This window comes from Electrophorus electricus, chromosome 7 (genome assembly GCF_041902795.1).
Source record: "Electrophorus electricus isolate QZ-2024a chromosome 7, ASM4190279v1, whole genome shotgun sequence".
In the NCBI taxonomy this organism is placed as follows: domain Eukaryota; kingdom Metazoa; phylum Chordata; class Actinopteri; order Gymnotiformes; family Gymnotidae; genus Electrophorus; species Electrophorus electricus.
In genome coordinates, this window is record NC_137503.1 from 2,563,840 (window position 1) to 2,630,000 (window position 66,161).

Genomic DNA, 66,161 nt, shown 5'->3' on the forward strand with positions numbered 1-66,161 from the left:
TAAAACAACAGCGCTGTTAGCTACACAGCTAATGCAACAGATAACTGCAGTAAAACTAATGAGGTCAAGTTCTTCAAATAATCAGTGATCAAGTGATAAATTCAGACAAGACTATTTTGTAAATGATAGGCCTGGAACATGAATTAAAAAAGGTAGATAACTAGAACTAGCTGCCTGTGGGCTGTAAAAGAAACGTAATACTAACCAAAAACACAAAAGGAGATCTCTCCAAACCAAATGAATGATGATAATGAATTCTTCCCTAAACACCTTAAAGACAACTTTGAGAGCTAAGATTTATTTCTTAAAGTCAAATGGCAGGTCCTCTCTTGAGAAGTCACATCCTCAAGTATAACTGCGCTCTCCACAGTCTCTTCACATGGTTAGGTTTATAGTGAACTGTGACGTCTACTGCTGTTTCAGAGCTAGCAGTACTTTCTAAATAGCACAACGAAGCCGTTTGCCTCCGTCATGCTCACACGTTCCTAAACCGCAAGCAGGGACATGAAGGTGTTCTGTATGTTATTGTACTGGGTGCTAAGTACTGAGCACACTGCACCCGCAGGTCATGCTGATATTCGCAAGACACATGTACACCCGCTAATAGAGAACAAATAGCATTCCTCTGTTTTCCTGCGCCGTCATCATTAGAGGCGTATTTTTTTCTTAACGAGAAAAAGTCATTGCACGTCTTCAGTGGTGATCAATGTTGAAAAAATAAACCTCCTGTCTTTTTTAACACCATATAATATCCGCCACATTATTTAGTGGTGGCACATTTTAAAACTATAGAAAGCAAAATATTCCCACAAAAAAAAAACTACTTAAAAAGGAACAGCAGGGGGAAAACAAATAAGTGATAAAAATGGATTGAAACCAGATAACGGTGAGCCAAAATTCTGAATAGCTAAAGATAAGAAGCTGCTGCCCATTATGTTCTAACCGTACACAGATTATTCATGAAATTTTATTTTTCCAAATAGTGTTTAATAAGTATTAACAATATCTATAATAAATATACTCAGAGAAGCATATCATGACTACAGTGATTGTATTTTAATGTAGTTTTATTTTACTATTAATCATATACCTTATTGGAAATAGTGAAGTGAGTTTTAATAAAGCATGTACAATGGAGTAGAGTTCATGTTAGTGCTCCGAAGGCTTATTTGAGGTGTAGCAGCTTTCCCAGCTACTAACGGCTCAAGCCTTTAAAACTCTGCCCTTCATAGTTTTCTGTTTATGAGTCAAACAGGCATGATACCAAAATAGCACGTGTCCGGGGTCCTGGCCAGAAGACACAACCAAACCCACTTTAATTGAAGTGTTCTCTCACAAACATACATGCATGCATGTCCCCATTATATATATATATATATATATATATATATATATATATATATATATATATATATATAGAGAGAGAGAGAGAGAGAGAGAGAGAGAGAGAGAGAGAGAGAGAGAGAGAGCACACCTCTCTGGATAACTTGATAAATGCCTCTTCCAAATCCAACTGTACTATTGCATATCAGAATGACTATTATTGTAAACATTTAGAATAATGTTTGTTGTAATCAGTCAACTAGAGGTTTCTGTAAAGTTGTTTACATTTGAACACCAATGAGTTCAGTTGGCCTCTGGTATGTAAACACTGTACCCACTATAAAAATTCTCGTAACTGTGAAGGATGTAACAGCAACGTAAACGCTGAAACAGTCAGTCATCGGATTTCTACGATTCTGGAAAAACCTGTGGTTTAAAAAAAAGAAAGAAAGAAAAAAGGGTTGTTGTTTTTTTTCGCTCTTCAGTGGCACCACAGTGAGCCCTGTTCGGTTATGACCTTCTACACTGACGATAAAGCAGAGTTTGTGCCATGTGATCAATAGTTACTTTAGCTAAATGCATGTATTATATCAGCAGGGTAGAAAAATTAGTGTTCTACATTCCTAGTGTTTAGATCAGACACTATGAAGCACCACGGCAGCTAAATAACTCTGGATCTACATCCTGTGCTCTCCACACATGCACACTTACACACTCTCTATCTGTCTTTGTAAAGCTGTCAAGCAGACTCTAGTGTGAGCTCTGATGAGTGTTGAGGGCTGGGGGCCGAGACACTCACATTTGCTTCCCTTGTCCTTCTGTCGCTTTTCTCCCACACCCCACCCCACCCCACACAAAGATTGCTGTGTGCCCATATACTTTAAAAACAAGTCCAGCATTATGTTAACTATAAAAACGCAATTTAGCAAAACCAGTTGGGCTCAGGTTAAAGCAAGTGTAAAATAGTATCTCTCCTTTAGGGAAAGACACACACACACACACACACCAGGAAAATAGTGAACAGTTCGTGTTCTCTGTTACTATATGAACCTGTGTGTCCAAGTCTCTCATTTAATTTCCTGCAATAAAGGCCAAGCTTTCATCTCTGGTCAGACCACAGAGAAGCACCATCTTCGTGACTACATGTGAAAGGGTTTGCTTTGAAATGCGCTCATGCAGGTATGCTCCGTTATGCCAACACTGAGCACAACAGTCTATGTATTCTATGGTGTTGTGCCACTTGTCATGCAATGACTCGTATGAAAAAAAAATATTTCAAAAGGCAAAAAGTTAAGGCATGTTTGAGGGAATCAGACTCAGACTATTGATTTCATTTATTGTTTTTTTCAATTTCTTTATTTAATTTTTTTGATGTTTGTTGATCAGACCATTTTGCACAGTGTTAAAATGGAGTATAAAATGTACAACAGCAAGGTGCTAAGGAGAGTGTGAGTTCATCGCTACACATCTCAGGCACAGTTTGTTCTTCGGTTATAAGAAACAAACCCATTAGAAAAAACCTAACACACCACATATAAAAACATCAACCTACAGAAATAAAATAAACATTCTAGATTAAAAAAAAGAGAAAAATCTAAAAACAAGATATATAAATAAATGGCACCATTTGTTTGTTTGGTTTTTTTGGCAGCATGGGTGGGGCATCTCTATCTGAACAGCTCTGTATGGTAACTGGAGGAGAGGTAGAGAAACACGCGTGCACTAGACACAGAGCGGATCGTGAATCAACAGAGTAAGCAAATCGCAGTGTGTAGGACAGATTGATTTCTAACCCAGAACAGCAGAAACTGTAAATTGCCATCGGTCGAATAGAGAAAACCTTAGAGTTGCTTTATACTTGCGTAGTTTTTATAAGAGGTATACTTGGGTTGTTTCCCTGCAGCTTGCCAAGAACACACAAAACAGCATCAATTAGATTCTAAAAAGAAATACAGAAGGAAAGACGATATAGAGATTACCAATACAGAGATTACCTGAGCACACTTAAGTGACTGCAGCTCACGCTCACCTGCCTTCAGCATCTTTAGAACTTTCAAAGATTTAAAACGTAACTGGCAAACAGGCTCCATGGAAACCACAACTATATAGGACTACTAGTACATTTCTAATATAGCTTCTGCACTTCATGTTACACTACACATACGTTTGAACAAACATGCTACACCCTAAATATGATGCACAAGATGGAATGTGTGAGCTTCCAGTGCAAATCGGATGTTGTGACATCCTGGGTCACCATTCTGAGGACTTTGGCTGCTTTGAAAGAAGACGGCCGTCACGTGCCCAAACCAGTATGTGGTTTAGCTTGAATGACTGAGAGCATCGACCATTTATCAATTTATCTTTATGGGCTACAAAAAGAGGACATGCCAGCCCTGGTTTAAATGTGAGGTACTGCCCCTTCATCTGTTTCCTGTGGCAGCATCCGTAAAGCCAGGACTAAGATATGTTTGATGTACTGGCTTTGCAATGGTAAAACACTGCAGTTTGGCAGGCTAGTATTGTTCAGCACTAAGCCTGTAGAACTCTTCATTGATCATGAAATGTTCACCTTAATCAGTGAGGCAGTAGATGGGATGCAGTCATGATTTCCACTGAATACACGCAAATACAGAGTTGTTCATCTCTATTCTTTGAAAAGTTGGAGAATGTCACAAATAAGGTGCTTAAATAAATGCATAATGTAAATGTGTTTAAACTGCATTAATCGAAATGTACAATGCATGGCTTTGTTCAACATTTATTATGGAAATCCCTTTCTTCATTTTAGATACACATTTCCCTTCAGTCCAATAGCTAAGCATTTAAAAGCAGGTACTCACCCATAAACACCACTATACTGAGTGTGATGTGGGATACTTCAGTTAAGTTAAAATGCATTATCTGCTGCTTTTTAAACATTTTACTAATGCTGAGAAATAATCACTCAGCTTTCATCTGCTCCCTGACATCTGACGGCAGAGTGTCAAACAGGGTGTCCTCTACCACAAGGCCGCTCCGCTTTAAGGCACGGCAATAACCGAGCTCAGCTGGCAAAGCCTCAAAATGGTTGCCCTTTAGCTCCAAGTGCGTCAGCAAGACCAGGAAGGAGATCTTCGGCGAAAGTACAGAAAGCGTGTTCTTGCCGAGCTTGAGGGTCCTCAGTTTCTTGCAGAAGAAGAGCTCGTCTGGAATGTTCTCGATTTTGTTGCAGGAGATGGAGAAGTACTGAAGGCTCTGGAGGACACCAACCTCTGGAGGAATGAAGCGGATGTCGTTGCAGGAGACGTCAAGGTAGCGCAGCTTGTTGCAGAGGAACAGATGCGAGGGCAAGATCTCAATCTTGTTGTGGCTAAAATAGAGGCGCTCTAGGCTACCCAGCTTCTTGATGTGCTCAGGGATGTGAGTGATGCCGTTGTGCCACAGCTTGAGGCACGTGAGTTTACGGAGATGCTGGAAGCTGATGATCTCCTCAATGGAGCGCAGGTTGTTCTCTTTGAGGTCAATCTCCTGCAGGTGGGTCAGGCTGAAGATAGCATGCGGAATACGTTCCAGATCGCAATGCACCAGCTCGAGCTCAGTGAGATGCACCATTTTCTTGAAGTTGTTCAACATGACAAGCTTGGTTCCATCATTGTGCACATGAAGACATTGCAGATGGCTAGACACGTCAACAACAGACTGGGGGATCTTGGTGATGTTGCTCTTGAGTGTCAAGGTCTTGAGGGACTTGAGTTCCCTTAATGAATCCAGGGTTATGTTCTTTGATGCATCGGGACTCAGGGAACCAATCAGATGGAGTTCCTCCAAGTTCCGCAGGCTGTAAAGCCACAGTGGCAGCTCACGGGCATCATCAAACTTCACACGCAGGACTTTAAGGTTCTCCTTCAAGAAAGAGAGGGCTCCGGTGTGGACTTTCAGCGAGCACTGCTGTAGAGAAAGCTCCTGCAGGTCCTCCAGCTGGGAAATGGCTGCAGGGATGGTGACGTTATTAATGATCTCCAGTTTCAGAGACTGCAGCTCCGTCACCTCAAAGACCGTGTCGGGGAGCCCAGAGAGCATGAAGAGCTGAAGCTCCATCCGGTCGCTGGCGTTGGTCTGTAGCCTCTGGCGAAGTTTCTCCACCGTCCACTCGTGGTTCAGATTGAGCTGCTTCAGCTTGTTTTCACTCACTTCAGAGAGAAACACTGCAAACCTCTTGGAGTACAGTGGGTCGTACTGATCAATCATATGCAACATGAAGGCAAAGTCATTTTTTACATCAGGGATGTCATCAATGCCAGTCTCCTGTCTCACATACTCAAAGGAATACTCCTTCAGGGAACGGTAGAATAACCAGTAGGATGCATAAAGGCATGTTAGCCCGTAGACGACCACAAAGCACAAGTAGCAGTAGCAGAGCTTGGAGAAAAGATGAGCCTTGGTGTGATTGCAAAAAAAATTACTGTAGCCTATCATGCTCTTATCCACCTTACAGAACACTATAATTTGAACCTTAGACACCAGGATGCTATTGTACACAACGATGAGAATGAACTTGAAAACTTTGAGGACAGTTTGGCGAACATACATAAGATACAACAGATCCCCTTCTTCCACGTGAAGTCGAAACTTTTTGACCTTTTCAAAAAGTGCTTTGGCTTGCTCTCCTTCCTTCTTGTCAAGCACGCTTGCTGCCGGTTTCTCCGCCACGATCTTCTCAGGGATAGATCTCAGTGACGGGGCCTTCTCCAGGTTGCCTTCACCAGTGGAGGTGTCAAGGTTTGATCTGCTGGCACTGTTCTTCTTGTGGTCTTTCTCCTCCGGATTCTCACCTGACACCTCAGACAGAGCCCTTGTAGTCCACGGAGAATCAAAACATTTCCCAAGTATTGAAATAAAGTGCTCTATCTTTGAGCTTGAGCCAGGGAACTTGAACCAGAAATTGCTGCACACCATGAACACAAGGGTGTGTATGAGCACCAGGTAAGGGAAGTACTTGGCATACCAGTGCAGAGCTGTTTCATAGCACATTTGGTTCACAAAGCTGTACTGCTGCAAATCCAAGTTGGTTTTCAATCCCATCATCTCCTGAGCCACAGGCACCGGGGAAATGGGAGAAGTGGGGGCATCCTTCAGCAGATCTGTCTGATTTGGCAAAAGCACCGTTTGATTTGGAGGGGGCATCGGGTGAGGGAGGCATATGATTTTATCCTGCATCACCTGAAAGAATAAATGAGAGACTGCATCAATATTAACACAATGTTTTTAATAAAGCCTAATTTAATTTTACTGCAGTGTATAGAGAGATTCTACGGTGGAATTACTTGTGCTAGTGTTTCTGTAATGAACCAAAAAAAACCCCTTTGCTTCTTAACCTAACAATTCAAATGACAACTCAGCTAAAAACGTAATAATAAGGATCATGATAAAAACAATACATTAAATAACAAAATTCTGATACTGTAAGCAGTAGAGTTAATGTAAACAGGATGGGATGGTCGATGTCTATTTCAGTGCCTTGACATCACTGTGACTCAGACAGGAAATGAGAGACTATTGCTCTGACTCCAGCAAACTCCAGGGGGAGACAAGCTCACTTAAATACAGTGCGTGGGCCGTCTTCACGAGAATGGCAGCTACCTCAGAACAACTGCATGAACCAAAACATAATTTTAATGCAGATAAATCACTACACCAGCTTCACTTCATGTAACCTTGACCAGAAATATAGAAGGGTCTTGTCTCTCTCCCCCTCCCTCTGCTGAAAGCCTCGTGTCTGGTAGTTTAATTACCGTCTGGGTTGTGTGGGGGATGAGGCCCTCTCTGGGGTTGGTTCCAAGCTGAAGGGCACCCAGTATCACAGTGTGAGGATACGGAATACTGCCATGTAAAGCCTTTGTAGACCAGATTCTTCTGGTCTACATGCATTAGACAGTCATCACTCTGGACTAATAAACTGTGTATTTTGTACCATCTTCTAACCAAGCAATGCTTTCTGACATAATGGCACATTTATATCTACTATATATAGCCGAGGGACCGTAATGGAAGGAAAACAATTCATTAGGATGGTACTGACTGACTTCACTGGATCAAGCATCATCAGAAGAAAAAAAAACCCCTCAAATAATCAGCATTTTCAAATCACTGTTTACAAAGTCCAGTGCAGAGACTTTAAAATACAGAGACTTTTAAAATCCTTTGAATACACTCCTCCAGGGAACATGGCAGGGGGGACATTCCCACCCAAATACAGTAGTTCCTGTCACTGCTGTTTGTTTAATCTAAAAATAATTAGGGCTGTCTGTTGGAATGAAGACACAGGCAGGAGTCGAGCTGCGTGCAGCTCCACTCCCCACAGCTGGGTTGGGGGCTAGGGGCGAGGGGGGGTAGCAGGAGTCTTTCTGTCTTTACGAGGAAGGGTATGGCTTAGCAGGGAGGGGAAGGCGGGGCCGTGCTGTGTTTGCACCAAGCTACTGGAATTTCTTCCCTTTTCCGTAAGCAAGTAAACTAGCACGCTACCATTAAGCATGCCTTTGGCAACAGAGTCTCTTCTGTACACAGCCAGAGCTGCGGTTATCAAACAGCAGTGGGGAGTTTACCTACCAACACTCACACAACTCTAACACTACGGGTTCCTAACTGCATCTTATTTAGTTCATTCTGAAATAATAATAATAAAAAAAAATCCTATTCCCTCTGAATTTAATTCACTAATTTAAGGAAGGAATACGACAAAGAGCAACGACAGAGCAAGAGGGTAACAGACGCACCCCACATTCAAATGACAATCAAATGCTGAGGTGAAAAAGAGAAAGGGCTTGTCACCCACCTGCAGGGTACATCCAAACACTCCAATCATGAGCATGACCACAGAGAGGTACTCCGTGAAGACATCCCACCATGGCTTAAGCACTCGGAATGCCGGCTGCTGTTCAGAGAACTGACGGAATTCTGTCAATGGAATCATATTCCTGCAAGCAAACAATGAAGAAATATGAGCTCTTCTGTGTAAAGGTGGACGTCTCTATCAGTGCCAGTGGTTCAATTCTGCCAACCGTGCCCCCTCCCAGAGCAAATGGAGCAGGAAAAGCTATTGGTCACGTCTGTGGCATATCATATTACAAAATGAGAAAGGATCTTAGAATGTCTGTGTCTTAACAATAACTGCCCTTCAAATGTACTATTGTGGTCATAAAGTCCATCGTACTGACATATGGCCTTTGTGCTGAGCATTTTATGGTCTAGACTACAAAAACTCCACAAAACCACAATAGCGGTGTGAAGTACATCAGTGATTTCTGCACCACTAGAGTTAGTTAAGACCTGTCCCCATGTATTCACTGCAATGCATTTATGCATATTCACTGCAGAGTAACTTGCTGGTATACTTCCTTGTCAGGCTCCAAAATCCAATAAATTATTACAGTGAGAATCTTACACTTACTCAGAATGAGAATAGGATTCTGGTGGTTCAAATTGGAAACATACTATACTCAATGGTATAAGCAGGCTTACTGTCAAACAGTGCTCCTGTTTAGATAACATGCCAAAAACAGTTTGGCAATCGATTGGAAAGCCAGTGATAGACAGAATTATACACTGCAGAACACAGCCTGCCATACTCCACGCACGTGTGACTGCATCAACTCCAAGTGCTCTTTAAGTCATGTTCACATTCCCTCCATCCTGCCATTACAATGCATATCCCCTGTAATGAATTATTGAAGCTAGTGCTATCCTGCTCCCGGGCGATTCCGTGCACCATTTCATGGTTGATGAGCTTTACAGCATCTTGCAAACCAAAGCAGACAGTGTCTAAGACACGCACACACACACACACACACACGCGCGCGCGTGCACACACAAAAAAACAGTTTCATGAGAGGAACTGCCTGTAAGACAGCAATGACTCATCAGTTCTCCCTTGGCCTATGTGAAAAGCAAGGCTTTAGAGAGAATGCCAAGATATCTTCATCATCATGCTGACTACTATGTAAGACTACTAAATGAATTGATGATGCAACATGCCAGCAATGGCTTTAAAATGATGTAATAAAATACAGAAAAATTGAGGCAATCACTACCACTATTCCATTCCAATCTGTAAGACTGAAGCTGTTTGTTATGGTAAATTTCAAAATGACTAGATGTATTAAATCATCTTATTTAACAGTGTTTTTTTGTTTTTTTTTAATTAAAACTGGCACTTGATTTATTACTAACAACTGAAACTGGAACCTGTATGAAACAGGCATCTTGAAAATTTAACCCTACCTGAATATATATTTAGCCCTTGAATCTGGCAGACCTGACCTTTGCTGACCTTTCAAGTTCCCAAGCTTTGGATTTCCTGTGGAAAATCCTTTCTGTTTGGCATTTCTGCAACTTAAACACAGTCAGTCAGTCAGTGAATCTTAATAAACACAGACAAACAACTCAATATGTTTGTGTCCTGCTAGACAAAATCACTTGTGCCCATGTTTAGTTTAGACAGCAGTAACACACCAAACTTAATAAAATAATAATAAAAGTGGACCACATAAATTATTGAGCAAACAGCAGCATGACACTGTGAAAGGCACATGTGTCCAAGGATAGCATCATGTGGTAACTTATAGAATGGGGTGTCTGGTGAAAACAGTTACAAATTTGGATAGTTTGTATGTAATTTGGATAGTTTCTTTTAAACATACTTCAGGGCACTTGAAAAAAAAAATTGGACATTTGAGCACACCAGCTGCACTGGATCAAGTGCCTAAAAATGTACTAAAAATACATTGCAATATTTGTAAGAGTCAAGCAACTATGAGTTAATGTGTTCAAAAACTTTACAAAACAGCAGTCCATACACGAGATTTGAAATTTACGTTAAACATAGGTCATCTTTACGCTTTTGCAGTAAACAACACTGCTGCAGGCCTGGTATAACAGATCCAAACGAATCAAGCTGCTTGCTCACTTGATAGAAGAAAAATGTGACACCGATACACAGGAAACTAAAGTGCAGGATAAGAATTGTTTACAAATATTTGATGACCTGAACATCAAACAAACTCTGACGTACTATCTGACTGTCACGGAAGCAGAAGGTTTTGGGTCATTTTGAAAGGAGCCTGAAGACTACTGTTACATGCGATTAGACCTTGCACGAGCATCTGGGACCCCTAGAGCTTTACTCTATCCATCAGTTTTATTCTGTTAGCTCCTTCCTGGCAGGAAATAAGACTACGCTGGCCCATGGTGTTGAAAAAAAAGAAAGAAAAGAAAATACAATGTGTGTGTGATTCACCCCCAGTCTCCAGGATGCAGAGCTTAAGATGTACCATTCAAAACAACGGAAAAAGAGACTCAGCGCCCTTTGCTTCAAGTGATATAGAACAGAGCCCTTTAGGTTCGTATTATGGACAGCAACAATGCACGACTTAATAAGGCCAGAGCTACACGTCTGCTTTAGCCGAGGTTCTAGGACTGAACTGGTGAAGCTCTGAGAAGCTCAAACACGATCATATTACAGAAGAGCCACATTATAACAACGGCATTACCGCATTTGTGTTGATATTGAGTCAGTATAACGTCCACTGCCCGAGCCTATTACTTCTCGGCTTTCTTGAGCACCAATTGCGTTTCTGAGAACGGGAGTTTGACACATGGAGACAAAACTCCGTGTACTGCTTTTTAAAGCATAAAAGTACCGTTTTCTCAACGCGCTGTTACAGGGCACGTGTTAATGAGTTCGGATTAAACTAAAAGACTCGCACAGTGTCCAAACACAACACCAGACGCGTACAAGCAAGTCGCGTATTTCCAACAACAGCAGAAGCACGTTTTTATGAATGAGGCGCGTTTCTAGAGGAGAACAAAGTTTAAGTATTTTATCCGGCTGGTTACAATGCTAAAACGACTGTCACTACATACATACCCAATTTATTTTAAAAAATAAAGGCATTGTAGTGAAAAGATAAAAATAAAAAATTCCCCCAGACCGCACAAACAAAGCATCATTCCTAACTTACCCCTACAGTGGAGCAGGAGCGCGATTATCTTCAGGCAGGACCGAGGGAGGTAGCATGTCCTGGTGACTGTGGTAGTCTCCGTCTACTCTCTCACAGAGGCTGCAGTGACTAACGGCGCCACAGGGCGGAGAGCTCCACAATGAAAGCCAATGTCGTCCCTCGGCTTTCACAAAATTCTCAGCCTAGCGTACGTTTAACGTTAAGGGCATTCAGAGGGAAAAATAAATTGTGTTTCACTAGTTACGTCCTTCACTGAGCCACTCGTGGGCATTATGTGTTTGTCTTTAAATGAAAGCCTGAAATAGTCTAACAGATAGAAAAGACTTACCTGATGACAGGCACTTCAAACGGCGTTATTTTAAATAAGCCAAAGTAGATTTCTTTATTTATTATTTAATATTTAGTGGATAATAAAACACATCAGATGAAACAGAATGTCAGATGTACAAAAGAGTTTTTTAAGGATGTAAAATAAATTAAACCAGCCATTTTCAGATATTAGACTTTTCTGCACTAACCACTATCTACACAATGCACTCATATGGAGTAGGCCAGCCCAAAGTCTTCAGTTTATCAGGCTGCAACCAGGTGGGTGTGCTACACGATCTGTGTAATGTTTGCCTGGATATGCCCTATGTTTTCTGGAAACTCGCTCTGACGCTGGGGGGCAGAGAATTTAGAAGCCCCTCCTCGAATGTCAGAGGTTCTTATATTTCTTCAGCTCAAGAGGTAGGCTTTCCAGCTGGTTCCCCCTCAAATTTAGCAGTTAGGTTTGTCAGTTCACTGATCAACTGTGCTCAAACTGTTATGGTTCAGAAACAGATACTTTAGTGTCTTGCATTTTAAGAGTCCATCTGGAAGATCATCAATCTGTGATGAAAAATTATTATATCTTTGTTACAGATATATTTTAGAATATTACAACTATTCATGTATATAAACACAGTGTCATCTTACATGTAATGTAGCTAAACAAATAATTAAATAGAAAAAAATTAAACATCATACTGTATTAATATATTACATTGTTGAAGCAGAGATTTAAGAGCTGTAGTCTCTTCAGATCTTGTATTCCATTAGGAATGGCAAATAACTTATTGTGACTCACATCCAAATGATACAGTGTACTTGCACAAGAAAAGCTGTGTAGGTAATCTTCTAATGAAGTTATGGCGAAGGTAAAGTTGCTCCAGGGTTTCTAAACCACCTTTGAGAATGGGAATGTTTGTGATGGTGTTGTATTTGAACTTTAGGATAAAAAGCCTGTGAAGGTGCTGGAAACTGGTGATTTCATCAATTGTTTTGAGACTATTCCCTGTAAGGTCAATTTCCTGTAGGTTTGTTAGGTTATAGATTGAGCATGGAATTCTTTGTAGGCCACAGTTCAGAAGCTCCAAGCAGGTCAAGTTTGTCGTTGCTTTCAAACTCCGTATTGCACTGAGCTGAGTTCCTTCATTGTCCAAAACAAACTTCTGTAAGGAGGGCAGTGAATTTATGATTACTTTGGGTATGGAACTGATACTACATTTGATGGGCAGAACCCTCAATTTCTTGAGTTTAGGAAAGTCACTGATTAATGCCTGGTTCTCCTCAGACAAAATGTTTCCATACAAGTACAGCTCACTTAAATTCGGTAGACTAAAAAGCCATCTCGGAGCTTTGACTGCATCTATAAATTTCATCCTCAAAATCTTTAGGTTTTCAGCAAGAAACTCCAAGGCCATGTGGTCCACTGTTGCTGGAGAATGGTCCAGCTAAAGCTCTTTGAGGTTAAAAAGCTATGTTAGTTTCTGTGGGAGCCGGGGATCTGGGATAAACTGTAGTTTTAGGACTTCCATTTCCGTCATTTCAAAAACGGCTTCTGGAATCCCACTGAGTAGCATGAGGTGAAGCTCCCCCTGGTCTTGATTATTCCTCACCACTTTCTGTACTAATTTCTCCAGGGTCCAAATATTATTTAGGGTCATCTGTTGTAATTTGTTTTTCACTGCCTTCAGAAAGGAAGACTGCAAATCGCTTTGAGAGAAGTGGATTGTACTGATCCAACAGATGAAGAATGAATGCAAAGTCATTTCTGATATCTGGAATGTCACTGCATCTGCTTTCTTCTCGCACGAGCTCAAAAGAGTACTGCCTAAGTGAATTTCTAATGATCCACAAGAAACTATAGATGCAAGTCAAAAAATATGCTACCGCCAGTGCTGTGTAGACACAGGAGAGGTGCCAAAAGATGGCGGCTATGGAATACTGACATTGAAATGTTTGAAATGGAATGAATGCCTGCAAATTAACCTCACAGTCGACACTGGGCACTATCCATGTGGATGCATAAGGCATGCAACTCAGCGTGAGAGACAGAAGAGCCATTTTAGCAATGATCTGCTTCATGTAAATGTGATAGATGATGTCTCCATCTTCCACGTGCATTTTTAGATTCTTCACCTTCTCAATTATTGCTTTTGCCTGCTCTCCTTCTTTCTTATCTAGGACACTAAGAAGCTCCACCGTGACAGGTTTCCTCTCATTTCTGGTATTGGCTGCTCTTGCTGAAGTTGTGCAGAGAAGTGGGCAAGTGCCTCTCTGTTCTGCAACAGTTTTTGACAGGGCTCTAGTTGTCCAAGGTGAGTCACAGCACTTGTGGAGGATGGAGATAAAGTGCTCCAGCCTTGAGCTTGTGCTTGGATAATTGAACCAGAAGTTGCTTATGAACAGCAAGACCAATGTCTGCAGCATTATCACATAAGGGAAGAATTTAGCAAACCAGTGTAGGTGGTGTTCATAGCATACAGCACCTACGTAGTCATACTGCTGCAGGTCAAGCTTATAAATCCCAAAAGCAACTTGTGTGTGTCTGAATGGTGATCCTGTGATTTTAAAGCTGTTATTTATAAGTACGCCATTATAACTGAAATCACTGCCGCACAGCTGGTGTGAAGTAATCTGGCACGGTACACATATGAGCTTGCCCAGAGTAACATGAAGGGTCCCTCCAAGCGTGGCAGTCATTAACATCATAATGGCGAGGTAATGGCAGATGACATCCCACCATGGTAGGAGAACACGGTACAGAGATGGGCCACTCACAAAGTCCCTTTTGGAAAGCATTTCAGCTGCCTGAATAAAAATAAGGTTAAGAGTTTTTAGTTATTAGTGGCATAGTTCTAGATAGAATTACTGATACATGAATTTCTTCACCTTGGTTCTAACATTTCAGATACAAGCATTACAATTCAGAAAGTTTATTTCTGCTTTCCAGTCAAGAAGGTAGGAGTAAAGATTAAGAAACAAAATATAAGCAAATGTCACCCTTTAATTTTGTATATTTATAGGCATGATTTATTGGTTAGAAATAACTTAATTGTGTGTGTATGTCCTCTATTTAAAGTGACTAAATATATGCCAACAAATCATAGTTTATGTATAAAAGTATTTGTGGTCTTTAATTATCTGGTTTCCTGGGCAGTGCATGTTGTCTAACTACCTTTCTGGATACTCAAATACCATGCAATCAGCCTGGGGGGATTTTACTACACAGAAAAGAAGCTGTGCTTCTTTACTTTTAAAGTCCCTATACCATGACCATCTCATTCACATCATCAATAATGATGATAAGCCAGTTCCTAATAACTCTGCCATTCCCGTCTGAGACTTGGGGTTTCTTGGAGGTGGTATGTGTCAAAATGACTTGTGTTTGAAATAAATATATTGTAATCTGGCTTTCGTTTGTTTTGATGCTGATAAAAGGTTCACAACTTGCAGTGTTGTTACCGTAATTGTGTCAAATGTTTAATAGTGAGTATCTTATTATTCCTGCACCTTAGAGGCTGTTGGTGGTTTCAGGGACACTTGTTTTCATGTTTTGGTGAATGTTACCCTCATTGGCAGCTGCTTTCTTATGTTTGCTGTCAACATGTACATGTAACTATTACATGCACCTTTAATAATTTTTTCAAGGAGCTGACAGTGTTGTTGATCTCAACATGCTCAAATTCCTCTCTAGTCATCTTGAATTCATTTTTAGCATATAAACTGCTTCCCTTTTTATAGCCTGTTCACAAGGCTTCATATCTCTGTATACAAACAGACACCAAAAACTGGATAATGCAGCAACCAATAGACTATCATACACCAAGGATTAAATTTACTTTAAGAGATCAGAGAAATATAGACCTTTTTATTGAAGATTAAACCCTAGCAGGAACAACACAAAAGAGACGTGTCCCCCCCCGCGTTTTTCTTACTGTAGCCTCCAAATGTGATCTGAGTGACTGCCTCAACAGAGAGCAATTTTTTACAATTCAGAGCTAACTGGAAGCCAATTGAAAATTAAACACCACAGAGAAAATGAAAATACAAGGCACTAAGAATTCCTTTTAATTTAGATAATTAGACCCAAAAGACCAATGCAGCTAAGTTAATCAATGAGATTTAATCCTTCAGGATTTATATGTATTACAGACATAAATAAATTAGGGGTGTAACGAACCACTCATATTAATTAAAACTAGGCAGTTTAACTTGGTAATAACTTTAAAAAGGGTAAAACATTTGAATTAAGGAAAAGGTGGAAAAAAAACAGCCATCTGAAAGACAGGATTGCAAAAGCAAAGCTTTGGATAGGCAACTGCTGTTCAAATGAGAAATATAAAGAAGTACCCTAGGAAAAAAAAGGTAAACATTGTCTTCATTATAGAAGAGAATTACCCTTAGGCTAAAAAATGAAAGTAACTTGTGATACACACATCCCTTTTGTTTTGCAACCAAATAGTTTGAATAGAAACAGCTAATCATGAAAGAACATAATTCACCTTTGAACTAATTAGACTGTGCATCAGAGTTTATGACAAATTTCATCTTCATGACTGTAATCTGCAGGCCTAATTCAAAGTGGTATTCTGCAAATGTGATGTTTGCTGCATGTGTGGCTGGGTTTTGGTTTGTTTGTGTGTGTGTGTGTGTGTGTAATTAACTAAAATGCCCCATTCAAACTGTGAGATAATCATTACACAACTGAACTGAATTAACTGAAACGGGTTTGGGAAAACACAAAACTGTGCAGAGCAAAGGTCACCCATAACTGTCACTTTGTGGAATCTGTAATGTTGCTTCTTACTAAATTTGATTAGACTGTACTGAGAAAAAAAAAATGAGAACAGACATCTGCGTAGATCTTGCCAAGCAGAGTGCACCTTGTATTAATAGAGCTGGGTCTAAAAATATGATCTGACCGTTGAACTGCTTAAGCAGCTCATGGCTAGCTAACAGCTAGGTTAGCCAGTTAGCTACTTAGCACTGATTCTTGTGTTTTCTAGCAGAACTTTTAATATGAACTTAAACTGTTGTAGTTTCAAGTTAATAGTGTACACTGGCTTTATCAGAGTGAGCGACTGTTACCTTGATATTAGCTATCAAACCTCCATTCAGATGACTGCTTCATATCACTACGACGGCTAGTTGGCTAACTCCTAACGTAACGGACAACTTGCTGAGGGCGCGTGTCCCATCACCTGTGGCGTTGTGAGCGTGCACGCCAGGTGTGTTGAAGCATAATCATGTATTTTAGCTTTGAGAAGCTTTATTACATTTGTCTTAAACTAAATGCGAAACCCATAGTGGCAACCAGTTGAACAGTCAGTGTTGGCATGAATTAATTACTCTTATATAAAAGCAACAAGCTCTTTCAGCAAGGCCAAGACTATATTCTGTGCGTGTGTTCATTTGTACGTTATCAAGGGGTACTGTGGACAGTTTTCTAGGCAGAATTGTAGTGTTTCTTCTCCAGGTTTAATACAATGAACAGAGCGCATACTTTCCCCCTCGCTTGTGCTTGGAGTGGAAACACCAATTGTGACTGACATTAAAGTGACCGTTCACACACACCTACGAAATCGGAGCTCTTCAGTAAAGCTGTCGATCACTGAAGTAACCTGTGCTCTGTAAAGCATATTATTTTGCAGGGCATGCGGTGCAGACATATTAAATTCTTTTTAAATTCACGTTCACAGTTCACGCACACCAACGAATCGGAGGTGTTCGTTTAATTATTTCCTGGGAATAGTTTGTAATGTAATCTACACATCACGGTGTGTAGAAAGTGCGCTTCTTGAACGCTTGCCGCTGAAACATTGGTCCGCTTAGGAGGTGGTGACGAACCACGTCAAGCGGAATCTGCTGCCTGCAAATATAAGGCATATTTGCTTAAAGAAGAGGACGAAGTCACTGGATCCTGCGAAATGGATAGCTGACATATGTAGGAGGTAAAAAACTTGGTCTTATCTTTAGCAGGGTCACCTCCTGTAGCCTAAAGAAATGAGGAGCCAGTACTTGAGAAGTGCTGAAGATACAGCCACAGAGCACATACAGCTAGCGAGTGTACTGCAGGCTGTGTTAACGTGTTTTTCGCTGTAAAGTTGAGGGAAATAATACAGCTTCTAGAAGGAGTAGGTTAAGCATTTTTCTGAGCCCTTGGGGAACTGCCTTTAACAGTAAATGTATGTAAGAGCAAGGTGACAGTGCATTAAGCATTTTTTTTTTTTTTTAAATGGAAGACTTATAATTTCAAGGATTTAACTTTATTTATTATGGTCAATGGACAAAAACTGGTGTATATAGAAAAACCGTATCGGTCTCAATGACATTGCTGAAAGTCTTCTAGAATGACTGTTTTGGGTGTAAATATGAACAATAGTGTTATCTTTTGAGTTTACTAAAAAAACTTGTATACTGCTGTATTGGAAGGATAAAGGCATGTTTTACAAGCAAACAAGGATTACTATTTTCAACAAGTATTTAATTTGTTACTTCTTTCATAGGCATGATTATCACTCAATTGATTCATCGCTGCAGATCTGCTTGTTGTGTATTAGAAATTCATCCATTAAGGAAGTTGTTTTCCACAAAAGTAAGTGGATGTGTTATGATTTGCTACACCACATTAACCCTTTCTTTCAGGTTTTTGTTACCTACCCATTTCATGTTTTCTTCTAGTCCAGTATGACCTCAGTCAAACAGAAGAATGCTAAAAGAATCGAAGGACTGGAAAAGAATGTATGGTAAGAATGGAGCAGATATGAACACACAAGGTTGTGCTCACTACTGTGATCGTTGATTGTGTGTGTGTTCCATTGCTGTGCCAGGGTTGCTTTCACCTCTGTGGCCTCGGATTCGTCCATCGTTAACCTGGGTCAAGGTTACCCGGATATCCCACCTCCATCCTACGTGACCGAGGGTCTTGCTCAGGCTGTGATGGTGGACAGGTTGAACCAGTACACGCGCGGCTTTGTAAGACACTTCTGACCATGCGCATCCAGCTTCGACCTGCTGCTTCACAACTTTGTCATTCAGTTTGACTGTTCAAGCAGGGGGGTCCTATAATCTGAGTTATTAAAAATAATTTGTGTATAGCTATGCTTCTGCTTTTCTGGTTGACACCAGTTACAAGGGTATTTAGATGTAATACTCAATCTTTTCCAACATTGTTTTACTGAAAAGTTTCTCATCTTATTTTCCATTATGAGCTACAACATTTTCATCAGCCTTGGCATGGTTGTGAGTGTTTCAGCGCAGCTCAGTTTATTCTCCAGCATGAGATCACGATCATTTCTAAAAGTTTTCTGGAGGTTCTGTTTCTTTTTATAAGCCTCATGGTCTCTCTTGTGCCTCCTCTGGGACAGAAGCAGATCTGATTGGTTTTCTCTTGCATTTTGCAGCTTTTTGAGATCAGCCTTTTGTTTGTAATATCAGCGCACTATATTTTCCAACACAATGAACAACCAGACCTCTGCTTGTTATTTTAGTGTTTTGAAAACAAAGTGTCTTGCTGAAAACGTCTACCCTCTCGTGTCCATACGAGCTCTCTGACTAAGTGGAAATGATATTTTGTAACAGGGCCATCCCTCTCTAGTGAAAGCCCTCTCTAAGGTGTATGGCAAAGTGTACGGCCGCCTGATTGACCCATTCAAAGAGATCCTGGTCACCGTAGGAGCTTATGGGTCATTAATGAGCAGCATGCAGGCACTAGTGGAAGAGGGTGATGAGGTGAGGAAATACCAGTTTTTGAGTTACATTAATGATGATAGATGGTGCCCTCTAGTGGATCAACTCTTATTTCCTTTCTTGATTTAGGTTGTAATAATCGAGCCTTTCTACGACTGCTATGTTCCTATGGTTAGGATGGCAGGGGCCAAGCCGGTTTTAATACCACTTCGAACTGTGAGTTTCTGTCTTCCAGAATGGTTTTAAAGGAATTGGATGTATGAAGAAAGGAAAAAAAACAACAACAACAAAAAAAAAACAAACCAAAAAACATCTAACATTTTTCCCCATCATGTGTCGTAGAAGTCCAGCAAGAAAACAAACTTCAGCAGTGCAGACTGGGTTTTGGACCAGGATGAACTTGCCAGTAAATTCAATTCCAAGACAAAGGCCATCATTATTAACACTCCTAACAACCCCATTGGGAAAGTAAGGCATACTCGTCAGACGTCCACTTTAAACGCCTTAACACTTGTGTGCTGCTGACATCACCAACAGCGTTATTTTGTGTCAAACAGGTCTTCACCAGAAGTGAGCTGCAAGTCATTGCAGATCTTTGCATCAAGCACGATGTCCTGTGCTTCAGTGACGAGGTTTATGAATGGCTCATATACAGAGGCCATGAGCATGTGAAAATAGGTAGGAAGGCACAGTTTGTGTAATAGTGTACATAATCGGCTCTTGCGGTGAGGTTCGGACTCGCGGGTATTCACTGCTGGTTCTGTTGCACTTCGGCACAGATGTCACACGCCACCTTCTGCTCATCAACTCGTACTGCAAGTCTACAGGAAGTTACCTGGTCTTTCATCAGGCATGCTGGGAAAACACAGTACAGGGTTTTGTGCACTGTACATTTCATGCAGGGGGCCACAGGTCACAAACAGAACTGAACTGGCCATCAGGCCGGGATGTGGGCGTCCACTGCTGGCCATGTGCATATACACTGCCTGGCCAAAAAAAAGGTCACCACCTGGATTTAACTAAGCAAATAAATAAGAGCCTCTCATTGGATAATTACTGTATGGGTGATTGTTTCAGCTGGCAACAAGTTATTTAAGTGAGTAGCTTCTCATTTGTTAAACAACCATATGGAAAGACACATTCTGTGGTCATGGAAAAGCTGTTAATCTGTTTCTGAAGGGTCAAATTATTGGCATGCATCAAGCAGAGAAAACATCTAAGGAGATAAAATCGGATTAAGAACTGTCCAAAACATTAAAAAGTGGAAGGGCAGTGGGGAAACAAACATCATCTTCGAGGAAGGAATGTGGTCAGAAAAAAATCTTGAATGATCGTGATCGGCAATCACTTAAACGTTTTTTACATTTGATTTCACCACACAACAGTAGAACTCGGATATGTTTAATAGTGAAAGTAAGAGCATTTCCACATGCACAATGCGAAGAACTCAAGGGATTGGGACTAAACAGCTGTGTAGCCTTAAGAAAACCACTTGTCGGTGAGGCTAACTGGCAAAAACAGCTTCAATTTGCTAGGGAGCATAAAGATTGGACTCTGGAGCAATGGAAGAAGGTCATGTGGTCTGATGAGTGCAGACGGATGGGTGCATCACAGTAAGAAGAGAGGCGGCTGAAGTGATGCACCCATTATGCCTAGTGCCTACCATACAAGCCTATGGGGGCAGTGCTATGATCTGGGGTTGCTGCAGTTGGTCAGGTCTATGTTCAGCAATGTTATTTGCCCAAAGAATGAGGTCAGCTGACTACCTGAATATACTGAACAACCAGGTTATTCCATCAGTGAATTTTTTTCTTCCCTGATGGCACGGGCATATTCCGAGAAGACAATGCCAGAATTCAGATTGTGAAAGAGTGGTTCAGATGTCATGAGACATCATTTTCACACATGGATTGGCCACCAGAGTCCAGACCTGAACCCCTCTGAGACTTTGGGTAGTGGTCCAAATCTCCCATCATCAATACAAGATCTTGGGGCAGAAATAAACTCTGGACAGAAATAAATGTTGACAGTGACGTTGAAGAAACGATGCCACAGTGAATGTGTACCGTAATCAAAGCTAAATGTGGTCCAACGAAATATTAATGTGACCTTTTTTTTGGCTAGGCAGTGTATATGTACGAGGTGGCGTGTTTAATCTCTGATTATTTTTTGATTACCCTCATGTTTCTAAATATGTAATTAATGATCCTCAGTTGCACACTGGACAGTTTATTATTTTATGCTCCAACGCCCCTTAAATAATTTCAGTATCAAGCAGTTGGGTTCGGTTAGCTGTGTCCACCAGCACTCAATGAGCAACAGGCAGCAGACCAAAGTTTTGCACTTCTGTTACAGTTGTACCATTTGTAGAATTTCAAGTTGCATCTGAGCACTGATTTTGTTTATTAGGAATTCTGGGCTTTGTAGTCATTATTCCCTGTTCCCTGTATAGCAACACTTCCTGGCATGTGGGACAGAACCATTACTATTGGCAGTGCAGGGAAAACCTTCAGCGTGACTGGCTGGAAGGTAACTACTAATTAAACTGAATGGTTTTATTGTTTGTCCTTGTTTTGCAGTTCTTTTTAAAGCTTGTGTCTGTGGTCTTAAGGAGGACTGATGGAGAAAACATATCCAAGCAATTAATGTCTGCTGTCATTTCCACTGTTCCACTCCTTCTTTTTTAAAAATACTTTTTAGTTGGGTTGGTCAATTGGGCCTGAACACTTGGTCAAACACCTGCAGACGGTTATGCAGAACACCCTGTACGCATGTGCAACTCCACTGCAGGTACACGACAGTAATCCCAGGAAATGTAGTCAACGTAACTGTTCAACTGTATTCCATCTATAACAAAATAACACGTGTGTGTGTGTGTGTGTGTGTGTGTGTGCGCTCGTTTCCTGATAGGAGGCAGTTGCGCGGGGTCTTCTGCATGACTTTGAGCTGATGGAACAGCCGGACTGCTACTTCTCTTCCCTAGCGGTAGAGCTGCAGGGCAAGCGAGACCGCCTGGCGTGCATTTTGCAGCAGGCTGGCATGTCTCCGGTGGTCCCTGAAGGGGGCTACTTCATGATCGTGGATGTCACAGCTCTGAGTGAGTCACTGCTATAAACCGTGTAACAACTATGCCAGAGCGCTTGGCTCTAAAAGCAGTGTGATCTTTATTATGATGGAGTTAATGGGATTCCCTGCTTTTCCTGGTGTTTGTGCGTGCAGATCAGGATCTCTCTCACATGGAAGAGGACAAGCCGTATGACTACAAGTTTGTCGAGTGGATGATCAAAGAGAAGGTGCAGTGGAGCAGTCTTGCAGCTGCATCATTTCCGTCCTGTTTCTGTAGGCGTGTAAGGTCCTTGGGCCCATTCTGATTTAACCCAAGGTAGAACGTTTCTCTCGTCTAGAAACTGGCTGCCATTCCTGTCACCGCGTTCTGTGGGGATGAATCCAGAAAACAGTTTGAGAAATACATCCGTTTGTGCTTCATCAAGGTGAGGAGTGATGATTTTACGGCCTTAATCGGGAACGAACCAGCATGTGGCTTCAGCTTTGCTCTATCGCACATTTTGTTTTTTAATTATTTATTTTTATGCAGCCTGTTTTTAATCCAACTAATTAAAAACAATCTTTATTTTACACTGGTGTACGGACCAGAAGCAGCATTCCCTTTTGCTTTACTGAATTCATCTGCAAGCACTGAAGAGTTATTTGCTCATTGAAAAGCCAAACTGAATGCTCTCAGTGAGGTGATGGACCCTTTCATGTTACTTGTCCACTGCAGCAAGACAGCACACTAGATGCTGCAGCAACCATACTGAAGAACTGGAGCAAAGCTTGACACGGGATGCTGTGGTGGAGTTGACCTCTCCGATTTTCCCCCAGTACAGTGTGCGTACACGCGTGGGTATTTGAACTGCACTTTGCATAGTTACTGTTCTTTTACTCGTGTGGTAACTTCCTCTGAAATCTGGTTGACATTGTCAAAAGCTGCGTTTCCAGTTTGCCAGAGGTTTTCCAAGAAAGGCCCTAATGTAGAAGAGGTTCATAAAATAACAGTGCAATGAGAAGTGCAAGTTCATTCCCTTACAAGTGCTGGGCTTGATGACAATTTTACTTAATAAATGTTACCAGTGGAAACCTGTCTGTCTGTGCAGTAATTTCTTGGGTCAATTAAGTTTACATACAGCACTGCACTCATTACATACAGAACGTCTGATAAAAAGAAGTTTGAAAGGTTCATGAAAAGTGAAAGCTCAGCCTGAATACCTGCCCCCCTGCTTAATTTCCTCCACTACAGTGCTTACAGTTCTCTTATTCAGTGAATATATGAAAAATCTATGTGCAGCTTGTCATGTTGGCCACTAGATGGCATGATTCAACGTGATTTGCAACACTAAGCATTGGGAACATTTCTTCACTTTGGCAATAGAAGTCGTGAAGTCTTTCTTTTAGAAAACTGCAAATGTCAAGGTTTCTGTTACGTACGTATACAAGCATCGTCTAAAACAATGCATCATAATCACATTTGTCATTTTTACCATGTTTGGAACATGGGTTAGCCATATTTCACTCAGATGGATTCAGAATGAATCCATTGAATTAAATGCAACGGATTAAACTGGTATGGAAGCTTGAATCTCGGTGCTCGGTCACAGATGGGTCATCAAACTATAGATTAAATCTTAAGAAGTCTAGAGAATAGTCCAAATCCCACGGCAGGAGTGAGGAATCTCGGTGATCCATTAAGGCGTCTGTTTGTCCCTTAGTTTGCTTATGAACTGGAGCCACAGATACACCCAGGATTACTCATCAGTCCAGTCTAATTTCAGTTCTTTATCAGCACTGTCCCAGACAGCGCTATTCCTTCACTTCCTGTGGCAGGACAGAAGATGGAGTTAGCGCTGCTCCCTGACGGCCTGGGGCTGTGGGCTCCCCTCTTCCTTTTCCCCTTCCTGTTCGTAAAGGTCCCCCCTGGGAGAGCACACCCAGGCCTGCGGGATCCCAGGAGTTCCTCCAGCACCGGCGCTGACACAGATCATTCAGAAACGCAGATTACGCCTGGACACGTGGATCCCTGGGAGTGGGTCTGGATCCATGATGAAGTCACAAAGGGTGACTTACTCGGAAAAACGTCATCCAAAACTCCAGCAAGTGTGAAAAAGGTTGTTCTTTCCCCAGTGGTACACACAGTATAGGGAATGAAAAAAAGACCAGAGCATTATTCAGCAAGTGGCCGTTCTCGTTATCTGTGGTTATATGGTGCTGTGGAACGCCTCTCTTTGAACATGCGGTGGGAGAAGGGGTGGGGCCAAGCACTGAGCCACATGAAGGCACCTGTGCGGTCAACCTTCTGGAACTCATTTGTGACTTTACGAAACCTTTTTCAGAAGTGCTAGCCAACCAGTTGAGCAAGTTCTCTCTCGCTCTCATAGTTAAAGAAGCAGGCACTAAGGGCCCTTTTAAGGATATGCCTAACGAGAAGGACAAAATTTCTCATTTATCAGAAAAGCAGTTAAATTAAGATCCACACACCCATACATTTTTGCTCCAAAATGGTAGCATTAAACCCATGACCAAGAATCTTGTTTTTCTTTTACTTAATATTTCTAATTTATTTTCATTTTACCATAAAAATGCTGAATTAGGCTTAAAATACATTTGAAGCCCAATCCCAGCATGCCTTGAGCAATACGATTCTTTTTTTCTCCTTTGAATACACTGCTGCAGGTTAAACACTACAAACGTGTTTCCTAGTCCACTAGCATTTGAAAAACTCACATTACAACACCCGCTGCACGACCAGTCGGTCAAGTTTTACTAGATGTGTGATTTTTAATAAATAAAAAATATAAATATCTGAACTTGGAACACTGAACCTACAGATTTCGCCTGTGAAAGTTATAGATCTATTCTGAAAGAAACTTTGATCTAAGCCCCCCAAAAAACATGCATTACCAGGGTAGTTCAAGACATGTGTCAACCAGTAGTATACACAGTCCTCTGAAAAGGAGAAACAGACAGAGACCAGACCTCACTGTGTAGAGTGTATTTGAGAAGGGTTTGGTGATACACTGTGCGAAATATTCGGCAAAAGTACACAAGAGCTTATTCTGCATACTAGCAGTCCAGGGAGGAGCCAGTTTCTTGCCCTGCCGCTGGTTTTTAGGTTTAAGGTTTCATTATGTTATTGATTGCAGCTGGCACATGGAACCAAAAAATGGCATAACTGTGAGAACATCTCACAGAAAAAGGAATGTCTCACGCTGAAAAAAAAACCAAAAAAAACAAAAAAACATCTCCTGAAAGAGTCATATGATGATTTAAAAAAACAACCACTAAAACACAGACTGCTTTGGCATAACCATGTGCCAAAAATATAAATTTTTGCTTTGATGAATATACATTTATACATTCCATTTGAGAAGTTCATGATTGCTCTCAAAGTTGAGCTGCCCCCTCTGTAGTGATAACCATACAATTCATATATTTAACAACACAACCACAACACACACACACACACACATACCATACAGCAGATCCAAGATACTAATATCCTGATACTAATACCCAACCTGTACTAAAATATAGTACAAAACTATAACTTACAATATTTTTCAAATGGTATGAGTACATGTGTAATGAGAAATTAAAAACCTTAAAAAAAAAAAAAAAAAAAAGATGAAAAATTAAAAGCAAAATGTCTACAAGGATCAAGATAACCCAACTACATGTTTTTGGCCAAGGACTCTTTAAATCCAATCAGAGATGAAAAAGGGAGAGCGAGAGCCCCTTTCTGGATTCAGACTCTGGTAAGCGCCTTTAGTACCTTGTGCTTATTGTCTGGAAACCCTCTGTGAAGAGTTTAAGGCAACATGGACAGTAAAACACTAAATAAATACATGGATCAAAAGACTGTGATGTAGAGTTGGACACTTGGAGAGGGATTGTCTGAGCTTCAGTGAAAGTCACTTATGAAGAAGGAACCATTTAATAGTGTTGCACTTGGCTGGATTCAAAGACTCATTTTCTGTGCATTTCAGATGACGAGCAGTTTAACCTTGAAAACAGGCCGCATAGAAAGGAAGACAAATGACAATGCTCTGGACAAAGCCAGTGAAGAGACTTCACTGCACGCCGCTCAAGAGATGATCTTATAAGACAGGAGTGCACCAAGAAAACAAAAACAAATAACCCAGTGCTCTGACAAAACTAAAAGCCTCATGGGGCTTCCTTGACTATTGTATCCTGAATTTAAAACAAACAAACAAACAAAAAAAAAGTTGGTTTTAAATGAACATTTAATGTTGAAGATGCTAATCTCTCCAACGGCACAGATAATAGCAGAGAGAAGTGTAGTCAGTCAGTCCTCAGGGAGAGAGTTGCTCGATATGGCAGTGGGCTTCACAGTATTGAGTGTGTGGGTGGGGCCTGTGAAGATCATGGGGTGGGGCTAACACCAGTCAGCTATGTAGTCAAAGTCCTTGAAAAGCTCCTGCTCTCTGTCTGTCAGTAACCTAGGCTCCCGGGGCGGGGTCAGTATCGGAGCTTCCGAGGTAAACTCTTCGTCGAAGTTACTGACGTCATCGCAACCTTTGAGGGTTGGCACAAACGGAGGGCGAATTTTCTTGGCCAGCAATGCAGCCCAGTCCAAGTTCTGAGAGAGGAAGTCAGAAAACACAGGAGGAATGAGAACGGTACTGCTATAGACCAAACAACACACATTCATCACCTAGTTTATAAGAAACCCCGACCATTCATATATTTGTTTGGCCATTGTAAATAAAAAAACAAAACAAAGAAACGTGAGGTCAAAAGGTGAGCGAACGCTCAAACAGGAAGCCGGGCGGTGAGAGGGCGCGTACTCTGAAAAATGGATGCTTCTTCACTTCCTCTGCATCTCTCTCCCCTGCACCAAGACGTCGCTCGGGGTTTCTTCTCAACAGCTGTGCACACACACGAACACGCCAGAGTGTAAAGACGCTCACGAGATAACTGCACACAACGCAACCATTCCCAAGGAACACCCACCCCCCCAAACACAAAACTAAGTTCAGATCATGGCTCAAAAACCATACCTGTCTCATTATGGAGATAGCCTCAGTGGAGAGAAACTGTGGATAACGGACTTCATCGTTGACTATACTGTCAAACACCTCCTCTTCATCATCACCTGTGAAGGGCGACTGCAGAGACAGAGAACACGTTGACTGTGCCCTCAGGCGCCCAGCTTTGCTCCGACGTACTAATGCCAGCTCAGCTACAGGCTCCTGGGGGGGACGTGGGGGCCAAATCTCACCTCTCCCACCAGCATCTCAAAGATGAGCACGCCCAGCTCCCACCAGTCCACCGCGCGGGTGTACGAGGTCTCCGTCAGGATCTCAGGGGCCAGGAACTCCGGAGTGCCGCAGAAAGTGCTGGTATGGTCTTGAAATCCCATTCCTGAACGCAAAGAGAAAAAAGAAACGCATCGAATCTGCCCTTAAATTTAAACCATTTAAACTCATTACAAAATGTTTGAAACCTTGATGAGCTTCAACATTTTAAACGTAATTTTTCACTCCATTAGTGTGAAAGTACACATTTTCATCGTCGCAGTAACTGCACATTTAAGGTGTGAGACTTGGTGCGCGGGTAATATAGAGGGCGGATCACACACACCGTCTTTGCAGAGACCAAAGTCGGCGATCTTTACGAATCCTTCAGAGTCCAGCAACAGGTTATCCAGCTTCAAGTCCCTGGAGGAGAGAAACAAATGTGAACTGCATAAAAGGAGGCAGCGGTAGCTCAGTGGTTAAGGTACACGACTCGTCATCGGTAGGTTGCCAGTTCAAGCCCCACCGCTGCCAAGCTGCCACTGTTGGGCCCCTTAGCAAGACCCTTAACCCTCAATTGCTCAAATTGTACTCAGTCATAATTATAAGTCGCTTTGGATAAAACCATCCGGTAAATGTATATAAAAGGTTAGAACATCCGAGTATGAAGTTTTCATAACTGGAACGTACCTGTACACAATTTTGTGCTCATGCAGGAACTGCAGGCCTAGAACCACGCAGCCTGCGTAGAAGCTGCAGAGAAAGGGAGGAGAGTGTGTGAGCGTGGAGAGGGTGAGGGGGTCTGAGAGGAAATGAGGGCGATCGCTCACACTCCGCGTGGCTCCGAGAACACGTCAGTGTGGATGTGCATCATCAGGTCGCCCCCGGCGGCGTACTCCATCACGAAGCACACGTGCTCCTGGGTCTGGAAGCAGGCAAACAGGTTCACCAGGAAAGGGTGCCTCGCGCTGTTCACCGTCTCGAAGATCCTCTTCTCGCACATGACGCTGCAGGCACAAGCACTCGCGGTTAGGACGCTGAATTGACGTCTCTCTCTCTCTCAGACACACACTCCAGCAGTGTCCAGTCTTAGCTGGACTGGTTTGAGCAATGAGGTGGGCAGGTTAAACAACGCGGAATTAAGCCATGCTCCTGTTGGGATTGCCCAGGCCTGTGCAGAGAACACCGGAGGTTTGCGATGTGCCCACCAGCGGCAGGAACAATGCCGCCTCCTGCATGCTTTTACCAACCACGTGGCAGCATTCACATGGTCCCTAACCGGTACTACAACTATGTGAATGTCACGTGGCCACCATTAGGTGGCACTGTGATTAGCATCCCTACAGATCCTCTCATAAGCCATGCAGGCAGTCTGGTTGTGCAGGTGAGTGAGCCAAAACGACCGGGCCTGCGCAAGATCACACAGACACACAAAGCCGTGAACACATTCTCCGATTGGCCATGCTTACCCGTCCATGTCATCTCGAGCCACTATATCCCCCTTTTTCAAGGCTTTGATGGCGAACATTTCCCCAGTACTCTTGTACTCAGCCAGTAAGACCTGTTGAATTATTGAGGAGATGAATGACGTTGAGGTGAACCGTGTTTCTGTCTCGAGCCAGACAAAATGCGCTCCGAACCCAGCACAAACAGAGTGTACCTTTCCAAAGTGTCCGCGACCCAGGACCGCCGCACATCTAAAGTCTGCGAGAGTGAACTGGCTGTCCTGCTCCTCCCTGCAAGGAACGCGAATGCAGTTAAGGACAATATAAAACCCCAAGACTGCTAAAACTCAACATTCGCTTCCTTCTGGGAATAAGGATTTGGAGGGTATCCTGGGGGCTCTTGGGAATGTCACCTTGTTCCCGTTGTCTGTTGGTTCGTCAGTGCCAGCTCAGGCTGCTGGCCATCGTTTTCCACCTGGGAATCGTAGTCCGGCTTGAGCGTGGAACTGTTGCGACTGTCGTTCAGAAAGTCGAAGGTGGCCAACGCATCCTGCGGGTGAGAGGAACGCTAGTGCAGGACCGGGACGGCCCCGGCACGAGCGAGGGGGAAGGCAGTGGTCGTAACCATGCCCCAAAGTTGATCCGAACGAGCGTGCTTGGAACAGAAGACGACGGCCTAATGGAATGTAGCGTACCTGAACCTCCTTCCCTTCTGGGACTTTGTCCTGCATCACGGGTTCCTCTTCTTCCTCCAGCTCCGCAGTGCGGGCGTGCCGGGTGGCAGGAGGGGAGGCCGTCTTGTCAAAGTTTAATTTGGTCACGGTCGGGTCCCTGAGGGAAAAGGGTCAGGGGTCAACGCACTGTCGACAACATTGCAGGTTCTTTTGACAGGCCTGACCGCAGCCATTTTTGGGCCAAATCAGGCTCCCACGCGAGGATCTGCGCACAGATAACGCAGGAACCCGTGCGTCACATGAACAAACACTTAGCCAGTACTCGTTATACCTCACACAACACTAACTGAGACATTTTAAGACTGGTTAGGCGCTGTTTGTTCAAGATAAGAGGGTAAGTTTGACTCAGATGTGGGTTGTACTGAGATAGCGAGGAGTTGATCCCTGTGTTGTAAGAGCATTTCAAGGTGAGAGTCAAAATGTTTTTGTTTGTTCAAGAACGTGTTGAGAGACGTCTGCACGTGAGAGCGTGTGCATTAAAGCAGGCAAACAAAGATCACGTCGGTTTAAAACTTATGTGATTCAATTTCACTAGCAGTCAACATGTCTACTTATTTTAAAGTGCATGTCTACTCATTGGCTCATCAACAAATGAGAGATCAATGAGAGATCATATTTTATTTTCTATTGATTCATTTTCTATCTTTATTGTTAACTTGTCACTGGACCGCAGGGTGACGTTTTGTTAACCTGTTATTCTGAGCTTTCTTCAAGCTTTCGTGAACAGCCCTGTGGGCACGGGCACCAGGGTGGAGCAGGGCCGATCTGGGTGAGAACCGCGCTACCAACGAGTACAAATCACTGCAGTTGCCAAGTTAAACTGAACTGCAGTGCACACATGATTTGAGCAAGACGGTCTGAAGCAGTGTTTGTGCGTGCGTGCGTGCAGGCGTGTGTAGATACCTGGACAAGTCCGGGTGACCATGAGGGCCGGACTCGGGGTTCAGTGCTGAGCCCAGCTCCGCCACAGGTGGACTGAAGGAGTTGTTGACGGAGGGGATGGCTCTTCTCACCAAGCGGCCCCACGTGGCGATATTGATGTTCATCTGGGGGGCACGCAGGAATGTTTTACCTGCAGAGTTTGGAGGAGGCAGCAAGAGGGAAAAAAAACCCGTCACACGGCACCAGACTGGCTGCGGAAGACCAGGGAGGGTCAAAGGTCATTACACCCGAGAGGCCACTAAAAAGACTGAGTGATTGTGACAAACTGTTGAACGACCACAGCATTGGTTAGCTAATCTAATCTAATCTGTCTAAATGGAGTTAACTTGTAACATTAAAAGAGACAGCCATTTTTAAACCAAGGATGACTTTTTTCGAGAGAGGCCAGTCGTACCAAAGTTAGCTCTCTGAGAAGGGAGCCGGTCTGGACCCGTCCCTCACAGAGACCCGCTTGGGTCCTGATGAGCATACCTTGCTGTTTTGAGAAGATTTTCTTTTGTCTTTGTAGCTTTGGTCGTCTCTCAATAACAGGATTGAAAAATGTAACCTGGGTAGGCAAACAAGCAAAGAAACAATTCGATAAAATCAGAATGCCACAGCTATTGTGCCTTACATGAGGCAATGGGGTGTGTGTGTGTTTGTGTGCGTGCGTGTGCGTGTATGCGTGTGTATGTGTGTGCATGTTTCACACATGACTGCACCTCTGCAAACAGTGTTCCTTGCGGTTCCAGGTAGAGGCACATGCCATGGCGCTCGTTGTCCAGAAAGTCTTCTAGACGCAGGAACTTCACAGCACACAGAGAACGCCAGTCCCTCCAGTACACGGCCATCTCTAACTCACGAGACTATACAGGACACGGGGAGGGAGTACAGGGTGCAGGACGCAGGATGTGACTCAATAAAACTTCAGGACTCACAAATGACATAAAACACGGCAAACACGAACGAGAAATAAAGATCTGGCCTGACTGTGCAAAAATCGTGTGTTTTTTGGTTCACGTGATAGCAATAAAACAAGTCCGTCATGAGCAGTAACGGGACACAAGTCCTTCGTGAGCAGTAACAGGACATCAGTCCTAGTATTCCAAGCCTGCTATACGTTTTCAGAAGGCAGAGCTAGAAGGGGTCTCACTGCTGCCTGTCTGCCCGCCTGCCTGACAACAGACCTGTGGCCCCATCCCTTCTGGCTAAAGCCAAATCTGACCCCTCCAACTGTCTATTGCCTTCGTGGTTAATCTCATTAACATTACCATGTATAAAGATGAACTGCCTGCATTTTTATGGAACCTCAACGGGTTGACTATACAGGCCCCTTTTACAATCCTGTTGGAACTAACCGATGATGTTGGAACTTAACTGATGACACCGCCCGCACATTAAACGCGGAGCTTGCGGTTGTGGTTGCACACAGACTGGACCAGGACCTTCTGTTAGCTGAACAAAGGGGTGTGTGCCGTGCGCCCAACACCTCATACTGTTCTTATATACTGTCTCTGATATTAGTATGAGAAATTCAGTCATGCCCCGAGTCATTGCTGACATTTCCTGTTTCAACGTGTTCTCTGGCTTGTGGTAAGAATGGGGATCACACCATCACTGAAAATGTGTCTGTTTTGTTCTACTAAGAACAATTATAATAGGTCCCTGTGTGTAAACGTGCCCCTGTGTATCTGATCCACTCTTTGCTAATCAGTAACCCAGAGAGAGAATTCTCTGTGGCATCTATGGTGGGCAGGTCAGGAATTTCCCCCACAGGTCATGCGTTTTCGTCTGACACGGGAGGGAATTTACCTTCTATCGTTATTCTAATAGAGGGCATTGTCCTTAGAATAAAATCACTCCGTTAGTCTTGGATGAAGACTATTGTGCTTTTTATTGGCATGGACTGCCCATGTCCCCCTAATCTGACGATCCAGTACTTCGTGTTCCCTCTGCTCCCTGACCTCACGCAGTATTCCGTCATTGTAAGATTTCCCAAGACTTTATGATAAGCAGGTGCAGTGGGTCAATCTCCAGCTACTCATCTCCCATCAGACCCCTCAATCTCCAACACCCCCACACACACACACACACACACACACACACACACACACACCCTCTCTGCTTTCTCCTCCCTGCACCAATTCTCTCCTCCTCAGACACATTTACGGCTTTTAATCCAAAGCGATTTACAATTATGACCGAATACAACCTTAACTGAGCAATTGAGGGTTAAGGGTCTTGCTCAGGGGCCCAACAGTGGCAACGTGCTGGCAGTGGGTCTTGAACTGGCAACCTTTTGATTACTAGTCAAGTACCTCAACCACTGAGATATACACCTCAAGCTTCCTGTTGCTGCTAACGAACCAGAGCTCCTCTGACTATAGTGGACCCTGAGCTCTTGATCTGGGCTCGCTCTCCGACCTCAAACCTTACACACACAGCCTTTCCTCTCCTGTGTCATGTGTTACATTAGACCACAGCCCCCAAAATAAGGAAAAACAGCATAAATGCAAGCTTTGTTTGCGGATGATGTCAGTCAGGGATCGGTCGAGTGAAGTCACTGAACTGACATTGTTCTCTTCAAAGGGTTATTAACCGGCGTGCAAGCAGTGGGTCAGTCACCTTGCGATTCTTGAAATTCCATGCTGAGTGGTTTATGTAAGTGTGACTAAACAGTGCTAACAACAGTGCAAACCACCAGAGGGGTGGATGTCAGTCACAAAGTCACAGTGGGATACTCTTTTCCTGAAAACTCTGCCAGATCTGGGATTTGTAGTCTTAACTATGGTAGTTCTTGTGGTAGAGGGGAGGTGCTACAGGAGGGATGCCAAGCAAGCATTTGTGTGTGAACAAGGGTGTTTACTATGTTTTGAGGGGATTAAGAACATGTAGCCAAAGACCGTGTGTGTGTGTGTGTGTGTGTGTGTGTGTGTGCTGTTTTTCTTACCCGGTCAAGCTCCAGAGTGAACTTCTGGTCCCAGCACTGGTTGCTGACAGGCTTCCAGCTGGTCTGGCCCACCACCATGTTGTCCAGTTTCAGAACAGTGCTGATCTCATCTGCTGGTGCAACATTGCAACATCACACCTCTCAGTTAGCGTTATCTCGCCATGACGACAGGGCCATGCCGTTAACAGTATCTAAGACCTCAAGGGTGAAACAGGAGCTCCCGTAGCCCTGCTGCAGTCAGGGACATAACCGACCATAAGGAAACACCCCAAAAGGACAACTTGTTTTCACAATGCCCCCATTAAAAACCAGGACCTCGTTTGAAGAGAATTGTGACTAGCAACTGTTACATAAGGTGCAAACAACTAACAGCACAAATGCAAACCTTGTCTTTTCAACGTTTCAGCGGTGAGCGAGGCGTCAGGAATGCGCCCAGGGCACTCAGCCCTTCCGCACAGATTCCAAACCAACATTTCAGCACCTTCTTTGATTCTGAAACGGCAGAAAGGTGAACACACTCAACTGGACAGCTCGTCGGCTTTCAGGAGGTTCCTGCTGCCGCCCGATTTGTTCTTGGTCGAGCGGCTCATGAAGGAAGAGCGTGTCTCGCTGGGGCTGCAGCAGGGCAGGGACACGGGTATCCCTTTGGATCGGCCCGGAACGTTCTCCAGCAAGTCCTGACAGCCCATGAGGCTCACCTCTAACGTTCCTGCACACCACACACACACACGGACACACACACACAGACAGTGAAATCTGCATTACCAAACAAAAAGGCAAAACAAATAACCCAACTATAACATATACTACATAACAGGAAATATACTTGGTCATCAACAAATGAATGCATAATGATGCAAGATATAGCCGCAGAGCTCTACAGCCTATCAGAGCAAAGGGGTGTTCCAGAGGAAGGAGTAAAGTAGTGGGAAGACAGCTCATCACCTCGCTGTACTCCAGACTGACTTACAGCTGCCTTACTGTGCCTCAGTCTGCCACCCTGTTACTGTGCCAGCTGAAGGCACACATGAACACACTGGAACCCCCATGCAAACGCATTAGCCGAGACACGGTGGCATGCGTGAAATACCAACCATCGCGGGGTTTATGTGGATTTAAGCGTGCAAAAACCCACCCGCTCTTACAGAACCACGAGCAGACCGGCGCAAGAGAAGCCAGCAGGCTGCGTGCGTGCGTGCTTACCCGTGAGGGCGGCGGGCTTGGCCACGGTGCTGTACTGGTTGTGGGAGGAGATGATGCTCAGGCGCAGGCTCAGAGGAGGTGAGGCCGCCATGGCCAACTCCTCGGAGATGACGCTGGCCTTCGGGTGGTTCTGGGGCAGCTCCCTCAGCCTCCGCTCCAGGGAGTAGCGCAGCAGGTCCAGCTTCTGACTCGACTCGTTCAGGCGCGCCTGAGCCTGGAGATGCACTCTCATCAGCACCACGTCCTGCTCAACCCCACGGGCTACTTTAACCCACTGCACTCCATCAGTGGCATTAGACATTTCTTTTTATTTTGCAATTAGATCTAACAAGATGAGCTCTTAATTAGCGAGATAAGCTGAATCTTAAGACTACTGAGATAAGGTTTCTATTGTCCTGTTCTCTTACATCAGTGTATAATTAAGTTGGAAGTGCTTTGTACAAAACATAGACCTATGAGCTATCTGGGTCAGACAGGCATAAAACTTGGCTGCAGCATTCAGTGTCCTGCCTGAGACAGGACAGCCTACGTCAACAGGATGTGGACTACGACAGCCAGACACTATAACGGAGCCGTTGCAGCGTCTGGCTCCCATTTCCCACCGAGCTGCTGGCAGCGTTAGAGCACCGGTGACAGTTCCCACGGCCTTGTGCCCAAAACATCCTCCTTCACTGTTCCGAGCCTCTCTTCCCATTCCCTGGCCGCTCATGCTCCAAGGATCGTCTGAACACATCCTTTAGCAGAGTTCCACTGAGATTTCCTTACTCCATCCCTCCCTATGGGAAGCGTGACGCTGTCGTGGCCGTGTTGGAGGGGACGCACCTCTAAAAGGGCTTTCTTCTCAGCCACCTTCCCCGAGCCCAGGAGCTTCATCACGTTCCTGGCGCCCGCCGCCACCGCCAGCTCGATCCGGAAGTGATGCCGCAGTTCCTCAAGCCGCAGGTCCAGCGGGCTGACCAGGGACTTGTTCGCAGACACTGAAAGGTTAGAGTTCACTTCACGTTAGCTTCAGCTGTGCGCTAACTAGGATGAAAGCAACCTGGAGAACGGAGGGCCACACAAGAGTGACACCCACCATCGCTGTTCTCGTAGCTCGTCTCGTTGGCCTGGCTAGCTTTGAGGATCTGCATCCTAATGAACTCTATCTTCGTCTTGCTGTCCTGCAGCATTTGCTGTGCAGTGGCGAGCAGCTTGCGGTCCTGGAGAACGAGAGAACAACAAACTGTCAAAAAAAAGACTCGGATGAACCGCTTTGTGTGCACGGCCGTCCTTGTGCCAGCGCCTGTGGATGAAACCAGGACAAAGTTCTTTAAAAGTTTGAAAGCCTCATCCTCTCACAAACCATGAGAAGAGAGAATCATCATGTCATTTGAAGCTTTACTATAAAGGAGAGACATCTGACTGGTTCTTAGCTTGCTGTTCATGCGCTCACTACAGTGCCGTGTTTACTTCTCACACCGTGCACGTCCGGTGTGTGTGTAAATATAACCGAAGCCTATGGTGGACTGGTCTTTTTTGGGAGTACTGCTCCATTCAGACGCTGAGGTCACCTCGGAGCCCCTTCCTGGAGGAGGTGTTGTCCACTTCCACAGGAAGTCCGCCGCACGGCCCCGATTTCAGTGCAACGCGCGCGCCAGGCAAATGTTTGCACCCACCCTCTGAAAGATGCTTCGTAAACAGATCTCAAAGACACTCACAGGACACTAATATTTTCAATGTAATTTTTCCTTACTACTAAGGAACAACAGCTAAACAACTTGTACGATATATCAGAACCCATTTGGCAATCAATCAATCTGCTCAAATAAGACTACGCAGACACTCTGCATGAAGACCAACAGCAGGTGACACTGAACTTTATACAGACAATATTCTGCAAGTGCAGATGCGCCATAAATCAGTTTCTAATCATTCTTACAATACTGGCCTGATATTACAGAAGGCTGGACCAGCACCAAGGTCCGGTAACCTGAACCGCGAAGATGGTTACAGTCATCAGAACCAAACCCAAAATGCTGCTGTTATCTCTGCTTTCCTAAGAACACCTCTTAAATTCTGGCATGCAAGAGTCACATGTATGTGTGAAAATGCTAAATGTCCCAAGAAACACACACACACACACACACACACACACACACACAAACACACACACACACACACACACACAGTGAGCATTTTGTAGCAAGCTTCCAAGCCACACACGCCAAGGTGGCTACACCGCAGTCCGTTCAAACTACCCCAGTTTCAGGGCATAGTGCGGATGTGTGATTGGTTGGTGTGTAGGGCTGCACGACAGAACTATACTGCATATTACATGTGGTGATTACGTCACCACACATCTTTTCCACTGTAGGGCCAAACAGTTACTAGGGTCATGCAAGGCCATCGCGTGCTCTCCCGGTCTCCCGAGGCTGGTTATGGTTTCTTTTTCCACAAGTGTTGTGCTGGAAATCAGGGCCAGGAACTATTTGTGGAAGCGACGGGTCTCTCATCAAAATTATGTGACAGTTGTTGTTGCTAAACAATTCCGGTCTTTGCATGTGTCAGAGCAGATGGATCGTTTAGACTGTTTTAAGTGGGTTTTTTTGGGTTTTTTTTTTTTAAGTGCACAACAGAGCACAGGACATTATTGAGATGCTCAGCAGTGATGACAAGAAACCTCAGTTTGTGCAGAACCATCTGTGAATTTCTACGGCATTAAGCCGCCTTACCCGAACGGCTCTGTGCCTCTGAGCACGGTTAGCTGACTCTGCCTAGAAAGTTCTGCAAACGTTCCATTCCAAAACACGTTTGTGTGGAGATGCGTCTGGAACGGTTGCTGTAAGTACTCTCAACCGTTCAGCTCTACAGTGGAAAAAGAGGCTGCTGTAACTGCAATCTGCCTTGCTGTTGAGACATTGAGTTGTCCTGGTTGAGACTGTTCCAGAGTCCCAGTACTAAAGACACTTTATATTGAACTTCCTCAAAAAAAAAGCAGAAGTAAACAATTTCAAAACAGCCAATATGAACATGTGCATAATAGCCAACTAGTGAACCACTAGTCACTAATCATTCCTTACTCCACATTATTGGATATTCTCACATCCGTTTTCGTTTAATTGGCTGGAACTTGGACACAAGCACTCCGAGATCAAAGACCTCATCATTGCTGACACAGCCCTGGTCAAGGAGGATCTTGACCAGTTCAGTCTCACCCTTTTTTCACTTCGTCTTTGTACCGCACCTTCGGTGTTCTGGCCTAAAATGGCAAGCAAGTAAAACTTCACACCATTAAAAAAAAATCACTCCTGAGCAATGCATGAGTGAGACGTGTTTGTTTCGCCATCGGAGGGCGGTTCGGAAGCAGACTTACCTTGTACGTGCCGTTGGAGTACATCTGGATCATGTTCAAGGCTCCCTGTTTGACTTTGAGCTCGATGTCGTTCTGCTTCTTCAGAGCCGCCAGCCGGCTGCTGCTGGCGGTGGCGTGAGCCTTGCAGTTGGGGGTGTCGGGGGTCCGGGGGGACTCAGAAACTAAACCAAAAAACACAAACGTTAAGGCCCTCAGCACACCACTGGAAGAAGGAGCACGAGACTCAAACCCGTTGTGCCGCACGGTTCTTGGCTTATATAAAAGGATGCTGGAAAAATGTCTGTAGCCCTTGAAAACTGAACAATAGAAAATTTGCCAAGGAACATAAACCCCGAGGGCCAGATTTCCACACTGTGATTAAGCTCAGTGTTAGAACGGAAAGTGTTTAGAAATGGAGAATGGTCAGTGAGCGGAGCATAGACTTAATGATGAAACAACATGGTGGAATATATAGACGGATCACCACTGAAGAGATTGGAGGAGTTCTCAAGTGCACGACTCCAAGAGTGCAACAAAATGTAACCATGACTACAGACTGGAAACAAGTTCTAAATAATTTATTTCTGATGCGCACTTTTCATTCGGCTCAGGGTTTTCCTTGCCCATTTTTTGACCAGTAAAAAAAAAAAAAAAAAAAAAAAAAAAGACAGAAGAAGGAAGTGCCGGTCTTTGAACGCAAGCGCCGATCTTTGAACAGCACATTTTCCATTTGTTAAGTTTCACACGGGTCAAGAAAGGACACTGAATTTTTAAGGAAGTGAGAGTGTTATCAGTACAAGGTATTTCTGTTTCCATTAAAGTGTAAAGGCATAAACAGGCTCAGTGAAATCTATGAAACTCTCCCATGTATCAGAGTCAATAAATCAAATCACCACTCAAAACAAATCACATCAGTTCTGTTAAAATGAGCAGCCTTTTTAAACAATTATTTGCCAGATCTACTAATATAAAAGTGTCAAAACATTAAGCTACACTATCCTATAGGCCACAGTTCTCACACTTTCTAAACAGTAGATGCCCAAGTAACATATTTAGTGATACGGACCGATATTAAACGGTATTTACATTTTCAGCATTCTAAGCTTGAACCACGGTTTGTTAGCCTCAGTATACAAGACTGGAACTGGACCCATCAGCCCGACTATCTGAGATTATCTGAAAGCACCATCTCAAAAATGTAAACACTTAACAATTTCCTTTCTTTGATCTCCGTGGTGACACGGAGCATGGCAAGGAAAAGAGAAAACGAAAATCACGTCAGTTACAGATAACCAACGATGGCATGACTGAAACCTTCTTCATGAGCATGAGATCCGACAGGGTCGATACTGGACAGGAACAGAAGAGTAAGGGTCTATTTTCTGAGCGGCCCCAGAGAGAGAACCTGCCCTTAAATACGCCAAAATGGTAAATACACGAGTAAATATATGCAAAACGAAACAGATTTGCATATTTCTATCATTACCTGACCTGATGCCTTGGTAAATATGCAATTAGTGATGGTGCTACACTTTAATAACAAGGACAGCTGCTTGATTTGCAACAGATGGAATCAAAAACTGTGGCAGTACTTAAGAATAAATAAATAAACAAAAACAAAAATTTACATCCACTTATCCTCAGTTCTGTGAATCCCACAGGTGTTGCCCTGCACTACTTCATCGAGTCAAGCAGGATTCTCCCCAATAACAGAGAAATATGATGGAATATTCCCACCCAGCTAATGAGTCTCTCCACCACGCACACACGCGTGCACACACACACACACACACACGCACGCACGCACGCACACGCAGAGTAGGTGAGGTTCTGGGATTTGTCACTGAATTACCATCTGATTAAGATAAACCACAAGAACAAAGGATAAAGGATTTTGTGTTGCAATTAAGAGTTGCAAAATGAGCATCTGTCCCTTTTAACACGGACAGCCCTTATCTCATTACCATCATAACGAAACTTCAACATGGGATGTGTCAATGGAGAAGAGGAGATAAGCGAGCTGTACCTAAGAGTTCCTCTGGGTCCTTCACCACTATGTGAGCATTAAGCTCCTGCAGGTCCTGGTGCAACATCTGTACATTCTTGTTGGACTTCTTCAGCAAGTTGTCCACGTAGGCCAGGCTCTTCTTGTCTGTGATGACCTTGCGGAGGTTCTCCGCTCCTTCCTTGATCTTCAGCTCTTTGCGGATCTTGCGTTTGATCTGGTCCTTGATCTCGTCCAACCGCTGCTGGACCATGGCGTCCGACAGGTCCAGGTTGTGGCCGAGGCCAAGACGATCACACACCACCTGCCCGCGGGGGTCTCCCTGAGGGGTTGACACAGAGACAGTTATAACCCGTTTATAACATCCATAAGACCACAGTGCTTGTGTGTGGAATTTTATCTGTCTCAAATCTTTAATACCCCGTTAGACAGCCGCAGTTCAGTTTCTGCACAAATGAGGTGTAACATCACAAAATAATCAGAGTAACTGGAAAGCAAAGAGAAATATAGATGGGACTACTAAACACTATCCAGAGAGAGAACAAAACCCCGAACACACCTGCGCAACTCAACGAAAGGCAAAGGGACATAAAACGACCACGGGACGTTATTTATTCCATATACGGACGATTCAGAGGCAACGTGAGCTGTAACGCAAAACCCAACCCCAGCGTTCATCAAACAAAACCACTGAAAGCCATAACAACATGGTCACTGGCTGTTTGATCATAGACTCGGACTCACAAGGCTGCACAGCTTGGTCCGAGCGACCCATCGGTAAGGGATCTTGCCTCCAGACCGTTCCCAGAGAACCCAGGGCCGGGCTGCCATTTTCCATCCTTACCGAAACCCCCGTCAGTGGATTCTGAGTGGTGCCAAAACAGACATTAAAGTCCAAACAACCCGCTAATGGCTTGGGCATGCAGCTGACCAGGCTGAAGCCAAGCGCTCATGGGAAATACAGGTGTATATATACAGTCTGGTATATGACCACGTGATTAAATGCAGTTCCAGATATAAAGGACGAGAAACAAGTTATTCAGTGATTCAGATTATGAACAATGTTCGCGAGACCACCCAGACCACACCACGCTCACCAGAAAGGTCTGCGATTGGCTAGAATATTTCATAGCGCTTTCAAAAGAAACGGCTGTGGTTCTTAAAAATATTTTGGGCCAAGTAGCACTGTTCACCAAGAACACTTGATGCGCATCATTAATAACTATAATCATTTGAGATATATTACTAGAGTGGTAAAGGCCAAGAACGTCATGGTAACCATGCCTAAACCCTAGGCCTCTCTCAGCTTTCATGGCATGGTTTTCTTGAAGTGAAACCACGCTGCAAGGCCAGTGTGCTCGGAGCTCCTTCTGTAGTGTCTTTGGTGCCGATTTATAGCCTGGGCTGCTAATGCAGGGTCTGCCGTTCACTGCCTGCAGGGTGGGGCATGGACACACAGGCCACCAAGAGCAGAGTGGAACTGCTGCAAAATCAGCCCTGGCAAATCCAAAGGAGGCCCCAAACCCCAGGCTAAGCTGTATGATTTAAGCCAGAGGCGTCCTGAAATAGGACCACGTAAAGAATTCGGAGTGCCTGAAATTCTAGGCCTCTTTTTATAAGTAAGACATAAGATTAGTACACAGCACTTTGGAGTTTTTAACCACACCAAGGATGGCCAATGTGGAGATGTGAGAATAATCAGAGAACCGTGCTTAAGGCTAAATGCAGCGCTACATAACAACTATACTAAATGAAGTGCACAACAAATGCAAAAAAAGTGGTCACTAAAAACATTTCTTACCGGAACATGCACAATCCCTTCTGTGCACAAGGGTTCTTAAAACGTCTTCTCAGTCCACTAATGACAGCACCTCACACAAGAACAAGAGATGTACAAGCAAGACCCATGCAGACATTTCCACTCTAACAGCAGATGAGCTGCTCCAATCTCAACGCTGCTCGAACCCCAGTCAATCCAGGGACATCAGAATAGCATCTGAGCTAGGCTGGTCAGGAACCAGTCCTGTTAAGATTCAGAAGGAATAAGATCATGCTTAAGTGCAGGTGACAGCAGTTCTGACCTGAGTCCTAGTACACACACCACCAAGTCTCCTCTGATGATCTGAGCACTCCGCACCACACATACCAACAACCAACCAACCAACCACCATTGATGACAGAAGGAAAAGAGCAGTACTTCCATCGACCTGTGCTAAACTGTTCTGTGAAGATTGCCAGGAAGTGAGGCTTCATAACTACATAATCAAACTGGATCCACTTGGCAGATGAAAGCCATTCATTTCTCATAGGTCATGTGGGAAGAAACAGCTTGTCTGTGTGCTACATTATAAGACAGCCATAAATGTGAATAACTGGGATAGCTCACCTTTCACAGCTGTGAAACAAATACACACAATTATACCCAATTCTCAAAGGCCACAATACACAACCCCCATTATGCCTTAAAGCTGCAATCAGTAAGATTGAGAAGAGTGCAAGTTCAAATGAGTGCAACTACCAGGCCCCTTCCATTCTTTGCCATGCCTCAGCCCTGCCTCCGATCCCCTCCCCATAGAAGTGGCTGCTGTGCACGGTGGGAGATGTCAAAACCGCTGGCCAACAAACACAGAAACACATCGTTTAGACATAAAGTAATCTACAGCAATATCTATTCTGCAAAAGAACCAACACACTCATTTCAGTGCTCATATGTTTGATAACAAAACTCAAGAATAGTGTTCACGAATATTCAAGAACAGCAGTGAACCAAATATAAGTGCCTTTATCTGTGAGGGCACAGGTACGCGCAAACATCCGGACAAACACCAAACCCACTGCCTGGCCACTTCACAATGTTATTTTCAGCAACTTTCAAATAAAATCAACACTAACAAGTAGCATTGGACAGGAGGCAAACTTAGTCCAACTGTAACATCACAGTAAAATAATTAGATATGGACCACTGGCCTACTGCAGCCAGTATCATCTTAGCAGTGTGTTTCATTCAAAAATACAATCAATCAAGGAGAGGTAATTAGCTAGCAACCTGCCGAGCAAAAACTTGGCATCAGTTTGTAATCCCTTTAGGTCCCAATGCTAACATTGCTAACATTGCTCAATAGTGCGTAGGTGCTTATAGTCAACAGTAAGTCATGTTATAACATCCTGCAGGAGGTGCCGCGATCCACCAGTGTTTATTTCCACAACCCCGTTAACCAAAGCCTTGCAGATTTCAAAGTAAACAAGCGCAGGCAAGCGCGTCGTGAAAGAGATAGGGAGAGAGCGAGTGTAAGCAAAAGGTTTCGAAGCACTAGCAGGAGAACTGGCAAGCGCTTCGTTTGAGAGCAAAAAGCTCAACGTTAATGGAAAGTGTCTCTCCACGGGGAGTCTGAGAGTCAAAGACGACCTGCCGGGTGGGGCCTCCCTCCTGCCAGTCCTCTGTACGGCTCCACCCAACACCAGCACGTTGCGCAACACAGTCAATCCCACCCTGAAGATAACAGGAATCTACACGGTCTGTAAACCCTAGCCGTCAAACGACCTTTACACTGCTGCATTCTGCGCCTGAGGGACAGACCCAGGTTGTGGCACACTGTGGAGTCGCAGCGGTGGAGGGGTCACGACTGTGAAACCGGGTCAGTCACCAGCCATTCTTGTGTTCAGCGACACGGAGAGGACTGGACTGAGGGACAGGAACTTTAGGATTGGATTAGGAGCTCTAGTGCTAAAAACTCCAGACCCAGCCCATGTTCTGATGTGTGCTGTGCCATGAACAGCATGGCAGAACAGATGACTGATCTCCATCTGTCTTTGTTTCGAGTCCAAATTACAAATAAAAGAACACAATATGTATGGAAATTCCATCATTTAAATTACAGGCCATCTGAGGTAAACTGGCACAACTAATGCACCCTAAAAGATTGTCGCACAGGATGGCATATTAAAAAGTAATGTAAAATGCAGGGTAAGACACATTCAGATAAATAACATGCCCATTCCTCCAGTGCAAATGTCTCCCTGTGATGTGGGGCAGGTGTAAAAGCCATCGCTACAAATCTGAGTCACCACTCTTACTCAACAGTCCCTTACAGGTGAGTTTTATTTGTCTTTTGCTGTATGTGAAGGAATCTTTATTAACCTGTTAGTTTTGACTGCTCTGTTTTACAACATGAAGGAGACACTTTTGAAGTGCACTGTCGTTTAACTCTTGCGCAAACAGTTTTTACTGAACATGTTTATCGTAACACAATCCAGGCTTGGACATCAGTGGGATGAAGTCTCAAGATTCCTGCAGCAAGTCAGCAGCTCCTAACTGTGCCAATCCTTACGACCTTGCTAGCAGTAGGCTACTTAACCAGACCCATTCACACAGGCGTACACCAACCTCTTCTTGAGAAAAATGAATAACTTTGTCTCCCTATAAATCCCTCTCATCCCACCACGATCCATTTGTGCCAAGCTATCCTGCTACTAAGAGACTAAACAAAACAGAGGATCTCTCCCTCTGAGGAACCGAGGACATGGCCACATATAAGCGCCTCTCTGAACAAGATACCTGGCACCAAAGTCACCCACGTGCCTCTGGACACTCGGGGCCGTGCAAAGACATACCTTGGTAGGAGGAGGCCGGCACAAACGCGGCCATTACTACTGCCCTAACTAGCAAAATGACAGTAGGTTTGGATTTCACCAAAGCTCCCAATTTGCAAAACATTTAAGCTAAGGCAAAAAGGGCAATATATGCTGACAATAAAAAAACAGGCAAAACTACCAAGTAAACTGCCTTTTAGTAAGGACATTTTACAATTACTAACTGCAATCATTACCGATCATTAACATTTCACAGAACACAGGGCAAAATAGCAGTCTTGTCAGAACAGGCAAAAGAAGAGCAAAATTAAAGGGTTGGAAACAGCAGCATCCGATCCCAGAGCAGGGCATTCACGCTGAGGACAGCATTATGACCTTCATAAAGACAGGCTTCCTGGCAACAATCTCACTGCCAAGCTCCGGCAAAGCACATCCGAACAATACAACACACGAGACATTGTCCAGCAGGGCTGCACGGCTTCACAGCTTCACACTCTCCATCACAGGAAGAAAACATGAGCATACTGACGCAGGCTACTGCTAGAACAAACCAAACGGCTCAACTCTCCATTCTTTCTCCAGTTTCCTGATACTTCCCAACAGCAGTGTACAAGGGAGTTGCCAGGCCTGTGTGGTACAGGATACGCTGCTAATAATAGACTTTGACTCCAGTTTTCCTCCCTGCTCACTCCAAGAGGAGCCGCACAAGCGACTGAAGGAAACCACGGTGACAACACACCTGCAATGACACTCTCCATTAATCCGACTTTCAATCTCCCAAAACAGGATGGGAGTCTAAACTAGAACTGACTGAGGACTGCAGCCAAGCTGACTTACTCGGCAGTGAAACAGCTGTGCGTTATTAAACGCTCCATGTTTGAAACCAGACCCAAATACCACTGGAGGTTAACTATGTGGTCTAACAAGAATAAGACACGGAAGCATCAACTGTAAATGATATGACATCTTAGGCCATTTGGTTTGTATCCAGGGCTTTGTAACATTATCTCAGACCTAAGAAAAATCAGTCAGTCAGCATATGGGTGTAACAGCATCTATCTCGCTCTGTCAAAACCCTAAAGCACTTCGCGATTCCATCATCAAAAGCAATACTTACTGTATACTTGCAACTTCGTAAAAAAAAAAGGATAAGTGTCAACTGGTAGGAGGCTATGGGCTCTCCTTAAACACAACGCACTGCCGTTTTAATATGACATCTGCATATATATAAACAAACTGACAAGCTATCGACTGCAGAAGTACAAGCTGCCTTATTGAATATACCACTTCGGCAGATGGGCTGGGTTTCATGCCTAGGCCCGCTGTGCCCTCCACCGCGTAACCCTCCCGCACGAACGTGAAAAGTCGTTCTCTTGTAACAAAACCTTGTGGAAGAAGCCTTAACATCACTTTGACATTCCACACACATTTAAACCGTCCGTTCGCCTTGCTGAGGAGCGCCGCGGTAGATTTATAGAACAGAATGTCAGTTCCCTACCTGCACGGGATCGGCCATCTTGCCCCTCAACTTTAAATCAAACTCGGGACAACGAACAGGAGGCAAGTCGCACGCGAGCACGGCTCCACGAGCGCTCTCATGCCATTGGAACCATCAAGAAAACCATCGGCTCTATGACGTATCCGCTCGCATTGTGACGTCGGGATTCCAGAACGTCCATGACGGCCCCTGATTAAAGTTCGCGTTCGCGAGGTGTGAGGAACCCCACCAAAGCAAAGTGAAGCTTGATGATCTTGGTCGGGGAGCGGACTTCCTGCGCGCGGCTGCCCGCGGTGTGGTGTGGAAGAAGCTCCCGCGCTCAGCGTTACGCTGTTACTCCCTAGACTCGGATCACTTTCAGTCATGTGATCAAAAGTCCCATGCAATGGGGGACACATTTTCCCGACAGCAGTTGTCCATGCTAAAAATAGTGGCTTAGGGTTTAAACAATTCACTCCCATTCAATACGATCGTGTAGCGTGTAAATAACGTCGGAGCCAATATAATGTCTTTAACATACTTTAACAGCATACCTATTCTACTAATACGTTAATAACGGCAAAACAAATATATGGAAATGTTATTTTTAGTTATTAGAATTTTTCGCATTGTTATGTATTACACTTACACATTATTATTATTATTATTATTATTATTATTATTATTATTATTGTTGTTGTTGTTGGTGGTGGTGGTGGTGGTGGTGGTGGTGCTAGTAGTAGTAGCAGTAGAAGTACTATAGTAGTCAAAATCAAAATCTTTTATGATTAATAAAACTCTTTGACTGACTTTGACTACTACGACTACTACTATTAGTCTTAAATGTGTCAGCATGTGAAGTCAGCTTCTCTCTAAATACACTGCTAAAAAAATTAGGGAACACTTAATTATCACAGTACATACCAAGTGAATTAAACTTCAGGAATATAAATCTGTCCATTTAGGAAGCATAAGAGATTGTGAATCAATTTGCTCTGCTTTTGTGCAAACGAGAATGATTACAGGTGCACTGGAGAGGTCACAGCATGTCAACCCCGCCGAAAGGGACTGGTTTTACAGGAGGCGGCCACAGTTACTCTCTCCTCATCCTCCCTGACTGATTCTTCTCTACAGTACTGTAGTTCTGCGTTTTTCTGGTCTCCTTGTCACTGCTGGTAGCGTGAGGTGGTACCTGCAGCCCACTCAGATGGTACAGGTACTCCAGGATGGTACATCCATAGGTGCCCTCGCAAGAACGTTTGCTCAGTCTCAAGAGCTTGGAGGAGATACTGGGCCATGGGCCATTACACAAGGAGAGATCTCCAAGGACACCATCCGCCATCAGGAGCATGCCCAGATGAAATCAGGAGTGCATACAGGCAAGTGGAGGACTTACCCACTATTGAGCCACATTATGTGTTGCTTTGATGAATTCCAAGCAAATTAGATCAGCCTGTGATTTCAAGTTGTTCTTTTGATTGTTCGTGTGATTTTGAATCCAGCATTCAACGGATTAATGATTTTGCTTTCCGCTGACTGTGCAGTGAAGTGTACCCTAATTCTCAGTGACGTACACAATTTATATCAGTAAAGATGTTTAATTCGAATCTTTCATTTACTGAGATTTCATCGTGTGAGTTAAGTGTTCCCTTAATTTTTTTTGTTTTAGCAATGTATTTCGGACACTGTAGCATGACTATATCTAGCAGAATGATAAGTAATTAGCCGTGTACAAATATGCTGTTATGCAATTTTGGTTTGATAATGGAACCCTTATGCAGTGCATACTCAACAATCATGCTACTGAATTATTTACAGTTCATAGACATTGCGGGTCCTTGTGCTTTGTGAACGTCTGGATCTCTTTGGACCACCATGAAGGCGATGTCTTGCCCCCTCTCACTCTCTGAAACTTCCTGGTAATTTGATAGCATCTGTAAATGAACGGTTCTGCCCACGATATATGAGGGTGCCACAAGGGAGTTGTGGCTGTAGTAACCCTCATTTTTGCCTGTCCAGTTAAAATGCACATTGTGGTGTCTTGCTCAGTATTCTAAATGGCCAGGCCTGTAATAGAGCAGTTCTGTCAGCAATAGATAGTCTAATGATATAGCATTGTACAGACATAAGATACTTACATATATGACTTTAGTTAGTTAGCATAACCATAATAATACCTGAAAAGGAGGCTTGGTGTGTATCTGTGTGTGTGTGTCTGTGTGTGTGTGTGTGTGTGTGTGTGTGTGTGTGTGTGTGGAGGAGGAGGAGACCATCACGTATTCCTTGTGGCAGACAACGGACTGACCTCGGCATCCATGGGTATGGGCTGTGGAAAGACTTCTCCCCTAACTGTACGGTTTGTGACTGTGTGGCTTATTGTTTGGTTCATTTATTTGAATTTATACTACTTGTTGATGTTGTTTTATGAATCAGTTTTGTTTACATCTAAGGGGGGGGGGGGGCACAGGGAATAAACTCACAGGTGTAAATGATAAACAGATAAAAGACATCAGGTATTACTCAATGGCACGGTGAATCATTGCTCTGGCTTGCTGCAGACAGTCCACTCAACCCATACACAGCAGGAATGTTCAGGAACTCCAGGGCTCGTTCTGCAGGCTTGTTGTGTTCTACCTACTCTTGGCTCTTGTCTGTCTTTCGTTTGTCCACTTCTATCTTTGAATTTAGGCTCCAGATGTTTGTTCTGTGTCTGAATGTTTCTCTGCCACTGCTGGCTGCTCCACTCACTAGCTCCCAAGGAAATCCAAACTCGGAAACATCCTGTGGTAACAATCAGGCTTCCTGTGTTAGACCGTGTGTTGCTCTATCAGACGTGATAATCGTCTGTGGCTTTCATCTAATAGCTTATGAAAATGCACACAGCAGAATTCTCTGGAGATTAGTTGGAAGTTTGAAATGGCGTCGATCTTGCTGCTCAATTAATGAAGGTCTGAAAGAGAAAGAGGAGTGTGTGTACTTAAATAGTTACAGAGGTGATTTAGCCTAAAGCACTTTATTGTAAGTATGAATGCTTTAACCTGTGAACAGCTTTCGGTGGTTATTTTTAATGGAAGGATTTTAAAAATAGTCACTTTTAGCAGTATTTACCCAGCTTGAACAATCGGTCAGGTGTACTGGGAATATGTCTCACTGCTGTACCTGCCCTGGAGTGAAAGGAGGTTCAAGCTGCCTGCTTCTCTGACAGTATTGACATAAGAGTCTGAATGACACAGCATACTGTGCACAGGTGAAACCCATCGAGTACTTCTGTCACCTGAGCAGGATACACCCCACCTTTGTGTCACCTCTCTGACAGCTGTCTCTATCTATCTATCTATCTATCTATCTATCTATCTATCTATCTATCTATCTATCTATCTATCTATCTATCTATCTATCTATCTATCTATCTATCTATCTCTCTCTCTCTCTCTCTCTCTCTCTCTCTCTCTCTCCGTGTGTGTGTGTGTGTGTGATATATATCACACACACACACACACACACAGGGAGAGAGAGAGAGAGAGAGAGATATCACACACACACACGCACACACACACACACACACACACACACACACACACACACACACACACACACAGGGAGATATATATATATATATATATATATATATATATATGTATATATATATATATATATATATATCACACACACACACGCACACACACACACACACACACACACACACACACACACATACACACACACAGGAAGGCTGCAGTGGTTTCTCCAATCACTGTGCTTAAAGGATCTTTGCTCATTTGCTCAACTGAATGCAGATGCATCTGTTTAGCTGACAAATGATTCACTTGTAATATAGTTGCATTATCATGAGAGTATGATTATATGAATACTTTGAGCTTTCACCTCTGGGAGGAAAAATTCATCCAACCCAACCAAGGCAATGTGTTTTAAATTCTTTGTCATGCCACACTGTATATTGAGTGCCCTCAAGTGGTAAACGTGCGACATTACAACTAACAGGTCCAGGCTACTTCTCGCCAATGTTGCTATGTTGACGTACTAACGCTGCCATTCCGTCATCTAAAAGGAAAAATCTCTCTGAAATATTTCAGCCTATTTTGATATTTTGAACCTATTTCGACGAAATTCTCCATGGAATCATGACACGTCATACGCATACAAATTAGCGAAGAGAATACAAATAATGCTAAAACAAAACCATCAGCATAATACTGAAAATTCCAAGAAAATGGAGAAAGAGGATAAAAGTAACGAAAAGAGAGAAGCGAAAAAACAAGGGTACATGTTCCTTTTTATAATCCAAATAGAAAATGTGAAAATAACATTCAAATGACTATGCTACCGTTATTCTAATAAGGTAGCAATGTAGATTGTAATGCAGGTTTGATCTCAAGCGTGTAGTTGCTGTGGTTATGACAGAAAATGACAGTGTCATATCTAATTTCAAACTAGAGAAAAGCTGCAGACATCTGCACAGGCTTCTCAGGAGTGGTGTATACATTTCGGTATTGAGACTCTTTATTTATCCCTGATGTTAATTTTCTTTGCAGTTTCTTTCCTTCGGTTTGGATATATGCATTAGTTTAAATGGATGCAGTCCCTTGTACTGTAGTTGTGCAATTTCTGAATGGTGATGAATGGAGTTCTTTTTCTCCACCAGCTTGGGAAGACAAAACCCACAAAATGTCTCATTTAAAGACAGATGGTAGTGAAAGTTTATAGACTGATGTTACAATAATAATTTCTCCTGCTTGTTTGCATGTGACCTTTACATGGTGTTCTGTTTTTCTCCATATTCAGATTTGCCTAAGGTACCTCCTGCCCCCTGTAATCCTCAGGGCATGCTAGCTAGTCACTTTAAAACCCACACAACTGTCAGTGCCAGGTTTCCGGGTCCTGACACCTGGCTTACATTTATATTAATCAGGGCAAGCTGGAAAAGAAAACAGTTAACAGTTAAGAGACAGATCCCCCTCACCTTCACTGTTCATGAATGAGCTGAAACCAGCTGCGTTTCACTTGCTTCAGACACAAGTGTTCGTGTCAACAGGAAGCACAGAGGGTTTTCTGTTCCAATATTGATCCCTAAACTCAGCCACCACTTCATTACAAACATCCACCCTAGGCTACTCCTACACTTGTTGCCCACCGAGTGCAAATATCTTATAAGTCTATTTGAAAGGTGCACAAGTACACACTGGAACCTGTGTGTTTCCAGTCGGTTTCTGACCACAGGACCACTGCTAGCTAGATATTGTTTGTGTCCAGCACACAGCCCCCCCCCCCAAGCTCCCAGACAAACAAAACAGTCCAGAAAAATAGTGGCCCTGGCGTCAAAGACTGACCGTTGCTAAAAGGCTGACCAACAGCTAACGTAAACTGTGAAAAGCAACAGAAGGGTTACAATTATTGATAAGGTGGTGTTAGTAAATATGTGTTTCTAAGTGTTTCTAATGAAGTAGATAGTGCATGTATAATAATTCGGGCAGAGGGGAGGGGGCACTACCAAAAAGCAGGCTATGATAAATAGGTTTGACTGAAATAGTACTGTTATAGTGTAATGTAAAAGAATGTTTTTAAATATATTTTAATCTGGTATATCTTTCATGGCCTGACTAGGGTTAGTTAGTGCACATGTTTGTTCCCACTGTATGACTACATTTGGTTTTGAACATTAATTCCTGACCTGCTTACAGTTTAAAACTCACTGGTGCACATTTATGTGTAACCACAAAATCCTGTCTCATGTCCCCTGACCTTCAGTAGCAGATGGCTGTACTCATGTTTATGAAGCGCAGTGTGAACGCTGTAACATGCATGAGTTCCATCTCACGCAGACGTCATCTGATCCACCTTAAGCACATGCAAGGCCAAGTTGGACTAGCAAACAGCACTGAATATTTCGACAGGAGCAATGTTGTTGTTGGTGGTTCCATGAACAAGAGAACGAGAGAGAGAGAGAGAGAGAGATGCGTGACAAGCTATTTATAAATACATTATGCATTCATATACACGCAATACATTGTCGTGTAGTAGAATAGTCACAAAATATTTTAATCGTAAATGTATTTTCTCCTTTAACAGGGAGAAATTTGTTTTCTCAATTTATCCTATAGATGGCGTTGTTGCACAATACATTGGTATGGCTTACCTTATCACTAGGTTTCTGGGTCATAAAAGTATTTAGAAAATGAAATCTCGTTTAAAACCATACGACTGACTACCCTCGGATTCCGTATAAATCTGAGATTAACTAACACAGCGCGCAATGGGCAGTTCGTCCTTAAAAGCGACTTCCTTTTCACAGCAACCGTGAAAGCACGCGCATGAATCCGAGGGGCGCCCCCACAGCCCCCCAGACCGCGAGCCATATGGCACGCGCGCTCCCCGCCCTCGGACGGCGTGGAGCGCGCTGGCTAACATCTTGCTGGACACGTAATTAATTTTGTCCCGGCGTCTGCCATTCATTCCCCAACCTACATTTCGTTAATTGGACGAAGGAGGTTAAAATCTAATTATGTCTCGGGCTGTGCGCGGCCCTGCTGATTGTGTTGAATCTGCAAGGGCGGCCGTGGAGTCTGTGCACGGGGGAGCGCTCGAGGGAGAGCCGTCGTAGTTAAATAAGGCGAAGCGGCGTTCGCACACGCGCATGCTCGACAGATCTGCGGCGCGCACAGATGTTCGTGGCCTTGATTAAGACCCCAGTGAGCGCAGGGATTATGGCGCTAATGACACTGGCGCAGTGGAGAGATCTGAGGTCAGGTTGGCCTGCAGAAGTTGCAGTGAAACAGAAGAACAGAACACACGACGCCAGAGCCTCCAGGACAGTCTTACCGACGGGACGCAGCGCTTTCTTTATTCCGCGTGCTTAGGAGCTGCAAGTCTCCTCATTTTTTTAAACTCCCCACGTGTTTATACATAACACTTGTTTAGCAGTTGGAGGTTGTCTGTGTAATAATACACCACACTTGAGCACAAGAAGTAATTAGCCAAAAAACGTTGCTTATATTAGATTGCTGCAAAACTTCAGCACTGTTGTTCCAGCATTTCCTGGGTAAAAACTGTAATAAACTGCAGTATAATAGGTTTTGTTCTTCTCTGTTATGAAGCCTGGTCTTTTATCTCCCAGATGATAAAGGAGAGAACCAAGTGACACTAATATAGTGATGGCTATCGTTCATGTATTTAGGAATTCATTTCCCACTAAACATGGTTGTTTTATCTAGAACGTGATGGAGTTTGGTGTAATTGTCATGCTTCCGTATCTTTATTAATATCTTGTGTAACTCATGTCGAGAATTCAACAGTTGAGATATTATTATCTATTTTGTCACACCAAACAGCAGGTTGGTTTCAGTTCACTTGGAAGGAGAGAGAGAGATGGAAACCGAGACAGAGAGTCAGACTGAGCAACATTTTTTTCCCACTCCGACATTCTCTCTCTCTCTCTCTCTCTCTCTCTCTCTCTCTCTCTCTCTCTCTCTCTCTCACTCTCTCTCTCTCTCTCTCTCTCTCTCTCTGACTCATGGAACCAAATCACACTTGGGCAAATGGCAACTGAGAACTCGCACATTGAGAGAACTCTCATTGCCCATCTGTTGTTATTTTCATTTGTTGTCTTTTTGATTATGGAGATATGGTGGGGGGTGGAGGGTGGCAGGCTTTTCATAACAAATGCATAATTCAGCCTCACTGCTTCTTGAGTATATGACTAATGATTGTGTTAACATTTGATCAGAAAAATGTAATAAATCTAAAAGTACTATAAGAAAAACAACAACAACAACAATTATTAGAAGAAGTATTCAAGGGATAAAAGGATCTAGTGGTGTCTCCAGTGGCTCCATTAGAAGTGCATAACAGAGGGAACCTGCAGTGAAAGAGTGGGCATCCTGATGGACACCCCCACACTTCAGTAAGCACAGCGCTGACTCCAGAGCCCGATGGCTCGACTGGCTTTAGAAAGAGCACAAGGCATGAACACACCCTCTGCCCAGCCTCCAGAGCTCCAGAACTCAATTAGGAGAATAACAAAGATGGGCGAAATCTAGACGGTTCTGCCTTGTTCGTGGAGGGTGAATGTTAGAGCAAATGGTCATTGTCCAAGTGAACACTGGAGTGTGTGAGGGTATGAAGCATGAAGGTGAGAGTCCCTGAAGTACATGAGAAGCAAGAGTGATTGGTCATAACACCTCAAAGCAGGACCCACCAGGCCTCTGGGGTCTGGGGCTTCATGTTGTACTTCCACTAAATGTCTGTTCACACTTCTAATACGGCCTTATTTACATGGCTTTTTCTTTCTTTCTGGTTCCTAATATAACTGCCCTGGCTGGACATCAACCACTGTAAAGAAGGTGTAGGAAAGGCAAGCACGTGCCCTTACAGGGTGTGTGTGTACCTTTTTTTCTAGCAAGTCTCACAAACAATTTATACAATGAAGAAAATAAGCCTAAAGGTAATCTATGTCATGCACGTGTGCAGGCGAGAAGGCCTGTGAAGCCTCCTGATGGTGCAGGTTGGGTGTAGGTGCCTCATCGTCATGTTCTCCAAATAAGAAGAAAAAAGGACACCCACTCCACGTCTTATTTGTTTCAGTATTCCATAGCAGCATTACGAAGGATTGTCGAGGACGGAACGTCAAACCGAGTGTCCGATGAGGGCTTAAACTTTAGTATGGCGCGCGAAGAGTTAACCGCAGCGTGACACCGGAGAGTTGGTGGAGCAGCTTGGGGCGGCGGTTTCGGAGCGGTGAGCATGCGCGTGGTGGCTTGCACGCGGGCCTGCCCGCCCGCCACAGTGGTCCCCGACGTTGTTAATCACTCTGTTCCCACCTCTCGTCTCTCCCACTCCCCTCACTGCGCTGATTTGCAAGAGCAGATTAATCAGAGCGCGGGGCCCTTGATGAAATTTTGCTGTTATTGTGCCCAATTTTAGCAACATCTTTTATTATCTTCATTATTCATTTACGGGAAGAATGGTGGTGGTGGGGGGGCTTGCTTGGAGTGGGGGGTTGCTTAGTGGGGTTTGCTGATGGGGGGAGGGTTGCTGAGAAGGGGCCACTGTCAATTATGCAAATTGCATTGCACACTTTTGCAGATTACTTCATTTGCCCACCATTGTTTGGGAGAATTTAATTATTAAATATTGTTACGCTCACATTTCTGTCGATTTTTCGAGGCTCAGTTTCAGTTTGGTTTTTTCCCTCCAGCTGCTCTTCTCCCCAGCCTGTGCCAAAACGTGACTTCAGCACAGCCAAATAAACTCCCCTCAGTTGAATCATTCTGAAGTTCGTTGCTTGCTCTCATCTGCGAGCTCAAAGCAGCAGTGCCAGAAAGGCCCCGCACGTTCAATTTAATGAGCAGAAATTGAATTCAAGTTTGCTCAGAATTGACTTCAATTAGGGCCTGCCTTAATGATAAATTAATCTTTTTTCTCTTTTGTAGGAATTTGTTTTTCAAAGGCTTTCTTTGGCAGCAACACAGAGGGACTCAATAAAGAATTCCAATTGGAGCAAGATTCGTGAGATGATAGCAAAATTAAAGCTTTTATAGTTAACACTCCCAGATAACATAGGATGTACCCTAAGCAGACGTTCTAATTTCCATTTATTGTAACAGCCACTGCCACGGATAAACCGGCAATTTAAATATTGTCAGGCATGGAAGATAGTGTTAATCCTTTCTAACAAATTCCTAATTGAACATACATTTCAGGGTTTAAAAGCGTGTGAAATATTAAGGCAGGGAGAGATAGTGAAGAGGAAGGAGGGGGGTTGTTTTGCTTTAGAACAATTTTTTCGGCCTGCCCGATCGAGTGCAGACATGCCTTATTGACTCTTTCGATTACTGTGCGAACTCCTGATGGAGCTCGGCGGAGATGGAGCATGTCATTTCCTGACTGACACTCGGATCCCTCTGAGGGAAGAGACGGAGTGAGTGTGACACACATTCTCCATGACATTCCAGATGGGAAATATGGAACTGCTTTTGAGCTTGGGGGCACTGGAACCTGCCCTGCCCTCTCTGACCTTTGTGGGTAGCGTAGAGATCTGGTGTCCACCACACATCACAGCTCCTCAGGCGGAACCTTCTGCTGGAGCTGAAGATGGAGGAGAAGGAGGTTTTTTGTGTGCGATTGACCAGCTGGAAATACTTACCACACAACAGCTGTGATCAGGATGGGGTTTAGAACTTTGTGTGATTCTCCTCTGGTTGATTTAGTAATTCATTTCCGCATGTCCTGGTGTGTGGGTGTGCATGCGCATGTGCGTGCATGCTCACCATTGTTTCTGGTGTTGGGGTTTAATGGGTGATGGTAGCGGGTGGCGATGGGTGAGTGGTGGGTGGATGGGAGGGCATTTTGAACTACAAATATCAATACTTCCAGTCTGGTCTGCGCTACACTTAGAATATGATGGAAGTGACGGACGTGAGTGTTGGGTGTGAAATTGGGCCCAGTGTGGGCGATGCTTTGGTGGGATTGGGGGTGGTGTGTGCTGCAGAAGGAACTGTCCAGGGGTGACTCTTCCATCTGATTGCTCAGTGACATTTTCCCACCATGTGGCACCCAGTTCTGTGCAGTGGGGGCATACACTGGCATTCCTGCATCCCCTGAGGCACCCTGCACCCCCAGCTACCCAATGCCCTCTCTGCCACAAGCCCGTCTTTGGCTGGGAGGAACAGCTATCTGTCCTAATGAGGGCATCGTCCCTGCAATATGTGAGAAAGGGCTGTAGCCTGCTAGCAAGTGGGCACGCCGCTTAGACTTGAGCAGGCCTCAGGACACGTAAACAATATCTTAATGAGAATACATGTAATTACAGTCATTAACGCAGCTCAGCGTCAAACCACTGTCATCTCTCCAGACTTTCAGAAAGGTCGCACGCTGTATCAGTGAAATGGACAGGCAGACATGCACCACCCTGAGAGCTCTGTTCTGGAACACTCCATCAGATGCAGACCAACCCCAGCCAACTATCAGTAGACGATTCACTAGAGGAGAACAAGCTGTGAATATTTTCCCATTAAGCAGGACTGGGAAAGTGATTATTTATTTGAACGTGGTGTGTTAAATGGCTAATTATGTGACAGTACACTGCGTGATAAGATAGGATTGTTCTATTTGGTGAAAATGAGTCCATGAATCACAGATTAAGTACATATGTGTATCTTCAAACCATATTATAGCAGATAGACCAGTAGTTATATGTCTCTCTTACCTTTTACTGCAACTTTGCTAGACTTTAAGGCTTGGTGTATCATACGCAGCCTTGCAGGATCTGCAACACTGGGCTATTACAGTAAAATGTCTCTCGTATTCAAGATGCGATTCTCCTCTGATAGTGGGCTTAACTTGCAAGTATCTTAAATGGACTAAATGTACATCATTACAGTTGTATAAAAGATGACATATGGATGTAGCATTAAATACAATTAAAAATTAAATTGCTTATTCTTCATACAACCTCCCCTTTCGACATTAATCATAACATCTAAGAAACTCCAACAAAATGATGGATGAGCCTAAGGGTAACTGACAGCCTCATTCTGAGCTTTCTGCACTTTGTAAAACATTTGCTTGCTTGACCTGTGTTGGAAGTTGTCATAAAACCGTCAATATATGCGCGAACATGACCGCATCGTGACGACTGTATTAATGCGCTCCTCCATTCAACAGACTAATCATTGCCGTTGCCTAGCAACAAATGCTCATTAGTGCACTACATTGCTTGGCGGAAGATTTTGTTTTATTGTGAATATTGTCAATAACGTATTACATTTATTTATTGAGCACCGGTATTTTTTTAATCACATTGTTTTTGTCACCGTTCTATAAAAGCAATACGCCTCCTGAGGCCTTGCATCAAAGCGCTTTTATCTCGAGGACATTCTGGACACTCTGCTTCATGTGGTGCCTCACGCGGCCTCACGCGGGATCATCACGCAGTAATGCCTCTCATGGTTCATCCCTGATTTCTGATTTATGAGCAATCTGAGCATTTCAGATATATGATATATGATATATGATTGATATATGATATATGAACATTTCAAAGATATATGAGCTTTCTGTATGAGCAGGACTTCTAAACATTCTGTCTGCCATTCAGCATTCAAAATATGGTTTGCTATTTGCTAGATTAAATGAAAAAAAAAGGCACTTATGTCATTATTTAAATAAATTCTTAAGTAATTATACATTAGTGTGATTTGAGAACCTAAATTTATACAACACACCAACTTTACTCCAACTAACTATAAGCACAGGTTCTAACATGAATTTCTAACATGAAAAATATTGTACTGATAGAAACACCACCCTGTCTGTATAAAAGTTTTATCCAACTAATATGGGCCACTTACAGCACATAGTTAAACCATAGCTGAGTGTTGCATAATATGTTTGCATGGATATAAACCTAGATATAGCCCACACCTTATGACCACAGAAGTAACCTAGCCTAGTTACTTTCACCATAGTATAAAGTGGGCAGGTCTAGACAGGAACATGTTGCCAATGTTCATTGGCTGGGAGAACTGAACATACTGGTTTTCTTTTGGGTCAAAGCAATTTTTATTGAAAAAAAAAAAAAGAGTTTACTTAGTTATTTGTTTTCAACCCACAGCAAAGTTTTACAAAGCACAAGCCTGAGTGAATATGCTCTCGCTGCGACTCTGGATCTGCCCAAAGAAGAAGGAAAATATTTTACAAACATTTTACAAAGTGTAGGTTGCATAACAGTCCAGTGAAGATTATGTTAATGCAATACATCCTTAATGTACATACAATACATTATTAAATCAAATCTCCATCTCTCTCTCTGTGTTTGTGTGTATTACTCAGTGTTGTAGCAGCGAGGTCCAAGAGTCCTCTTAGAATTGATGACTCTCCTCTCAAAGCGGTTGTGTATTCTGAAGTCTTTTTAATTAGTGCTGAATTATTGAGGCTTACCTCTAGAATGGGGTGCTTGTGTGTGGTGCGTGAGTGTGTGTGTGTTTGTGTGTGTGTGTGTGTGTGTGTGTGTGTGTGTGTTAGGCGGGGAAGCTAGAGCAGGTTGATTAAGACACAATGGGGTGGCCTGTATACTTTTAGTTGCATTTACATTTATGGCATTCGACAGGCTCCCTTGTTCAGAGTGACTTACAACAGTGTTTCGTAGTCTCTATCAAATGCATATCCTCTTTCTAACCCTATCAGGCTAAAGCCCTGGTTGGAGTGGAAAAGGAGAGGAAATATTTAAGTGCTTAGTGCCTCTTTCTCTCTCAGTCTCACTATTTTCTCTCTCAGTCTTAGTATTTCTCTCTCAGTCTCACTACTTCTCTCTGTCTCAGTATTTCTCTCTCAGTCTCATTGTTTCTCTCTCACTGTCAGTATTTCTCTCTCAGTCTCACTATTTTCTCTCTCAATCTCAGTATTTCTCTCTCAATCTCAGTATTTCTCTCCCTTCATCCCCCTCCTTTCCCCCCCCTCTCTCTCTCTCTCTCACACACACACACATCTCTCCCTCTCTCTCTCTATCCAAATAAGTTTCTGTGGAGAGAGGATCTGTGCATTAATGAGTCAACACAGGCCTGTATTATGTTTAATTAGCTGGTTTATATAATGAGGTGCTCATTCCTAATGGAGGCGACTCGCTGTGAGCGGCACATCTGCACGAATAACTCATGCAATCAGCGACATTCGGACCCATGCTACGGGGAAAAGAGAGGCACCCGTGCTAAAATGAATAACGTCTTCACACTTTCTCCTAAAGCCTATTAATTACCTCTCTTGGCATCAAGGTCTTTTTCTTAATTTCATGTACCATTAACATAATAAACATGATTTGAGTTAGTGCAATGTGATAAGTTTAATGGATGCTATTTATTTTACCTTATTATTTAAAGCTCCAGTAATCTGGGAAAGAAACATAAATATAGCTGTATGGTCCCTTTATGCGGAATTCCCTAAAGACAACCACGGTGTCACAGATGTTTGCTAAAGCGTGGCATTGCGTATTTGGCTGCTGTTTGGTGACTTCATTTGCACCGCGAAAAGGTATTTCTGTAATTTCAGACCGCATCTGGGACCGATCCCCTACTTCTGTGCTCTGCCTGGACTGACAGTCATTACAGAGGGGCCGCCATTGCCTTAACTGTTAAGTCTTCACAAGACAGACTGTAATATATGCTGTAGGTATTCAGAGGAGTGTGGGTCTCACCGCCGCGTTTGTACATGAGAGTGGATCACGTCAGGCGGCCTGCACCAGTTACTGATGGGGCTTAATGGAAGACTGTTTGCCTAAAAGATTTCTGGCTTAGCATTTTTGTGTCTCTAAGCTTCTTTAAAAAAAAAAAAAACCTTCATTAAAACAATATAGGGGATTTAATTCCTGGCAGTGAATGTGTTGTGACCTTCTAAAGGCCTGGCCTGGAGCTGAGACATGATTAGTGTTATAGTGGAGGACAGGTACATCATTATCTCATTGCGCCTACTCCGCGGCTGCCTGCCTGGACGAGTGTACTGGTGCTCCGAGTCCAACTGCGCTCAGCACTCGCTCTCCTCTCCGGATCCGGAACGGACTTAGTCATCAGTATTCCACTAGCAGGGACTGCCCTCCAGTTTTCTGCACGTCTATTAATGCTGCGGCTCCTGCCCCGTGGTGCTGTACCGCTCCTCGCCAGACGCCTACTGTAAATGAACTGGCCTAGTGGGGAGGAAGACATACTTGGACTCCGGCTTTTTCCCCCGATGAAGCACAGGGAATAAATTAGGTGAGGCGAGGACAAGGCAGAACTAGTATTTATGGAATACTTTATGATTTCCAATTTGGTCTGGCCCTTGTTTCCTCATTGCCATTCAGGGTTTATTAGTAGACAGTGGGCCTGTGTACTGCACATGGCCGGTCAATGACACGCCGAGAATTATGGGTAAGTTTGAGCTCTAATGGGGAGGAGTAATAAGAGTCAGACAGTTGCTCTTTTTCTCACTGGCTCAGGGCTGAGGCAGCCTGCCAATCTGAAAATATAAGGTGTTACTTTTTTAGAGCTGAGAATAAATTAGACTAGCCCTGTTCAGAACTGCTGTATAATCATGATGCTTTGAGAACTTGAAACTTACCACTTTGGGGTTTTGTCCAATTATGTAAAAACGGAATATTTATAATTATTGTGCATTTACACTTAAGCTTAGTACACCTGACATTCCAATCTTGTCAACTCTTAGCAAAGTTTTTCTTTCATACACACGCATGCACACACACACAGTGTACATATATATATATATATATATATATATATATATATATATATATATATATATATATAAAATAATAATGCATTTTTGTCCCTGCGTTCCAGGAATGTCAGCACAGGAAGATGAATAATAGATAAAGTGCTGTCCTGAGCCGTTATCAGTTTGCTGCGAATGCCTGTGTTGCGGTTGGAGTATCCCGGCGTTTGCCCTGCTTCCCGTGACACAAAGCTTTTCTGACCAGAATCAATTGTCTGTGGCATGGCGGGGTGCTGTCTCATTAGGGGCGGGTCGGGTTACCCACGAACCCCACTGGTTAGCCAGTGGCGCCATACGTGTATGCCTAATGACTGGAGATCAATGAGCCGGTAACCTGAATGCGCTGTGTTGTGGTGTAGCGTTCAGCGTACCCGTACGGGCTGACGCACTGCAGAGGGCTAACACGTGCTCACCAGGGATCGTTGGTCAGAGAGCATTAACACACAGTCGCCACGCTAAATCGTCCCACGTCTATCAATGTCAGTGTCATTAAGCCTCGGCTGTGGCAACAAGCCGGCGGACCGGCCGGGCTGGACGGTTCATTGTCAGAAGATGGGAATTTTCAGACGGAAATGACCGTACTCAAATACAGCGGGTAAGGTTAAATACATTCACCTAAGAATTATGAAGTTTAAGAAACACAGCCAACACAATACTGCACTTTACTGTTCCACTGGTTTTCCTTGAGTGATATAAGCAGATATGGAAGATATGGAAGATATTGATAATCAGATATGGAAGCTGAAAGGTTAATCCTTGAGTCTGCTGGGAAAGCCTGCTGAGGTGCTATGTGGAGAGAATAGTGTCTTTCATGCTCCCCTGAGTTTCCCAGCAGCGGAGCATAGAGGGTGTGATGGTGTCCGGTGTTAGCGGAGGGGAGTGCCCCGTTCTTCCTCAGGGTTACAGAGTGAGCACTGCTCTTGGCTGTCTACAGTCTGTCCTAGCGCTCTGATCCAGCGTGCACAGAAGAAGCCAAAATCGACACTACAGAGAAGTCCAGATCTGACAGTGAAACGAGTGTGGGGATGTATGCTGGAGCTGACCTGCTTCTCATCACTGACACGTCAATGTCTGCTACACAAAAGGAATAGTACAATAAACTACAATAAGTGTGTGTGTAAGTGTGTGTGTGTGTGTGTGTGTGTGTATGTGTGTGTGTGTGGTGCACTGGACTGTGTCCTCAAGAGTTCCCATAACATCCAATCATGTCTTCTGGTCGAACTCAAATGACTCTATATTGCGCAACAGCCTTTAAAACATACCAACAAAACAGTAGTTCTGATGCTTATATATTAAGACAACAGGGAGCAACGTAGACATAATGGGGAAAAAAAGATTCCAGAATGACAGGGAAGAGAAATTCCTTAGAGTGTGTTTTCCCCTGGAGCACAGTTCTCTTCATTTAAAAGACTGGTTCATTAATTAGCAGCAAAAATGTGCAAATACTCTGCTGGTTATGTTCAGCTCCGTAGGCAAGTCTAATCTCCCTGGGAAATCCGGCACAGCTCAGAAACCTGATATGCAGCCATGTGTTTGTTTGTTTTTTTTCTTCTTTTCTACAGTGCGCATTAAAGGTGAGTTTCCATAAAACAGCTCTCTGGTTCCTTGGACCCCTTGCAGAGAGTGTGTGAGGTCTGCCATCATCTTGCAACACCACCGACGACCCAAAGTGGCCAATAAGCCTACCAGGAGCCAAATACAGGAGCCAAATACTCGCAAATATTTTCTCTGGAAGACTTTCTACACACTTCAACAACTCTGCCACAGCTTAAAACACAAGCGCTCTACCTAATTGTCTAATTATGTCTTTTTCTCTGTGGCTCGCCCTCGGTCGATGCTGCTGGGTTTGTGGTTTTGTGGTGGAGAGTGCATTGTGGTCTCTGGTCTCCGCGCTCTGACCCCTTGTCAATCTGTAACCTGTCCTGTCAGTACCAGCCGTCACAACACGGCCGTCGGCCGCCGACGGTTTCATCCCGGCGGCCTGCACCAGAGAAAGGGCTCACGTCAAGCTCACTTTGCAAATCTAGAGTTATTATTACCTGCCCGCAATAAATTTCTGTGGAAGGGCGGGGGGCGGCGCACGATGCGGAGTGCCTCGCGATTACTCAGCGCCCTCTCACGTATCGTCCGGACAGGACAAAGTGGAGGATGCACGGATCAATGCAGCGCTCCGCGAGCAGCATTAGTACACAACAGCGCGCGATCAGTTTACTGAACAACAACAAAAAAGCCCTTCTGTTGCCTCCCTGCGATCAGCAGGCCCTTACTGGAAACAACCGATGCATTGTTGCAGTGAAATTAATCCTCCGATTTCATTAGCCGAATCAGATATTCAATCGACGAGACCCAAAATAATTACGTGCGGACGAACGAATGACGGACGATTTTTATGGCCGTGTGCTCCGCTCGCTAGACAAGTCTGCCTTATTTCAAAAGTGGAAAATAATTTTACTAGCCAACCTCATCATAATAACAAAACACCAGCCACATCTGAATCTAATTTATCTCTCGTCTTTAGATTTGTCAGTGTCTTCTTTTCTCTTCAAGGCTCCCGAGAGAGGAAATGAGACGTGAAAGACGCCAGTGTGATCTGGGCTCTGGATATCCCGCTACACTCTCCTCATCTATAGAACAATTATTAATCCATAGACAATCTGAGTGCCCTGGGTTACAAAACGGGGTGGAGAGAGTGGGGGGGGGGGGGGGGGGGGGTTTGGTGGGGAACTGCACCCGACCGATGTCCCATTTGTGTGCAGATATATCGAGTTCGTTTCTCCCCAGACATGATCGACATGTTGAGATACGAGTATGTCGTACCAAAAACACTCCGCACACACAGTGATCGACACAGTGAAACACAAGTCTCTCTGGGTAGAAAAATGCGATCCAGAAGTTAAACTGCCCACAATTAAACAGCAGGCTCATATAGAGAAGGGGTGCGGAGCAAACACGCGACTCTTTCACAGAGAGCCAAGCACAGTGTGGCCCAAATGCATCTAATTAATGGGCTCCTCGTCAACCGTGTCCAAAATCACCTCTTTAAAATGTGCATTATTTTAGGCTGCATAAATTGGCAAATAGTTGCCCCACTGTGTCACCAGAATGAGAAGTGTGCAGTCAATTAGCCCAAAATCCCTCGTGCTCCAAATACATTTGTGTGCACCATAGTCAGTCACAGACTATGTAAATGATACTGTCCGTTTTCCCAGACAGTCTGCTCTAGCATGTGAGAGAGGCATCCGTAATGTAGTGTTTTACCGGAGACCATCCGGTACAGATGGAGCTTGGAGTGTGGACCGGCGTAAATGAAAGAGCCTATGTGCGGAACATAAGGGTGAGAAAGCTCACCTTAAAACAGTCTCAGGAATCCACATTAGCAACGTTACATGCAAAATAAAGCATGGCAGGAGTAGGGCTTTCGACCAGATCCGTGCCGACTGTGGCGCGAGGACAGCCAGGGATTGTCAGTGCCGGTCAATCCGGATGGTAGATTGAAAAGGAAGGCTGGTGACACGTGCCGTTGTGGCACGAGGTTAGTGCCCGCCGCAGGCCCGGACGTTCGTGACATGCGCTCGTCTATGCCACAGCTGTTCTCCAGCCTTTCGCGCCTGTTTGCTAATTGCAAGAGGATGCTGACGATGACCTATTTCTGTGGGTATTTTTAACCCTTGGAAACAGTGTGTGACTTTATCAAATTAAACAGGAACTAGGGGGTGTTTTGGAGATGTGGGTTAATTAAATACCCTTGTGATGGCTGTAAATATTGAGGAGCAACACATTTCTTCCCAAGGAAGAAGAAACAGGACAGAGATTGTTACGCCGAATCTGAGCTGAGCTGTGTGTCCTTTAAATTGCTCTCCCGGCAGTTTTGAGAAATACTCTGTGCAGTTATTCCTCGAGTAGGTTTCACAAAGTGACTTCCATAAAATACTTAAAATTTTGTCCATCTTTGTCGAACCTGCCTATCGCTCGGTGCCCTGTGTAGTCTCCCAGTGATCTCACAGTGACCCTGGTCTGCAGAGCACGCAGGCTGGTGCGCTGCCGGTCTGCAGAGCGCAGACTGTGTTCAATAGCGAAAGATCGATGAGATGATGTGACAGTAATGCTGGTCAATGAGTCCATTTCCAGACGATTCCAGCCTCTCATTATGTCCTCCCCTGTAGAGGTGATTCACTACTAACAGCACCATTCTCCAAGCTTTAGCTCCAGCTAGCACACACACACACACACACACACACACACACACACACACACACACACACACACACATATACATATATGTTGTTAAAACGTTAAGTTAAAATATTCAGCTATCATAGGTTTATAACTAATGGATTAAAAAGATCCAAAGCACACTGTGCATATAAAATATCTTAAATACTCTCCTGTGCATATAGAAGATATTGGAGGGGTATTTGTAATGCAGTTTCAAGTTTACTTTACATAGTTTGTATGAAATAGTCTTAAAAAGTCATATGTTTCTAAATGCAAATTTAATCGGTTGTATCCAAGTTAAGACTCAAATTTGAGTGATAAGTGTTAGGCTTTATTTAGAGGTAAATGGTTTTCAGCTAATTTATACCAAATCAATAGTAGAAGCAGTC

At 43.8% G+C, this 66,161-nt stretch overlaps 3 protein-coding genes and 1 pseudogene across 10 annotated transcripts; 1 reads left to right on the top strand and 3 right to left on the bottom strand.

Moving 5' to 3' along the window:
* Positions 1 to 2,651: 2,651 nt before the first annotated feature.
* lrrc8c (leucine rich repeat containing 8 VRAC subunit C) lies at positions 2,652 to 11,926 on the bottom strand. 4 transcript variants are annotated; one of them, XM_081718087.1, is made up of 6 exons: positions 11,650 to 11,926; positions 11,322 to 11,503; positions 9,583 to 9,687; positions 8,138 to 8,279; positions 7,098 to 7,145; positions 2,652 to 6,525 (listed from the first exon to the last, which is right to left on the bottom strand). In XM_081718087.1, exons 4-6 carry the CDS (start codon positions 8,273 to 8,275, stop codon positions 4,267 to 4,269), a joined length of 2,445 nt encoding a protein of 814 aa, XP_081574213.1. In that variant the 5' UTR covers positions 8,276 to 8,279; positions 9,583 to 9,687; positions 11,322 to 11,503; positions 11,650 to 11,926; the 3' UTR covers positions 2,652 to 4,266. The 4 variants fall into 4 exon arrangements, with proteins under 4 accessions (XP_081574213.1, XP_081574212.1, XP_081574210.1 ...); XM_081718086.1 differs by having other exon boundaries at positions 9,583 to 9,693; XM_081718084.1 differs by lacking the exon at positions 9,583 to 9,687.
* A 407-nt stretch (positions 11,927 to 12,333) lies between these two features.
* LOC113584529 (volume-regulated anion channel subunit LRRC8B pseudogene) lies at positions 12,334 to 13,748 on the bottom strand (annotated as a pseudogene).
* Positions 13,749 to 17,421: 3,673 nt separating this feature from the next.
* On the top strand, positions 17,422 to 23,457 carry LOC113584540 (kynurenine--oxoglutarate transaminase 3). Of its 4 annotated transcripts, none has more exons than XM_027021515.3 (14): positions 17,422 to 17,578; positions 18,134 to 18,222; positions 18,309 to 18,373; positions 18,458 to 18,602; positions 19,209 to 19,358; positions 19,446 to 19,532; positions 19,659 to 19,784; positions 19,874 to 19,994; positions 21,769 to 21,845; positions 22,017 to 22,106; positions 22,227 to 22,413; positions 22,536 to 22,609; positions 22,721 to 22,807; positions 23,098 to 23,457. In XM_027021515.3, the coding sequence occupies exons 2-14, from the start codon at positions 18,136 to 18,138 to the stop codon at positions 23,152 to 23,154; spliced, it is 1,353 nt and encodes a 450-aa protein (XP_026877316.2). In that variant the 5' UTR covers positions 17,422 to 17,578; positions 18,134 to 18,135; the 3' UTR covers positions 23,155 to 23,457. The 4 variants fall into 4 exon arrangements, with proteins under 4 accessions (XP_026877316.2, XP_026877318.2, XP_026877317.2 ...); XM_027021517.3 differs by lacking the exon at positions 17,422 to 17,578 and adding an exon at positions 17,597 to 17,761; XM_027021516.3 differs by lacking the exon at positions 17,422 to 17,578 and adding an exon at positions 17,792 to 17,812.
* Positions 23,458 to 25,347: 1,890 nt separating this feature from the next.
* On the bottom strand, positions 25,348 to 46,663 carry pkn2b (protein kinase N2b). 2 transcript variants are annotated; one of them, XM_081717394.1, is made up of 23 exons: positions 46,306 to 46,663; positions 40,962 to 41,082; positions 40,239 to 40,539; positions 38,234 to 38,394; positions 35,957 to 36,080; positions 35,704 to 35,858; positions 34,882 to 35,095; positions 34,202 to 34,387; positions 33,679 to 33,788; positions 31,451 to 31,594; positions 31,221 to 31,296; positions 30,711 to 30,879; positions 29,769 to 29,904; positions 29,487 to 29,623; positions 29,289 to 29,364; positions 29,098 to 29,189; positions 28,459 to 28,635; positions 28,319 to 28,381; positions 27,975 to 28,051; positions 27,613 to 27,755; positions 27,392 to 27,499; positions 27,179 to 27,259; positions 25,348 to 26,970 (listed from the first exon to the last, which is right to left on the bottom strand). In XM_081717394.1, the coding sequence occupies exons 2-23, from the start codon at positions 41,046 to 41,048 to the stop codon at positions 26,767 to 26,769; spliced, it is 3,021 nt and encodes a 1,006-aa protein (XP_081573520.1). In that variant the 5' UTR covers positions 41,049 to 41,082; positions 46,306 to 46,663; the 3' UTR covers positions 25,348 to 26,766. The 2 variants fall into 2 exon arrangements, with proteins under 2 accessions (XP_081573520.1, XP_026877313.2); XM_027021512.3 differs by lacking the exon at positions 40,962 to 41,082 and having other exon boundaries at positions 46,306 to 46,659.
* Between the last annotated feature and the right edge of the window lie 19,498 nt (positions 46,664 to 66,161).

What these genes read in the sequence shown, in the direction of transcription:
- lrrc8c (XM_081718084.1), bottom strand. Translation starts at nt 8,275, where the DNA reads ATGATTCCATTGACAGAATTCCGTCAGTTCTCTGAACAGCAGCCGGCA. An exon ending in TGTTTGGATGTACCCTGCAG is followed by an intron (nt 7,146 to 8,137) that starts GTGGGTGACAAG and finishes GGTGCCCTTCAG; the next exon opens with CTTGGAACCAACCCCAGAGA. An exon ending in TCCCCCACACAACCCAGACG is followed by an intron (nt 6,526 to 7,097) that starts GTAATTAAACTA and finishes TTATTCTTTCAG; the next exon opens with GTGATGCAGGATAAAATCAT.
- LOC113584540 (XM_027021515.3), top strand. Translation starts at nt 18,136, where the DNA reads ATGATTATCACTCAATTGATTCATCGCTGCAGATCTGCTTGTTGTGTA. An exon ending in GGAAGTTGTTTTCCACAAAA is followed by an intron (nt 18,223 to 18,308) that starts GTAAGTGGATGT and finishes GTTTTCTTCTAG; the next exon opens with TCCAGTATGACCTCAGTCAA. An exon ending in ACCAGTACACGCGCGGCTTT is followed by an intron (nt 18,603 to 19,208) that starts GTAAGACACTTC and finishes ATTTTGTAACAG; the next exon opens with GGCCATCCCTCTCTAGTGAA.
- pkn2b (XM_081717394.1), bottom strand. Translation starts at nt 41,048, where the DNA reads ATGGCAGCCCGGCCCTGGGTTCTCTGGGAACGGTCTGGAGGCAAGATC. An exon ending in GCTCGAGATGACATGGACGG is followed by an intron (nt 28,636 to 29,097) that starts GTAAGCATGGCC and finishes TTGTGCCTGCAG; the next exon opens with CGTCATGTGCGAGAAGAGGA. An exon ending in TTCTCGGAGCCACGCGGAGT is followed by an intron (nt 28,382 to 28,458) that starts GTGAGCGATCGC and finishes CTTTCTCTGCAG; the next exon opens with CTTCTACGCAGGCTGCGTGG.